Genomic DNA, 72,089 nt, shown 5'->3' with positions numbered 1-72,089 from the left:
TAAGGTTTCCATAGTTTCCGCGACCAATTAAACATCTACTAGCAAATATCGCAAAGTAATGCAGAACCGGAAAGTGTATGCTAGTGATTCTTTCCTCAGAAACTTTCCTTGTTTCCCCTACAGCAATCATATCAATAAACCCTTCCACATCATTACGATGTGGTTCCTCTATGCTGCCAGTAAGGGGTATCTTACAGACCCGGCAGAAGTCAGAAAGGGACATCTCCATATGCTCATCATATAAATAAAATTCCACTGAAGGTGGTGATCTCCTAGCATTGAAATGAAAATTTTGCACGAAAATATTCGTGAGTAAGAGATACTGTTCGCGCTGGTCACGGAGGAAGTCGGTGAGGCCCGCATTCTCAACCAAAGAATAAAAATCATCATGAATCCCGGCCGCTGTTAAGAACTCATAGGCTATTCACACGACCGAACTTCCGCGATGCGAGGGAGATTATATTTGGGCCTCTTATCCTCCTCACTTTGCTTGTCCTTTGAGCTTCGGCTCGAAGAGCCCCTAAAAAATCTCTTCATCATTTTCTGAAAATTTCTGAAATTTTTAGTAACTTAAAATAAAAGTGAACCAAACTCAACAAAATTGATAGCAACTACTCCCACAAGTGCCTAGAGACTATATCATGCATTAGAACTACTTGGGACCATATAAATTTGACATGCAAGCTCAACAACAAGGTCACCTAAGCAGCAAAAATTTGCAATAAATAAAGCACTAGAACAAAAACTAATTGGACCATTGGAGGAGTCACATACCGAAGAACAATCCCCCAAAGCGGTTTTGTGAGTGGAGCTTTGAGCAAGGAGATCAAAAATGGCAGCAAGATGAGCTAGAACTCATGATTGAGCTGGTTGTTGATTTTTTTGGGAGGAAGAAGGAGTGTGTGGTGGCTGGAATAAGTGGAGGGGAGCCACCAGGGGCCCATGAGGCAGGAGGAGCACCCAGGGGGTGGGCGCGCCCTGGACCCTCGTGGCCAGGTGGCTGCCCCCTCTGATGTGTTCTCAGTGCCAGATATTCTCAAATATTCTAGAAAAAAATCATATTTCATTTTCAAGGCATTTGGAGAACTTTTATTTTTGGGGTATTTTTTATTGCGAGGATAAATCAGAAAACGGACAGAAAATACTATTTTTGCTTCATTTAATCTAAATTACAGAAAGTAAAATGAGGGTACAGAAGGTTGTGCTTTCTAACTTCATCCATCTCATGCTCATCAAAAGGAATCCACTAACAAGGTTGATCAAGTCTTGTTAACAAACTCATTCCGAATAACATGGAACCGGAATTTTGAATAACACTAGGTTACCTCAACGGGGATATGCATATCCCCAAAATTAAGAATATCATATTTCTTCTTGACAGTAGGAAGAGGAAATTCAAAACCACCAATAATAATCGATGGAATTTTTCCAATAGAACTGATACTGTGGACTTGAGGTTGTTTCCTCGGAAAGTGTACTGTATGCTCATTACCATTAACATGAAAAGTGACATTGCCTCTGTTGTAATCAATAACGGCACCTGCAGTATTCAAAAAGGGTGTACCAAGGATAATTGACATACTATCGTCCTCGGGAATATCCAGAATAACAAAGTTCGTTAAAATAGTAACATTTGCAACCACAACAGGCACATACTCACAAATACCGACAGGTATAGCACTTGATTTATCGGCCATTTGCAAAGATATTTTAGTAGGAGTCAACTTATTCAAATCAAGCCTACGATATAAAGAGAGAGGCATAACACTAACACCGGCTCCAAGATCACATAAAGCAGTTCTAACATAGTTTCTTTTAATGGAGCATGGTATAGTTGGTACTCCTCGATCTCCAAGTTTCTTAGGTATTCCACCCTTAAAAGTATAATTAGCAAGCATGGTGGAAATTTCAGCTTCCAGTATCTTTCTCTTATTTGTAACAATATCCTTCATATACTTAGCATAAGGATTCATTTTAAGCATATCAGTAAAACGCATACGGAAGAAGATAGGTCTAATCATTTCAGCAAAACGCTCAAAATCCTCATCATCCTTTTTCTTGGATGGTTTAGGAGGAAAAGGCATGGGTTTCTGAATCCATGGTTCCCATTCTTTACCATGCTTCCTAGCAACGAAATATCTCTTATCATAGCGTTGATTATTTGATTGTGGGTTATGAAGATCAACAACATGTTCAATTTCTACATCATTGTTATTACTAGGTTGAGTATCAACATGAACATCATCTTTAACATTATCACTAGGTTCATGTTCATCACCAGACTATGTTTCAACATCAGAGATAGAAATATCATTGGGATTCTCAGGTGTGTCAACAATAGGTTCACTAGAAGCATGCAAAGTCCTATCATTTTTCTTTTTCTTCCTCTTAGAAGGACTAGGTGCATCAACATTAGTTCTATGAGAATCCTGCTCAATTCTCTTAGGATGACCCTCAGGATACAAAGGTTCCTGAGTCATTTTACCCCCTCTAGTCATAACTCTAACATCATTATCATTCTTCTTATTATTTAATTCATTGAGCAAATCATTCTGAGCATTAAGCACTGGTTCTACTTGAGTGGTAACCATAGAAGCATGTTTACTAATGAGTTTAAGTTCACCTTTAACTCTAGACATATAATCACTCAAGTGGTCAAGCATATCAGCATTGTGTTTCAATTGTCTACCAACATAAGCATTGAAGTATTCTTGTTTGACAATGAAATTATCAAACTCATCTAAGCATTGGCTAGCAGACTTATAACGAGGAATATCACCTTCATCAAATCTATAGAGAGAATTTACCTTTACTACCTGTGTCGGGTTATCAAGACCATGTATTTCTTCAACAGCCGGCAAATTAAGACCATGTATTTCTTCAATAGGAGGTAAATTCTTAACATCTTCAGTTTTAATACCTTTTTCTTTCATAGATTTCTTTGCCTCTTGCATATCTTCAGGACTGAGAAATAGAATACCCCTTTTCTTCGGAGTTGGCTTAGGAGTTGGTTCAGGAAGAGTCCAATTATTTTCATTAGCCAACATATTACTCAATAGCTATTCAGCTTGATCAACTGTTCTTTCCCTGAAAACACAACCGGCACAACTATCCAAGTGGTGTTTGGAAGCATCTGTTAGTCCATTATAAAAGATATCAAGTATTTCATTTTTCTTGAGAGGATGATCAGGCAAAGCATTAAGTAATTGGAGAAGCCTTCCCCAAGCTTGTGGGAGACTCTCTTCTCCAATTTGCACAAAATTATATATTTCCCTTAAGGCAGCATGTTTCTTATGAGCGGGGAAATATTTGGCAGAGAAGTAGTAAATCATATCCTGGAGACTACGCACACAACCAGGATCAAGAGAATTAAACCATGTTTTAGCATCACCCTTTAATGAGAACGGAAATAATTTAAGGATATAATAGTAGAGAGTTTTCTCATCATTACTGAACAGGGTGGGTATATCATTTAATTTAGTAAGATGTGCCACAACAGTTTCAGATTCATAGCCATAAAAAGGATCAGATTCAACCAAAGTAATTATCTCAATATCAATAGAGAAATCATAATCCTTATCAGTAACGAAGATAGGTGAAGTAGCAAAAGCAGGGTCATATTTTATTCTAGCATTCAAAGATTTTTCTTTCAGCATAGCTAATAATTTCTTAAGATCATTCCTATCATTGCAAGCAAGAAAGTCTCTAGCACTTTCTTCATCCATAACATAACCCTCAAGCACAATAGGCAATTCATATCTAGGGGGAGAATCTTCATCATCACTTTCATCAATATTATCAATTTCAATAATTCCATTCTCTCTAGCCCTAGCAAGTTGTTCATCAAGAAATTCACCTAGTGGCACAGTAGTATCAAGCATAGAAGTAGTTTCATCATAAGTATCATGCATAGCAGAAGTGGCATCATCAATAACATGCGACATATCAGAATTAATAGCAAAAGCAGGTTTATGTGTCGCAAGCTTACTCAAAACAGAAGGTGAATCAAGTGCAAAGCTAGATGGCAGTTCCTTACCTCCCCTCGCAATTGAGGGAAAAATCTTAGTTCTTTTGTCTTTCAATTTCCTCATAGTGACCAGCAGATATAAATCCCAAGTGACTCAAAGAATAGAGCTATGCTCCCCGGCAACGGCGCCAGAAAATAGTCTTGATAGCCCACAAGTAGAGTGTTCAACCCAAATTTATTGATTCGACACAAGGGGAGCCAAAGAATATTCTCCAGTATTAGCAGTTGAGTTGTCAATTCAACCACACCTAGATAACTTAGTATCTGCAGCAAATTATTTAGTAGCAAAGTAGTATGGAAGTAACGGTAACAATGGCAAAAGTAACAGTAATAGTTTTGTACTAATTGTAACAGTAGCAACGGAAAAGTAACTAAGCAAAGAGCAATATGTGAAAAGCTCGTAGGCATTGGATCGGTGATGGAGAATTATGCTGGATGCGATAGTTATAACATAGGGTGACACAGAACTAGCTCCAATTCATCAATGTAATGTAGGCATGTATTCTGAATATAGTCATACGTGCTTATGGAAAAGAAATTGCATGGCATCTTTTGTCCTACACTCCCGTGGCAGCGGGGTCCCATTGGAAACTAAGGGATATTAAATGCCTCCTTTTAATAGAGTACCAGACCAAAGCATTAACACATAGTGAATACATGAACTCCTCAAACTACGGTCATCACCGGTAGTGGTCCCGATTATTGTCACTTCGGGGTTAACGGATCATAACACATAATAGGTGACTATAGACTTGCAAGATAGGATCAAGAACTCACATATATTCATGAAAACATAATAGGTTCAGATCTGAAATCATGGCAATCGGGCCCTAGTGACAAGCATTAAGCATAGCAAAGTCATAGCAACATCAATCTCAGAACATAATGGATACTAGGGATCAAACCCTAACAAAACTAACTCGATTACATGGTAAATCTCATCCAACCCATCACCGTCCAGCAAGCCTACGATGGAATTACTCACGCACGGCGGTGAGCATCATGAAATTGGGGATGGAGGAAGGTTGATGATGACGATGGCGATGGATTCCCCTCTCCGGAGCCCCAAACGGACTCCAGATCAGCCCTCCCGAGAGAGATTAGGGCTTGGCGGCGGCTCCCTGTCGTAAAACGCGATTAATCCTTCTCCCTGATTTTTTTTCTCCCCGAACGTGAATATATAGAGTTGGAGTTGAGGTCGGTGGTGCTCCAGGGGGCCCACGAGGCAGGGGGCGCCTAGGGGGTTAGGCACGGCCCCACCCTCGTGGACAGGACGTGGGCCCCCTAGCCTTGATTCTTTCGCCAGTATTTTTTATTAATAGAAAAAATGACCTCTGTTGATTTTCAGGTCATTCCGAGAACTTTTATTTCTGCACAAAAATAACATCATGGCAATTCTGCTGAAAACGGCGTCAGTCCGGGTTAGTTCCATTCAAATCATACAAGTTAGAGTCCAAAACAAGGGCAAAAGTGTTTGGAAAAGTAGATACGTTGGAGACGTATCAGTAGACAAGGACGTCATGTCGCACGCACAACTGGGTGACGGCAACCTTCTGATCGTGCCCGGCACGACCCATGGTGTACTCGAGGTCGAAGCCGACCACTTGGTACTTGTCCTTGGCAAGGAACTACTCCATTATTTGGATGGAGCTCTCCACCGAGACCAGATCGTTCGTGTACATCACCGAGAGAGCCTTCCCCCTCATGTGGGTGTCCACGACGTGTTGCGTGGTGAACTGCAAGCCATTGTCATCGTCGACCGGTGGGAGCGCCATTGGAGCCACGGGGGGCGCCATTGGAACTGCTGGATGTCCTCTCTGTATGTGTCCTTGTGGGTGTGCTTATTGTGTCGTCTGAGACGAGAGATGAAGGTAAATGGCCGTAGGAATAAAAGGGGGCTGGACGGCGTGGATTCTCGGCGTGTCCGCATGGCAGTTTTTGCAGCAGGTAACTGCATCGTCGTGTCGCGCCCGGCGCAACCGCATGCACACGAACGTGCATGATCGTGCATCGGCCCCACACACTGGCAGCGCGCATGGAGGGACGAGGGCAGAGCACCCGGAGGGACACGAGAGCAGAGCGCGCGCGGCGGGACGCGAGCAGAGCGCGCCGCGGCTGCCTGAACCGCAAGCAACCACACGCATAGAGCAGTTGAACACGCAGGAAATGGTCGCCTACAAGCCGGCCGACAGTTGCATCGCTGCGTAGAGAGTGGCCGTGTGCTACCACCTCCGGCTAGTCTATAGTCTCCTTTATATTTGTATTTTATATAACGAACAAAATGTTAATGCATGTTATAAAAATTATATAATTGTAAACTATGATCAAATACAAATCCAACTATATAATCTTTGGCGACATGCATTTGTATTTTATTTGTTAAATCATACTTATAAACCAGGATAGTGGTATAGTAGGTAATTAAATCGCAAACGTTTTTTTATTAACTGTATGTGCACGTGGCCTTTTGTCCTCCTCTCGCACGTCTTGTCACCCCGCTGCCGCAGACGGCTTACAACGCAAGCTTGCGCAGCGCGCGCGGGCGTTCTTTTGGCCAAACGGTGGCGCTAATGAATCGTCGGTGAGCCCGTTCCCGTGCAACCTCGCAGGTTCCCGTGCAAGCTTCCCGCCCGACTCGGTGAAATCCCCCAAAATCCCAATGCTTACCAGCCTACTATAAAAACCCTCACGGCCGGCGAGTCATGCGTCGCATTTTCCCCTCCCTCCCTATAGCTTATCTCGTCTGCTTCTCCCACAATCGCCAATGGCACCGGTATGTCATCGTCGCTCAGCCACTCCGCCGTGATCAGAGGACAGCTCCAGCTGGGAGGCTACACCACGGCGGCGGCGCAGTCCCCGGTGTAGTGTAGTGCGTGTGGCGTCCCTGTTGGGTTGCGCAGAACACCGACCACATGCTCCGCCGCCGGTGCCCGTCGGCAGCTCTTGCCGACCACCGTTGCCGCCACACCACCGTCGAAATCCAGGGCCATCGCCCCCTCCGCTGCCACGGCCCGAAGGCGGGAGGTGGCCGTCGTGGCCGCCACCCCACTGCCGGCCACTGTGGCCATCACCCGCTCCGCCACCGCGGCCCGAAGGCGGGAGGTGGTGGTCGTGGCCGCCACCCCGTCGTCGGCCGCCGTGGCCGCCAGCCCACCGTCAACCGCCGGGGTCATCACCCGCTCCGCCACCGCCACCCGAAGGCAGGAGGTGGAGGTGGAAGCCCACACATGCGTCAGCGACCTTGCGCGCTACACCAAGTTCCCGCGAGAGGAGGAGGAGCGCCTCGTCGAGCATGCAAAGAGCCTTACCACCGCCGTGGCCACGCCACATGCTGCCTCAGAGGCAAGGAATCAGGAGATCTACGAGGAGAACCACCGCTTCGAGAGGGGTCGTATGGAGCGGCAGAGGGCGTTTGAGGTGAGCGTCGCTGAAGCTGCAACAGCGGCAGGAACCATATTGCGGTTTCCCAGCTCGTCGGTAGGCTCCTCCTCCTCCGCCTCTTACTGAGCACGCTCGGCAGAGGAGAGGCAGCCGGAACTAGTATAAAGCCCCTCCGAAGTAGTAGTAGTAGTATTTAGGGGCTATTTTGTTCAGTTCATCTGACTATAAATGTGGTGGAACTATACAACGTACTTAAAATTAGCTGGTATATATAGTTGAACTAGCTATTTCAGTACGTGGTTGGCAACAATTGGGGAAAAGTTTGGTCGGTTCAGCTGTTGAGTTGAACTGTTTTTATAAATTAAGAACGACTGCTTAATCTATGAATGAAATCTATGCTTAATTACTGAATTTTAGTTGCAAAAATTTGATAGTGCTAGTGATTTTTCACTGCATATTTTGACAAATCGCAGTGTTACAAGGATTGACAAATCTTACCAAATTGTTTGTATGTGGTTGCACACGGGTCATCCAAAACAACCGTTTGCGTTGAAGGGATGCACAAATCCTGCGCTGCTCTTACTTTTCATACGGGTGTTCTATCTAAAACGTTTGCGATCAATAGCTGCAGAAATCCTGCTCGGTACATTTTCTCTTGGCTTCCTGGGGAAGCTGTCAGTTTGCATACGGGTGTTCTAACGAAAACGTTTGCGATGGGTGTTTTATATTTAAAAACCGAATTAAACTGCGGCTTGGGCGCTATTAATGGAGAGTATGCGAGCAAGGCGGGCGGCCATGGAAGTCAAAGGGCTTGCTTCCGAGTGAGCCTGCGCAGTGTACAGCTCGCACGCTTCTCGGTGAGCCTGCGCATTCGAGGACAGCTTGCACGCCTCTCGGTCAGCCTGCGCACCAGACGGCGCTCGCACGCCTCCCGTTCAGTCAAGGTCAAGCAGCTGTCCGCACGGCACCTCCTACAACCATTAAAACCAAGACACGTGGCGTCACGTGAATGGTTAACAGAACGCACACGGTTTGAATTATACAAAAGTTTGAGATATTAAAGTGGCAGCTATTTTTCAAAATGCCTTTGTTGGCTGTCATTATTCGAGTGCGCCTGAACACGAAAAATACCACAGCATGTCGGGTGCCATTCCATGATAGCATGCCAAGTTTCATGAATTTCAGACGAGTTTTGTATTTACTAGAATTTAAAAATAAAGTATCTCAACATTTTGCCGGCAATCAACGGTGCCCGGGTGTTTGAAATTCATTCCCATTTCTTGCATGGGACCTAAGCATGCACCCAAGGACACAGTTTTGATTTTTCAACCATTTTATATGCACTGGAGCATGTGCATGTAGTTCAAATTTGAATTATGCACATAAATGCATTGAAAACTCAGTTAATGCATAAGATGTCCAAACGAACCCCGAAAAATCACAAAAATTGACACAACACTCCTGTTGTTCTATGTTGACACGAGAAAATTTTTGGAAGCAATAAGAGGCAATGGATATCGTTTCGTCCCCAAAGGTGGGATGTTCCCTACCAAAACCAACATGCTTGTTGTGAGAAGTGTATACCCAAACCTGCCCACAAATGGGACAAAAAATTTACCACGGCATGTTGATGCCGCTCCATGATAGAATGCCAAGTTTCTTGAATTTCAGACGAGTTTTGGATTTACTAGAATTTAAAAACCAGGTATGTTAATGTTTGCGGCCGAGTGAAGGTGGCAGGGTGTCTGACATTCATTCCCATTTCTTGCATGGGACCTAAGCATGCACCCAAGGACACATATTTGATTTTTCAACCAATTTATATGCACTGGAGCATGTGCATGTAGTTCAAATTTGAATTATGCACATAAATGCATTCAAAACTCAGTTAATGCAGAAAAATGTCCGAACGAACCCCAAAAAATCACAAAGATTGACACAACACTCCTGTTGTTCTATGTTGACACGAAAAAAATTGAAAGTAATAAGAGGCAATGGATATCGTTTCGTCCCCAAAGGTGGGTCGTTCCCTACCGAAACCATCATGCTTGTCGCGAGAAGCTCTGGTTTGTGAGAAGCATATACCAAAACCTGCCCCAAATCGGACAAAAAATTTACCACGGCATGTTGATGCCGCTCCATGATAGCATGCCAAGTTTCATGAATTTCAGACGAGTTTTGGATTTACTAGAATTTAAAAACCAGGCATCTCAATGTTTTGCCGGCAATCAACAGTGCCCTGGTGTTTGAAATTGATTCCCATTTCTTGAATGGGACCTAATCATGCTCCCAAGGACACAGTTCTGAATTTTCAACCAATTTATATGCACTGCAGCATGTGCATGTAGTTCAAATTTAAATTATGCACATAAATGCATTGAAAACTCAGTTAATGCATAATGTCCAAACGAACCCCAAAAAATCACAAAAATTGACACAACACTCCTGTTGTTCTATGTTGACACGAGAAAAGTTTTGGAAGCAATAAGAGGCAATGGATATCGTTTCGTCCCCAAAGATGGGACATTCCCTACCGAAACCATCATGATTTTTGCGAGAAGCTCTGGTTTGTGAGAAGCATATACCCAAACCTTCCCCAATGGGACAAAAAATTTACCACGGCATGTTGATGCCACTCCATGATAGCATGCCAAGTTTCATCAATTTCGGACAAATTTTGGATTTACTAGAATTACAAAAGCACGTACGTCAACATTTGCCGGAGAGCCACGGTGCCGTGATTTTCTGAATTTCATCCCCATTTCTTGCATGGTAGATAAGCATAAACCCATGAACATATATATGATTTTACAACCCATGTTGGTGCACCGGAGCATGTGCATGTAGTTTAATTTTGAATTGTGCACTTGAAATGGCTAGAAAACAAATTTAATGTATAAAATGTTCAAATGAACCCTGAATATTCCAATTCTTTTACGACACACATATATTTGCATGTTCACTCCAGATAAAAGGTCTAGCAATTCAAACACCGTCCATTGCCGCTGTGACCCCATTATGCAATTCAAATCAAGATGAAAAATCAAGTAGATCACACAGAGTTTATTATCACCAACCGTGTGAGATGCAGCACAAAATATCCTGGAGCATCATCGGTGTATAGTACGCCTATGGCTTACGCGAGAAGGTGTGTCGGCTATAGTCCACAACCGGCGTCTCAAGCACACTAGATTGCTCCCCAAATATCATTTCACTGTTCAATCCTCGCCGGTGAAAGATGGGCACGTGGACCCGCATCGTGAGGGCAACTTTGGTGGTCCACTCCGGCGAGAGCGCGGCTGCAATCTGCGACCGGGCGGCAAAGGCAGCCCAAACGGCCGTTGTTGCTTCTCAGGTGGCGGCAGCAACATCTGCCACGGGGATAGCAACTGGCGAGAGCGGCACAGCAGCTGTCCATTCTGTAGTGGTGGCCTTAGCCCTGATGGAGGCCGCCCACGACCATGTCGAGGCCGCCCACGCCCAGGTCCTGTTGGTCATCGCACAAATCGAACGAAGCTTCTCCGACAATGGTCGGCAACCCACGGCCGAAGAGCTGGCAATCGTCAAGAGCGTTCGAGCAGCCGTCCGTTCCTCCGCCGCATACCTTGCAATGACAGAGCCCGTCCAAGCCCAGATCGCGTTCGCCCATGCCCAACTCGCGGCGGCCTTTTCCAAAGAGATGGCGGACACGGATGGCGAGATGCTTGCCGAGTATGGTGCGATGGATGCCATGGAGCCCCTTCCCCAGGAGACCGTCGGGCGCAAGCTGGACATGGAGACGGCGGCGGAGATCGACGAGCACCAGCCGTAGTAGTACTCTTTCTTTTGTTTAATTAAGAGTACCGGTCTTTAATTTGTTAGAGTAATGTTTAGGTCAGCTAGCTCTGTTTAATTGCTGAACTTGCTCAATTAAGAAGTGTGGGTGTGCTATAGTCTCCTTTGTGTACTCAAATTATGCAATGACCTGGATGACCACTGTAACCATGGAAATTTGAACCAAAACTTTTGGCGTTCAAACTCATCACACACGGGTTAAGCTATCTGAACCATTTGTGATCCACATATCGTACACAGTTCTGAATAAGGGACCGTGTCTGATGACACTTTGCGCGCCAGTTTTTTGACTGAAGTGATTCCAAATTTTCGACTTCCACGGAAATATCTACCTCCCCGCCCCCTCCCCCTTACCAAAAGCCACATTTCCCCTCTTTCCGCCTTCCTCTCCAAGTTGAAACCTTCACTCCTTGCTTGCAGCGCCGCCTCCTCATCGGGGACCCTCCTTCACGCTACTCGGCCTCGTCTATCCAGGCAGGTAATCCACACCCGACCCCCATCCTCCTCCTTCCACATCCCACATGCCCCGACCGCCGGCACGAGCGCGACACCTTCCACCCGAATCACTGACCCCTCCACCAAATAAGCGCTACCCTAAGCCATGGTGCACGCAGTATAGCCAGGATATCAAGGAGCATTTGGCAGCGGAGAAGCAAATCGCGGCCACACGTGCGGATGAGGTCGCGATGGCTGCCGTTCGTGCCGACCCCAAGATCTTAGAGGAGCACCTTGCCATTTTCTAGCTACGCCGGTTAAGCATGCTCGGTTTACCCGTTGCGTGTGCTGCTCCTGCCTTTCCTTCACAAATTCTAGTGAATTGTGCTATCTAATTTTACCATGCAATCTGTTGCTCTAGTGTATATGTTCTATATGTCGTGCAGTGTGGTGCTCACTTATTAACTATTTTGTTCATTAGTTGTCGTCTTCAGTTAACTGTTTGTTTCAATTCTGCAAATGTGATGTTCAATTCTTCAGGCTGCAATTTTGTACTGTCTTCCATGTGAGAAATAAATTGAATTTATCTTTACAAAATACATGAGAAATGAATACAATTGCTATATTTCCAAGTTTTCAAGCATGCTTGGTTTGGTTATACATTGTGCAATGTGGTGCTCAGTTAATGTTTTGTTCATTTGTGTTGTGGAGTTTAGTTAACTGTTTGGTTCAATTCTGCAATGCGATGTTCAATAGTTGTGGGTGCATTCTGTTATTGTATACCATGTGAGGAATAAATTGAATTTGGATGTAGTAAATACATGAGAAACAAATACAATTGCTACAATTGGCTGTAGTTAACTGTTTGGTTAACTGTCTAATCTTCTATTAGGAGTATGTTATATTGTGCAATGTGGTGCTTAGTTAATGTTTGGTTCATTTGTTGTGGTATTTAGTTAACTGCTTGGTTCAATTCTGCAATGCGATGTCCAATTGTCGTGGGTAGAATTTTGTATTGTTGTGCATGTGAGGAATAAATCGAATTTGACTGCACTTAATACATGAAAACATATACAAGTGCTATATTTCCTAGTTCGTAATCATGCTTGGTTTGGATAAATGGGTTTTCTGTGTGACTTGAATTAATCTGATGAATCTGCAATGTGCTTATTTTTCATCAACATATTTTACTGATAGCATGTGAACCCTTACTTAACCTGATGACTAACTACCTTATATGTGTTGTACGGAAACAATGGGAAGCACTGAGGTTTACAATCGAGGTTAGCACGTGCATGGTCCGTTCTCTAATAGCACATTATTGTGCAATTGTAGGAACCATTCAAATATTTTGGTTTTTAACAATTTGGTCTTGCGCATGTAGGTCCTGCTGTTAGAGGTTTTGACCCACTGTTCGACCCTTTTGCATATGGGGAAATGAGTTGTCCATGAATATCAATCAAATCAAGAAACTCGGAAAGATTGTTAGGATAAAGAAATTAGCGACAAAAAACAACAAGATATTTGTCTGCACAATGAAGAAGACATCAGTTCACTACAAGATGGTACTAACTATTATACCTTGCCTTTTTTATTCCTTTGCCCCATTTCCAATATAGAGAAGATATTTATGCACATCCTTGTTTTCAGGCCTTTCCAAAGCAGTTCACTCATGATTACCTCTCAAACCACCTCTATGGTCAGGAGGCGAGGAAGGTTTTCCTACAACACCCACGGTTCAATATTGAAGTGTTCCTGAAGAGGACAAAGGACGGACGGTCAATCATCCATAGGCACTGGCCTAAAGTTGCAAAGACCTTCAACATGAATGAAGGCTCAATATCCGCCTTCCTCTTCAGCAGTTTTCCAGATCGGATGCATCTGTCTATATACCGTCTATGATGCTAATTTCGGAAGGTTCTACATGTTGCATGTAGAACATGGTGCAGGTGCAGTTGTGTAATGGGGTACTGAGTGCTGAAGTTATATCATGTTGTACTCTGATGTATTTCAATTAATAAATTCTGCTTCCTTAATATGGAAATGAAATATATTGTGTGCTTAATATGAATGTCAATTAGATTAATAAATGGATTATTAATACTATGGAAATTAGCCTGCTAATGGCGAATTAGCCTGCTAATTGGGTTTTGCTATTGCAAACGGTTATTGAAAAAATACCGTGGGCGATGACCTCAGGCAATGCACACAGTTTCTAGGAATAAACCGTGTTGGATCAATGAACAATCACACACGACTTTCTCTTGAAAACTGTTTGCGTTAGGCCACCTTGCGCAAACATTTACCACATAAAAATTGTGTGTGATGGAGAGCCTTTGCCACACAGTTTCTTCATGGACCGTGTGTGATACATTCAATAACGCAAATGATTTAACGGGAAAAATTGTGTGTGATGTACCTGTGAACGTAGACGTTTTCCTTGGAGCGACTGTGTGGGATGTAGATACGAATGGCAACGTTTAGCGGGTACTGACTGTGTGGGATGTACTTGTGCCCGAAAACAATTTCGCCTGCATAATTGTACTTTTCAGCTCTATTGTATGTATTTCCATATTTGATCGCTCGTCGGTCGCACACGACCTCATTTTGCCGAGCGTGTGTGCCAAGAGGGCATATCCCCGACGGTTTCTAGGTCATGTGGAAGGACACCCCCTATCGCCCACACTCACTTGGCGATGCTTCCAAATGACATCCCAGAAAGGGGTGAAAAACCGTTTGTTTAGGACCGACGCGTACCAGTGCTTGTCAGCTTCGGCCTCCTCCAAGACAATCTTCTCCCAGTCGATGGTAAGCTGCCTCTGGCGGTCTTTCAGATCTTAGAGGCTTTCGGCATACCAAATTTGTGCTTCCTCGACTCGGTTCTAGAAATCTGCTTCCGCCTTTGCGACAATAGCTTCACGGCGGTCTAGACGCTCTGCACAGCTGCTATAGTGGGCTTGAAGTTTCTTGAAGTTCTCATTCATGGCCAGGAGGATTCTGTGTTCTTTGGCTTCATCTCTTTAGTTACGTTGGCCTTCGACAGCCTCGGATCTAGCGTTAGTGATCTCGCCATCATGAACCTCTTCTCCGGTGTATCCCTCAACGCTTGATGTGCGTGGGACCCGATGAATTGAAAATTGCCAACCTTCAAGAACTTGCTTGATGGAGGCACTTCAAACAATGAGGGATGGTTTAGTGGTCGTCGTCATCCCGTCGGCCACTCTAGCCCCAGTAGCCATAATAGCACTTGGCGCTCCTTGAGCAAGAATGCTACCAGTGGACTGGGAGGTTCCTTTGGCGGCCTCCTCGGTAGTATCTTTGGCGGCTCCTTCATTTGCCGCCTCGGCGGTTTCTTCACCCCTGGGACATTCTTCTCGGTCCAGAGTGCAGCCTCTTCGGGCCATCAACCGAGAAGGTCGGGCCTTCTTTGTTGTCGACTAGGTAAAACCACTCGTGCTGCCATTGTTTTGCGGTTTCAATGAATTACCCCTCTAGCCAGGTGACCCTGGGAATGTTGCTTATCATGGCCCCTCCGCAGTCAGCAAGCTTAGAGCCGCAGTTGTGCAACTTGATGAGGAACACCTTGAGCCATAGTTGGGAAGGCTTCACGGACAGTGATGAAGGAGGCTATGTGAAGGATGGAGTTCGGGGCTAGGTGATGGAATTCTAGCCCATAAAAGAACAAGAGACCTCGGACAAAGGTGTGAATAGGAAATCCGAGGCCTCAGAGGAAGTGAAAAATAAAAACCACCTACTCCACCTTGCGAGGAGTAGGGATAGCGGAGGCCAAACGAATCACATCTCCCACGATGGGAGAACAGAACTTCGATGTGGCCGAAAGATACACGTCTGCTTGGACCTCAGTAATGGCGCCAACAGTGATGGTGGATTGCAGCCAGTTCCCCCTTGTGCTAGTAGCTTCAAGCGCCATAGCAACAATGCCTTTCCCCTCTCCAGCCATTGCCGATATAGAAAGAGACTGGAAAGGGGCGGGAATGAAAGCAGATCTAAGGGCGCCGGAGCTCAGGGGAGGCTGGGGGGCCATGCAGCTAAGGAATGGGGCCATGAACGAAATAAATTTACCCCTTTCCCTTTTAGAGGCCAGTAAAATACCAAAGGTTACCCCTGCACCATAGAAAAATCGCCGGTCCCCGGTACATCATGTAGTATATGCGCACAAGAGAGACCCTCTTATTGATGAATCCATTGAAAATTCGGAGAATGGTCTCTTTATTGATGGGGCGTGCCAATTAAAACTGTCTTGGGCCACAATACATCCATTAACTGTTGATAGGATGGCCTGGTTCGGCCGCTAGCAATGATGTTTCAGTTCTCGTCCAAAAAGGACTGCCAGGTTTTGACCTAGTGAGGCCTCCCGCAAAAACCCTTCGTGGCTAAGTAGGGCAGGGTACCTCGGTTTTGTTAAAATTTACTATGGTATATCGAGGAATAGGACTTGTTAAAAGATACCCTTCTTATTTGATAGACATAGAAACACATGGTCACGATCAGGGAACAAGAAGACCTCATAGCCAAGCAAGGCCTCTAGATCGGAAGCCGGCGTGGAGGATAGAACTCACCTATGAAGCCGAAGACTCAAACTTACAAAGTTATCTCGAAGAAATGTCCATTATCCTCGGCTTGAAGACTAGTTCAGGGGCTACTATTGGTGTCCTGGATTAGGGGGTGTTTGCCACGTCGGTACACCAGCTATGGGCTGGGCCAAGGACCCACTGAAGATTCATGAATGGGCTAGGCTGGCCCCGACCCTCTGCGTAATCAAGATGAAGATCTCCTGAAGGCATGGCGTACACTTCAAGCGTATTTGAATAGTTGGCATGTTTATCCCTATATTGTAACCGACCATGTGTAAACGCTAGGTACTCCCGACTATATAAGTTGTGGATTTTAGTTTGTAGAGACACATTCGCAAGGTTTAGAGCTTAGACAAATTCATATGATCTCGAGGTAGATCAGTTTGTACTTTACACCCCATCACAATCAATATGTAAGAAGCAAGACGTAGGATTTTTATCTCATTGAGTGGGCCCGAATCCTGGGTGAAACACCGTCCCCCTATTCTTCCTGTTACCATCTAGCTCTGATCATCAAGTTTGGGACCCCTACCCGAGATCTGCCAGTTTTAGCACCTGAAAGGATCAATATGGTTGACTAGAGAGGGGGGTGAATAGGCAACTACCAAATTTTAACTTTTCTTAACAAATTGGGGTTAGCAACAAATAGGTTGTCTAGATATGCAACTAGGTGAGCAACCTTTATGATACTAGCAACACAAGCAAGCAAAGGATACATCACAAGTAAAGCTTTCACAATGTAATGGTAAGAGATAACCACAAGTGGAGACAATGGAGACGGGGATGTGTTAGAAGTTCCTTCCCTTTGAGAGGAAGTACGTCTCCATGGGAGCGGTGTGGAGGCACAATGCTCCCCAAGAAGCCACTAGGGACACCGTATTCTCCTCACGCCCTCACACAATGCGAGATGTCGTGATTCCACTAGAGGTGCCCTTGAAGGTGGCGACATGACCTTTACAAACAAGGTTGGGGCTCTCTCCACAACCGAATTGGAGGCTCCCAACAACACCACGAAGCTTCACCGCAATGGAATGTGGCCTCGAGGTGACCTCAACCGTCTAGGGTGCTCAAACACCCAAGAGTAACCAGATCCGCAAGGGATTAGTGGGGGGAATCAAATTTCTCTTGGTGGAAGTGTAGATATAGGCCTTCTGAAGCAATCCCTTAAGAATCAACAGGTTTGATTGGCTTGGGAGAGAGATCAGGCAAGCATAAGCATGTGAGCAACAATGGAGCTTGGGGGAGGAAGAGGTAGTCAACTTAGAGAAAGAAGACTCCTTTTTATAGTGGGAGAAGGAATCCATCCATTATGCTCCTACAACCTGTGCATAAGTGTAGTACCGCTCGGGTGAGCGGTACTTCCGCTGGCACGGAAGTACTAGCCGCATAGTTCAACCTGAGCAAGTCAAGGGAATGGCAGTGCCGCCGGACTGGTACTACCATGCCCGCCAGTGGTACTACTGCATGGCGTTGAGCTATAGCCGATACCCGCGGTAGTAGGGGTGGGCAGGGCGGTAGTGCCGCTGGGGGCGATAATTCCGCCAAGAACTGCCGCCCTACCACCACTGCAGGATGCTGCTACGCGACACTACAATCAGAGACCCTTCGACGAAACTATGTGCGATGCATTAATCACAAACGGTGATGTAAAAAACCCATCTAAAAAACCCATCAAACACAGATTTTAGTTACGTGTGTGATGCGGGGCATACGGTTCAGTTCAATGAACTGTTTGTGATGAGGCAGGACAACAGAAATGGGCAGCCAGATGAAGGTTTGTGCGATATACGACATACAGTTCCGTTGGATAAACTGTTTGTGATGAGGCAGAACAACAGAAACGGGCAGCCAGATGAAGGTGTGTGCAATATACGGCATACAGTTCACTCGGATGAACTGTTTGTGATTAGGCAACACAAAATAAACAGTCAGCCAGATCATGGTGTGTGCGATATACAACATACGGTTCACTCGGCTGAACTGTTTTCGATTAGACAACACAACAGAAACGGTTCAGCCAAATCAAGGTGTGTGCAATGGAGGGCATATAGTTCATTCCGCTAAACTGTTTGTGTTGAGCCAAGAGAACAGAAACGTTTCGTGTAAACAAGATGTGTGTGATACGCGGCAAACATCCAATTACGTAGGTGCCTAGTACACACATGACATTTCCACACACCAAAGTAAACTATCACATGCATAATTAACTAGCATAAATGATCATCTAATCATCGTCTACTTCTTGTGACGCTTGCCGCCACTTCTCTACTAGGATAAACGGGACAGCATTCTTTACTGTGAATAGTGTGCTCTGTTGAGCACACAAGAATATGGATCATAGCCTTGGGCGAGCAATGTGCCCGAATGCGTCGTGTTAGCTCGATGTTCCTTGTATGCTAAGTTTCCATTAATTGATGGCGTTTTATGAACACACCACCGGTTCCCGCCATTTCCTCACTGGTTTCCCATCGCAACCCAGTGGTATTGCGCATACACCTGGGCGGCGCGCAACGCACTGAGGCAACAAGCGCGGCCTATAGCACACCCAACCCACCAAAGTGCCGCCTCTGCCATCAACCTCCTCAACGAGCAAAACGAGAAGGCGCCACGGGCCGTCAAGGCCGAGGCGCTCCCCAGCGATGCGATGGACGATGCCATGATGCGCATCATCGCCAGGGTTGAGTAGCCCCTTGGCGCATGATCCTTCAGTGCCGCGAATCAAGATAGTCATGTCGGCGCCGAGAGGCTGCAACTCACCGCACAACATGATCGATGGTGCGCCATTGAGCAAGCTAGGTGCGTCCGCGCTGATAGGCTGCAGCTCGCCGCACAGTGAGTCCGTTGGAGTGCCGCAGAGCGAGAGGCGCGGCGCATCGCACAGCAAGAGCGGATCCGTCGGCGCTTGCCTGCTGTCGATAGGGCGTCGCAGCTAGGTACACGTCCCGTCACTACCCCCATTCCTCACTAAGAGTGGGCAGAGGCCGTCTGCACCGTACATGCACCAGAGGCCGTCCGCGCCATACTTGCACCGGATGCCCGCCGCACCGTTCGCATGGGTCGCGCAGTTCGCCTTGTCCGTCGCCCGCTCGATACCAATGCGCTGGTCGCTAGGCTCGACCACCTCCATGGCCCAGGTGTCCACCTGGACGCAGTAGAGGAACATGGCCGTCGCATCCTCGAGCTGGTGATCTTTTCTGAAATGGCCAACTGGAGCTCGATATCGCGCTCCAGATGTATCGTGAGCGTGTCGACCGCTTGGACGAACGCCTGCACGAGTTTAGGCAGAGCCAAGAGCTACCGTAGGCAAGGGCTACTGGTCATGGTCTCATGTAAGCGTTTTATTTTGTTGAGTCATTTTGACGTGGATCACTATGTATTCACAACAATCATAATATTGCTCCATTTCAATGTGTGTACTCTGTTTTTTGTTCCTATATGTTCTGTTTCAATGTGTGTATATATGCTTTCCATTCTGTATATGTGGATGATAACAACTAGATACAAATTAGTATACGAAAACAGATACAAAATGGAACTGATAATATATATTAATTGTTCATTAGTTCATCACAGAATATATATATATATATATATTTATATATATATAATATCACCACATATGTGTGGTGATACTTAACTACTAGGTACAATGCATAAAATTGAAAACAAACACTACTAAAACCAATAATCCCTCCTGGGGGCAGTGTTCCGGCATCCCCTCTCCAACAGCTCCCTGGTGCGCAGCGTCTTCCCTGCGCGGAGGTAGTACTTCGCCTCCTCCGCCTCGCAGCGCTTGACGTATCGATCTGCCTCTTACTGGCGGACGAGCGCGAACGAAACCATAAGAGGAAGCTATCGCCCGTTCGTCATCAAACATGCATTGTTCCCTCTCGAAACCATGAGCCTTCTAGTGAGTTGCTCCAGTTTGTGAGGGGTGTGTGTCTAAACTTTCGTCAAACATGCCAAAAAAATTACCACATCATCTTGGTGGCATGACATTGTCGGATTACGGGTTCCGGCAAACCCTTGAGGTTCGAACACTGGGGTGCGCATGAAGATCTCTCTCTCCCTAGCTCGCTCTCGCAAAAATCTGAAGGCCTAGCTCGATGAACTCAAAGAACAAGAGACACAAGGGTTTATACTGGTTCGGGCCACCGTTGTGGTGTAATACCCTACTCCAGTGTGGTGTGGTGGATTGCCTCGTAGGCTGAGGATGAACAAGTAGAAGGGATGAACAGCCTCCTGAGGAGAGGTGTTCTTGAACTCAGTGAGCTTGTGTGTGTGAGGATGGTCTGAATGATCCATCCCCCAATCATGGTGGTGGCTAGTCCTATTTATTGAGGCCCTGGTCCTCTTCCCAAATATTTAGGCGGGAAGGGATCCCACAACGGCCAATTTTGAAAGGAGACAACTAGTACAAGCTATCCTGACAAAACGACGTCTTCGCCTTCTAAAGGCTCTGGTGGTGACGCCACCGTGGGCTCCGCGGTGACCTCCGTCCTGCCGTCTTGCTGGTCTTGGTCTTTTTGCACCAATATGCAAACCTTTGCCTGACGCCTCGGGACTCCTCGCCTGCGCTTGCCCCTTTAGCACCAAAGAGGCAACTGGTACTCTGCGCCGGCTGGCGCCCGCCTGGCCTTGGTCATCATGGCTCACGTCACGTGAACCTCGCGAGGTGCCCCTTGCATAGATATCTCCGCTCCTCGGGAGCCAGCCTAGCGAGGCCGCCCCTGGGGAGGTCTTGTGTCGTCCGCCCCGTGAGGCTTGGCCCCTCGCGAGGGTCTTGAATGGTTGCTGATGAAGATGGGTCGTACCAGGCCGTTGGTGGAGCCACGCCCTGGGCCGCAGGCAGGCAAGTCTGGGGTACCCCCGTTCCTAGGACGCCGACAGTAGCCCCCGGGCCCAAGGCGCGCTCGGACATGGCTTCGAGGTGAAGCCAAAGGGCAAGTGCAGAGCACCGCGGGCCCCAACCGCCTGCGGCCTTGATTGACGCATGGCGACTGACGGGACGTGGGCGTCTCTGCTACCCCACGCTGCCTTGGCAACTGGCCGACTGACAAAAGATGGCACATGCCGCAACGCCTTCATTGCCTTCCTTCGCCTTGCTCCATATCCCCTTTCTCCTTCTTGCCCCAAGAAACCTCCAATCTGCTAGAAATCCCCCGCGAGCTCGCATCTAATGGCGCCCGACAAGGCCAAGGCCTCGCGCATCTCGCCCGCCTGGTATGAGTCAGCCTTGAGCGTGCCCACCGTTTCGGAGGAAAAGCTTGCCGCCGTGCGCCGGATGACGGTGGGTGAAGACGACAAGGGAAGAGAGGTGGCGCTGTGGGCCGGCTCCGCCAGGCCTGAGGCTCCGGGTAGCACCTTTGTCCTTTCTTCCTGAATAGCGTGTTTGCGGGGTTGGTCCCTCCTTTTTCTGATTTCTTCTATGAAGTGCTCAACCATTACAACCTCCACGCTCTCCACCTCCATCCGAACTTCGTTCTCCTCCTTTCAATTTTTTCCTTCTACTGTGAGGCATTTGTGGGGGTCATGCCATCCGTGGCGCTGCTGTGCCATTTCTTCTACCTTCGGGTCAAGGACGACCACTGCTCGGGGTGCGCCAATTTCGTCGCAGCCAACAGGACCAACACAATCTCGGAGGTGGGGAAGAAGGCCGAGGGCCTCAGGATCAAATGGGTCCTCATGGACGCCAAGTGCTCCTACCCCGGCTGTCACTGCCGACTGGGCTGCCCTCTTCTGACGAGTGTCGGCTCAGCGCGAAGCTCACCGACCCCCGGGCGAAGCATGTGCTGGAGAAGATGGCCGCTGACTTGAAGCCTGACGACCCGAGGGCGCAGAAGCTGATGGGGCCATGATACTCAAGGAGTTTCTGGAAGTGCCTGGCCCCGCTTCACGCGCACTGCACCCCCTGTGGAAGCTCGAGGACGAGGGGGACGACCTCCGCCTGCCCCCCGACTCTCTGTCTGGCAAGGAGCTGGACGCGGCCTTGCGACTCCTGGTCGGGGAGGACAAGGGGTTTCCGCTGGACTCGCATCTCCCGCTGCACTGCCGCACTGATGGGGCAGAGATTTCTGCCGCCATGCCCGTCTTCAATGAATACGGGCCCGTGCCGACGGTGCCCGCTGAGGCCCCAGCGGCAACGGCTCCGGTGGTGGTGTCCTCCGGTGACTCCGATGAGGAGGAGGAGGAGCGGGACTCGGAGGCGACCCGGGAGGGGTCAGGGAGACTTCCCCTTCGTGCAAGGCCGATCTCCTCCACGCTTCCCCTAACGACAACGACGACGATGACCACCCGGTAAGGGAGGCCCTGCCCCCTAGTGGGGTCACCACGAGGTCCAAGGTCACCCCCGGAAGAAACCGCCGGCAGGGGTCCCGACGAACAACGGGTCGGCGCTGGTCTCCCGAGGTGGCGCCCCTGTCCTGACGTCAACCGGTGCTGCCGCAGGGCCGACAGCCGCGGCGTCCTCTGCTCCTGGGGCTCGCATGCCGGCGCCCCAGGCTGCGAGGCCTCCGGGCTCCATGCTTCTGAAGAGGCCATGGGACTACGCCGCTGTGGACCAGTGAGCACCTTGTTCCGATTCTGTTCTTGCTCCTACTTCTGTCACCGCTTCCTGACGTTCTCTCCTTGCACTGCCAGGCTAACGCTGACGGCAAAGAAGAAGAGGGAGGGAGCGGCCGCACCCTCGGGAACCCAATAGCCCGGCACGGCCGCACCTCCCCCGGCACAGAAAGGCGACTACGGCCCTCGCACCTCTCGGGCCCAGTCATCCTCACGAGGCCTAGAGGACCGTCCCTAGGAGAAGTCGACCTCTGCGTCCAGGCCGGCTCCGGAGGCGCCCATTCTCAGCTCACTGGCTGAGGTCCCACAGGCTCCGGAGCCCCCGGCTTCATCTTCTGTTGCCATCAACTCGCAGATCTTGGCGACGACGCTGCCTCCTCCTTATGTCATACCGCTAGCTCATGATCCTTCTGCTTCGCCCGACGCTCTGCAAAAGGCTCTTTCTGTGCTGACCCGGCTCCGGGACGACCTTCAAGGCGCTGACCGTCGCTTGGTGGCGGGGTGCCTGGAGCTGATCTCAGGTTGGCTGCACTCCGACGCGTCTGTCAGGGCGGCGTTGAGCCGGGCCGTGGCAGCTTCCGAGGATGACAGGCGGGCCGCCGACCAAGACGCAGCACTGAAGGATGTCGAGGCCGCCAAGGAGCGTTGCAGGGTGGGCGGAGGTCGAGCTGGAGAACCTGCGCAAGGAGCGCGCGGCTGAGGCTCGCGATCGCAAGGCGGAGGAGGAGAAGATGAAGGCCCGAGAAGATGTAGTCGCCGACTGTGACGCCGAGCTGGAGCAGTCGGCGAGGGCGCAGGCGGCAGAACGCATCCGTCTGGAGAAGCTGGAGACGAAGGTGGGGGCGGAGAAGACCCAGTTGGAAGCTAAGGCGAAGGTTCTGGCTGAGGACCGCGCGGCCTTAAAGTCTCTCGAGCAAAGGTCCCGCATGGCGCTGCGGGGGCTTTACGAGAAGGGCTTGGAGAAGCCTTTGGTGACTGATGACGACGGCCCCACCCAACTACTTCCTCAGCTCGTCAAAGTTCTCGAGGACGTCGTTGACGGAATCGGCCCCATGGTGGAGCGGGAAGCGCACGTGCTTTCCTCATCGACCCTGACGCGCGTCCTCAGCCACCTTCACCTTCGTGACCCTGATGCTGACCTTGGTGTCCTGCTCGAGCTTGTGGACGAGGGGCGCTGCGAAGCCATCGCAGAAGCCGTGAAGGGCCAGGTGGAGGCCTTGTTGAAGAAGTTCCTTGCCATCGACCCCGCACCTCCAGCTGATGGCGCCGCCGATCCCGCGACCAAGGCCAACGGCACGGGTGACGGCAGCGCTGCCAACGAGCGGGCACTCCCTGGTGACGGCGCCTGACACTGAAGAGGAGGCTTGCTGGTGAACGATAGTTCTCCTTCCTGCTTTTACTTTCCTGCGAACTTTCCTGCAACATGCGACGTGCCTCGTGGAGGCGTTAAAACTTCCATTTGGTGTTAAGGAACATTATGATGTGTAATATTTTATTTAGATTCCGCGATCTCCTTTCTGTTTGCTTGATGTTCTACGTTGGCAGGGATCGACCCCGCCCGTACCTCAGCTACCGTTGGGCCGTCCGGATCACCAGGACGGGACCAAGGAGTGAGGGGCTACGTGGCCAGTCAGGCTCCTGAGTCACGATGCTCAGGAGTCCCCCTTGACGTGCAAACAGCTTGCGGGAAGGAGATGCAGAAATAGGCCTTAGGGTTCTACGTCGACAGGGCCCGACCCCGCGCATACCTTAGTCGCCGTTGGGCCATCCGGATCACCAGGACTGGATAAAGGGGTGAGGGGCTACGTGGCCAGTTAGGCTCCTGAGTCACGATGCTCAGGAGTCCCCCTTGACGCGCAAACAGCCTGCGGGAAGGAGATGCAGAAATAGGCCTTAGGGTTCTACGTCGACAGGGCCGGACCCCGCGCATACCTCAGCCGCCGTTGGGCCGTCCGGATCACCAGGACGGGACCAAGGGGTGAGGGGCTACGTGGCTAGTTAGGCTCCCGAGTCAGGATGCTCAGGAGTCCCCCTTGACGCTCGAACAGACCTTCATACCTGTCCTCGCCGAGGTCCCGCTCGGGAGAGGTGCGCGTCGACTAGGTCCAAGGGACCTGGCAGGGCGGCGTATGCTACGCGTGACCTGAGCGTAGCCCCCGTGCCCAGCCCCCTCGCGTGACTATCCCGAGGGGAGGTGTTGCAACGAGGCTGGACACTGAGCTCGGAGGCTCCCTGAGGTTGGTACGGCCATGGGGCCGCCCTTAGTTTTTTATCACCAGCGCGGAGCGTAGCGCTTCCGCACTTGCACGGGCATAGCCACTCCTCGGCCGTGTCGACTGCCAGCCCAGAGCATGGTGCTTCCACTGGTGCGTGGGTGAGGGCTCCGTCTGAGTGGAGCCCCCGGGGTGTGTACAGCCCCGCCCTGACACGTGGCTTGCACGGCAGGGCTAGACGAGGTGTGTCTGGGCACTCCTGAGCCAGCGCGGGACTCACGAGGCCCTACCACAAGGCGGGTTGCACCTGGTCTTTATTCTTGATAGCTGCAGCGGCCCTGCGAGATGGTTAGGCAACCTGCACCGGACGAATCTCCTGAGGCGATCACATGAGAAGGCCAGACACCAACGACCCCAGGAGGTGACGTGAATGGGGCCGATCCGCCAGACAGAGCTCAGTCGCTGGGTTTATCGACGCTGCAGGGATAGACCCGAGCACAGACGCCGTGCCTAGCCTACTCATGCGAAGGATTCTAAATAAAGACAACCGGCACGCGGCTCCCGTGGTAACGAGGGCGGTCGTGGGTGGGGTATCGACGTACCGGACAGGCAGGTGACAATCGTGAAATGACTCAAGCAACAAGGCAGGTTAGCTTTGATAGATGCAAGAACGATACATGTCACTGGGATGGACCCGAGCGACCCGGGGATGATGCAGCCTGAGAGGCGCTCCCAACAGAGTAAGCTAAAGATGGAAAAGGATACATATCGCATGGACAGGCCCATGCGACTTGGGGATAATGTTGCCCGTGGGGCGCCCCCAACTGAATGAACTGGAAAGAGTCGCCTGGTACCGTAGCTGGAGTGATATTGGAATAGGCGAAGACGTGTGCGGAAGAAGTTGCTCCTCACGAGCCGCCAGGGTCCCAAGCCTCGGGAGGCTCCACGGGCCCAGGTGGCTCCTGAAGAACTGTCCTGATCTCTGCCAGGGCAGCGTGATGCCTGGCCTCCTGAGCCGCCAGAATGCTCCGCAAGTGACGCTGGCAGGTGACAGCCGCGTTCAGCAAGCCGAATGGCAAGCGGACATAGCTTTGAGGTGGTCCCTCGCACCGTCCAACGCGTCAAGGACAGAAGCGCCCCTGTGATGCAGCCCTGTTGAGCCTTGGTATGTCGACACAGACGCGCAGCCCGCCATCCTCGCCATGATGGGGTGCTGCGCCGGGTGGTAGGTGGTGGTCGCCGCGTATGGTCCTTGCCTCTTAAAGCTCCTGGATCGCCTTGGTGATGAACTCCTGAGCACCAGGCGCTCCATGCCTTGTGCCCTCTTGAGTGAAACGTGCGGTGAAGCACGCCTCCACATGGTGCTCAAGCGCCTCCCTCGTGACGCTGGCTAGGTCTGGGGCCCTCCAGAAGAGAGCCCCCAAGCCCAGCCTGAGGAGGGCGCCGGGCGCGCCTTGCTATGCGAGGGAGGGAGGCGCCCCAGCTGCGGGCGCAGATCCTAAGGTGGTGCCATTGGAAATGCCTCTCTCTTGAGGCCCTGGGTGGAGTAGCTACTTCTTCTTTTTGGGGATGGCCTCAGGAGGGTACAAGGTGCCTTCGTTGTCAGGGTCTTCGGCCGCTGCAGCTTGGTAGGCGCGCTCGAGGGTGCACACCGCATCTCTTTCTTCACAGGGGACCATGATGATGCCACCGCTCCCTGGCATCTTGAGGACTTTGTAGCCGTGGTGGGTCACTGCCATAAACTAGGCCAAGGCTGGATACCCAAGGATGGCATTGTACGGCAGGCCGATGTGGGCGACGTCGAAGTCGATGAGCTCGGTGCAGTAGTTGTTACGCTGGCCGAAGGTGACAGGGAGGCGGACCTGCCCTATCAGGGTAGTGGAGCCGTTGGTCACTCCTTAGAAGGGCTTGGTAGGCTGCAACTGATTGTATGGCACTTGGAGGCTGTCGAACGTCTCGATTGACAGGACATTGAGCCCTGCGCCGCCGTCGATGAGGGTCTTGGTGACTTGGACGTTGCTGATGACGGGTGAGCAGAGCATCGGGACGGCGCCGGTGGTTGCCGCGCACTTGAGCTGGTCTGACGAGCCGAAGTTGATGGCGCACTTGGACCACCTGAGCATGCTCGTGGCCTCGAGCCTGGGAAGGGCCGCGTTCACCTCGCGAGCAAACTGCCTGAAGATACGCTGAGAGGTTGGGGCTTGGGCGCCACCCAAGTTACAGGTGATGGCGCGTGGCTCCTAGAAGCCCCCAGCCCCTCATCCTGATGATGGTTGTCATTCCTCCTTGGAGGTGGCGGCAGCGGAGGGAGCCCTGCGTTGCCCTGAGGACGGTCCTTGTCAGATTGCGGGTTCCGGCAAAACCCTTGAGGTTCGAACTCTCGGGTGCGCACGAAGATCTCTCTCCCCCTAGCTCACGCTCTCACCATGATCTCAAAGCTTAGCTCGCCGAACCCGAAGAACAAGGGACACATGAGTTTATACTGGTTCGGGCCACCGATGTGGTGTAATACCCTACTCCAGTGTGCTGTGGTGGATTGCCTTGCAGGCTGGGATGAACAAGTACAAGGGAAGAACTACCTCCTGAGGAGAGGTGTTCTTGAGCTCGGTGAGCTTGTGCGTGTGTGGATGGAATGGATATAATCCAAGATGAGTTGGGGTCGAATCAGTTGCCCCCTACGGTGGTGGCTAGTCCTATTTATAGAGGCCCGGGTCCACTCCCCAAATGTTAGGCGGGAAGGGACCCCACAACGGCCAATTTGAAGGGGGACAACTAGTACAAGCTATCCTGACAAAAGGTGGTCTTCGCCTGCCAAAGTCTCTGGTGGTAACGCCGTCGTGGGCTCCGCGATGACCTCCATCCTGCTGTCCTGCTGGTCTTGGTCTCATTGCACCGATATGAAAACCTTTACCTCATGCCTCGGGACTCCTCGCCTGCACCTGCTCCTTTAGCACAGAAGAGGAAACCAGTACTCTGTGCCCGCTGGCGCCCGCCTGGCCTTAGTCGTCATGGCTCACGTCATGGGAACCTCAAAAGGTGCCCCTCGCCTTGATCTCTCTGCTCCTCGCGAGCCAGCCTAGCGAGGCTGCCCCTGAGGAGGTCTTGTGTTGCCCGCCTCGCGAGGCTCGGCCCCTTGCGAGGGTCTTGAGTGTTTGCTGGTGCAGATGGGCCGTACCACGCCGCTAGTGGAGCCACGCCGTGGGCCGCTGGCAGGCAAGTCTGGGGACCCCCGTTCCCAGAATGCCGGCAGTCCTCACGAGGCTGGTCCCTCCAGGCACCCTCGCGAGGCGGATCCTGCCAGCAGTCCTCATGAGGCCGGTCGCGCCACTCCTGGCTGGGGCCACGGTCGTCCCAGCGTCCCCCAGTTCGTCCTCCTCCTCGGTCATTGCGCCCGGGGCGTCCACCAAAGCACCCATCGCGGATGGCCCTGAGCTGCTGACAGTCGTTGGTTTGTGGCTATGAAAGTTGTGGAAGGCACAGAACGGGCGGCTGGCCTTGGACGAGTCAGGGTAGTCGCGGCCGCACTTCATCTCCAGCTCTGCTGCGAGCACGACAACCCCCTTGCGCTTCACGTCCTTGACCTGGGCCTTCCTGTCCTCTTGATCGGAAGCTGGGAGCTCAAGGAGGGAGAGGCGCCCTTCCTCTGCCCTTGCGCACTTGGTCGCCAAGATGAACATCTCCAGGGCCGTGCATAGCTCCTCGTGGATGGCGAGCTCCTCATTCATCTTGACGTCGCGGACGCCATCGGAGAATGCGGAGATGATGGCCTTGTCGTCACCTTGGGGATCTTGAGGCGGACACTCTTGAAGCACTGGATGTACTTCTGCAGAGTTTCCCCTGGCTGTTGCTTGATGCGCCTCAGGACACCCGCGGTCGGCAGGCGGTCGCGAGTGCCCTGGAAGTTGGCGACGAAACGCTCACGCATCTCGCCCCAGGAGGAGATTGATCCCGCGGGCAAGTTCAGAAGCCACGAGCGCGCGCCATCCTTGAGGGCCATGGGGAACCAATTCGCCATGACCTTTTCGTAATCGTTGGCCGCCTCGATGCTCAGCTTGTAGAGTTGTAGGAACTCTGAGGGTTTGGGAGTGCCGTCATAGCGCGGAGGCAGGTCCGGCTTGAACTTGCCAGGCAAGACGACGCTGCGCAGCTCGGGAGTGAAGGCACGGCAGCCTGCAGTGGTCACCGAAGCCCATCGCGGAGGCGGAGCCTGACCTTGATATCATCGCGCCACCGCCGCAGGCGGCACGCTGTCTTGATGTAGTGGTGCTGGGAGCGCAGGGGCGTTTTCTTGCAGCCTTGGGACTTCTTGGCAGCTTCCTTCTTTGTGCGCGGGCACCCGGTACGGCGAGTCATGCCGCGGGGCCGCGCGTCTTGGTGCGAGGGCGCCGTCTTGATGCGGAGGCGGAGGAGGCGCTCCGTGAGCTATGTCACCTGCGGCCGGAGGTGGGCGACCGTGCAGGAGAGCCCCCAGCGGCACGGACGAGCTCGGCGATGCTATCCAGCCAGTCGTCGTAGAGGTCGTCGACCGGGCGGTAACGCAGGAGCTCCCCTGCCATGAGCAATGGGGCCTGCGCGTCCGTGGGCGCGCGACGAGCGTGGGACGACGAGCCGGCCGGAATCAGCGACAGGGTAGCGGTGCGTCCGTCCCGCCGCACGGAGGGGTGCAGCAATGAAGCTTGTAGCTCGTTCCCTGCCGGGCCGGTGGCGGCATTGGCAGCGGGTGATGGAGAACGGCGGGGAGGTCCGCCAACGGGCGCCGTCTGAGTGACGCGGGCAGCGAGGGCGGCCCGACGGTCAGCACGGGCTCGGCGAGCGTCAGCCATGGTTGCAGTGCAACGTGGATCGAAAGAAAGGCTTCAGCGCACCCCAACCTGGCACGCCAAATGTCAGATTACGAGTTCCGGCAAACCCTTGAGGTTCGAACACTGGGTGCGCATGAAGATCTCTCTCTCCCTAGCTCCCTCTCGCATAGATCTCAAGGCCTAGCTCGACGAACCCAAAGAATAAGAGACACGAGGGTTTATACTGGTTCGGGCCACCATTGTGGTGTAATACCCTACTCCAGTGTGGTGTGGTGGATTGCCTCGTAGGCTGAGGATGAACAAGTACAAGGGATGAAGAGCCTCCTGAGGAGAGGTGTTCTTGAGCTCGGTGAGCTTGTGTGTGTGAGGATGGTCTGAATGATCCGTCCCCCAATCATGGTGGTGGCTAGTCCTATTTATAGAGGCCATGGTCCTCTTCCCAAATATTTAGGCGGGAAGGGATCCCACAACGGCCAATTTCGAAGGGAGACAACTAGTACAAGCTATCCTTACAAAAGGTGGTCTTCGCCTACTAAAGGCTCTAGTGGTGACGCCGTTGTGGGCTCCGCAGTGACCTCTGTCCTGCTAGTCTTGGTCTTGTTGCACCGATATGGAAACCTTTGCCTAACGCCTCGGGACTCCTCACCTGCGCATGCCCCTTTAGCACCAAAGAGGCAACTGGTAATCTGCACCCGCTAGCGCCCGCCTGGCCTTGGTCGTCATGGCTCACGCCACGCGAACCTCGCGAGGTGCCCCTTGCATAGATATCTCCGCTCCTTAGGAGCCAGCCTAGCGAGGCCGCCCCTAGGAAGGTCTTGTGTCGTCCGCCCCGTGAGGCTTGGCCCTCGCGAGGGTTTTGAATGGTTGCTGATGAAGAAGGGTCGTACCAGGCCGTTGGTGGAGCTACGCCCTGGGCCGCAGGCAGGCAAGTCTGGGTACCCCCGTTCCCAGGACGCCGATAGACATTACATCAAGCAAGGTTTCATGTGTTTATGTTCATTTTTTCGGAATTTAAATGCCATGGCACTCCATGCATGTGTCCAGGCCGTGACACCAATATGTTTGAAAATTCCTTCCAATTTACTACACATGGAATTAACTCGCACATAAGTACACAAATATGAGTTTTCAAACCGTTATGGTTAGCTGTTGCATGTAGATGTGGTTCAAATTTCAATTAAGGTCATTAAATGGCTAGAAAATCACTTAAATGTCTTATAAAGGTCAAATGGCCCCTGTAATTTTCCTAATTTTCACACGGCAGTTGTATTAGTGCACATTAACTGTACAAATTGTTTGAAGGCCATAGGAGGAAGCTATCGCCCGTTCGTCATCAAACATGCATTGTTCCATCTCGAAACCACAAGCCTTCTAGTGAGTTGCTACAGATGGTGAGGGGTGTGTGTCCACACTTTCGTCAAACAGGCCAATTTCTTTACCACACCATCTTGGTGCCATGCCATTACCTCAAGCACGGTTTCATGTGTTTCTGATCATTTTTTAAATTTTTGGAATTTAAATGCCATGGCACTCCATGCTTTGTGTCATAGCCGTGAGACCAATATGTTTGAATTTTTTTCCAATTTACTGCACATGGAATTAACTCACACACAACTACACAAATATGACTTTTCTAACCGTTATCGTTAGCTGTTGCATGTACATGTAGTTAAAATTTGAATTACGGTCATTAAATGGCTAGAATATTACTTAAATGTCTTAAAAGGTCAAATGACCCCTGAAAGTTTCCAAATTTTGACATGACAGTTGTATTAGTACTACAAATTTTCTCGTACATTTAAAACACCATTCGTTGCCACTTTACTCCAAATTCGTCTTTCACAGCTAATAAAAAATATCAACAACTTCACACACAGTTTTTTTGTAGGAACCGTTTGCGATGAAAATTCGTGGGTCCATTTAAGTCTTCCTTCATAAGCTTTGCCGGCTTCGTCTGCTCCAGTGCTGGCAACACCCGAACCCACGAATCCTGATCCCTATTCCCGCAACCCCTTCTTACAAAGATGGGGCCGTGGAAACGCTTCGTGATGGCCCGTACCGTGGCCGCGTCCTCCTTGAGCGCCGCCGCCTACGCTGAGAGACCGACCGCATCACCATTGAGCGTGGCCGCATCCGCCGAGAGGGCGTCTGCGGTAGCCGACGGGGCAGCTGCAGCAGTCGAGATGGCTGTAGCAGCCGCTGCGACGGCGGCTGCATATGCCAAGAGCGCTTGAGCTGCCGTCGGTGCCGCCGATGTCGCCCTGGCCCGGGTCAAGGCCATCCACGCCAAGATCAAGGATGCACACGCCAAGATATTCCAGGCCACCTCGGAATCTAGCATGCAACCCATGTCCAAAAAGGCGGCGGTGGCCATGGAGCACCTACTTCCTCACAAGATCACCGAGCGGGAGCTAGAGATGCTGGAGGCGGCGGAGCTTGAGGAGCGCCGGGAGGAGGAGTTGCGCATGGCCGAGGTCGAGGTAGAGAAGAGTCTGTCCATCGAGGAATCGGCGGTGGAGTACCAACGTGAGCTCTGGCGCAGCCACTACTACGAGTACTATAACCTTGAGGGCCGCACCGAGGACGAGGACACGGTCGACATCAGCAGGAGGGACGCGGACTCCACCAACGGCGGCACATCGCCAGGACAAGTCATCAACGAATCATCTAACACCGGTGATGCATAAGCCAGCGCGACTTTGTTAAAATTAGGCATACTTAGGCTTTGTTTATAATGATGGTCTTTTGTTAGAGCAATGTTTAGGTCAACTGGCACTGTTTAATTACTAAAATTGCTCAATTCAGTAAGTGTGGTCTGTGTGCTGTACGCTCTTTTGTGTGCCCAAATTAGCAAGTGGTGTTAAATTATGCAATGACGTGGGTGAGGACAATACCCAGCGAAATTTCCACCAAAATTTGAATTACAAACTCATCCCATGCGCGTAAAGGAGAAGAATCGTTTGCAATGCACATGAGGTTGTCCTGGACTAAGGGGTCCTCGGGCGTCCGGCCTGTTATCCGTGGGCCGGACTGATGGGCTATCAAGACATGAAGGCCGAAGATTGTACCTGTGTCCGGATTGGACTCTACTTGGCGTGGAAGGCAAGCTTGGCGACCGATTGTGAAGATTCCTTCTTATGTAACCGACTCCATGTAAACCTTAGATTCCCCTGGTGTCTATATAAACCGGAGGTGTTAGTCCGAAAAGGACACACGCATTACCATAGTCATATAGGCTAGACTTCTAGGGTTTAGCCATTACGATCTCCTGGTAGATCAACTCTTGTAACACTCATATTCATCAAGATCAATCAAGCAGGAAGTAGGGTATTACCTCCATAGAGAGGGCCCGAATCTGGGTAAACATCGTGTCCCCCGTCTCCTATTACCATCGATCATAGACGCACAGTTCGGGACCCCCTACCCGAGATCCGCCGGTTTTGACACCGGCATTGGTGCTTTCATTGAGAGTTCCACTGTGTCGTCGACAAAAGGTTTGATGGCCCCTTAAATCGTCGATAATGACACTGTCCAAGGAGGAACCCTCCTCCCCGGACAGATTTTTGTGTTCGGTGGCTTCGTACTGCGGGCCAACTCGCTTGGCCATCTGGAGCAGGTCGACAGCGATGCCCCTGGCCATCAGGTCAGATTTGGAAGCTTGACCTACGTCGCGGATATCCGTGGAGACTTGATCTTCAATGGGTTTGAGACAGTGGCGATCGCTCCTCCTCGCTCCAATGAACATGACTTAAATCTGTCATCGGATCACATCCAGGAGATGGTTCCTGTTGCTGCAACGACCTTAGATTCGGAGCAGATCATACCATCCGAGGCCACAGAATCCGTCGCGGTGGAGCCGCACACAGACTCAACACCTTGCAATATCTGCGTCAATGAAATTCCGGACTCATTTTCGGCTATAAATTCCGAACCACGTATGCCTGCGGACACCGAGTTGGATCGGTTATCGATCTTCGAGTTCAGCACCGCAGACATCTTTCAGCACTCGCCCTTGGGCAATATGCTAAATTCATTAAAACAACTATCCTTGGTAGGGGACTCACAGCCGAACAGTGTTCGGTTCAAACTAGTGGCCGATGGAGAATTTTGCTTCCCACCCGCCACCCACTTCATAGCTAATGTCGAAAACTCAACCGACGTGCTTAACTGGGGCTCCAAAGACATCGACAGCTTGGACGGCGATGCCGACAAGGAGCAAGGCCAAGACCAGCCATTCACAAGAAGTTGGACGGCCACCTCTTCATACGATGTGTACATGGTCAATACACCAAAAGACAGCAACACCGGCACCGGAGGAAACAATACCCGGGACGACGCCGAACACAATGAAGACCCTGTCGGAGTAAAATCCGAGCAGGAGGAACAAGAAAATGGGCAAGCCAGCCCCGATGAACAGGCCCTGCCCAGCGAGAATTCGGAGGACGACAACTACCTTCCGCTCTCCGAAGAAGAGGTAAGCCTCGGCGACGAAGACTTCATCGTACCCGAAGGACCCCTCGAGCAGGAGCGTTTCAAGCGCAGGCTAATAGCTACCGCAAGGAGCCTGAAAAAGAAGCAGCAGCACCTTCAAGCTAACCAAGACCTGCTCAATGATAGATGGACCAAAGTCCTGGCCGCTAAAGAATACGGCCTTAGTGGCCCAGCCAAAAGCTACCCGAAGCATAGATCGCTACCTCAGTTTGATAACGAGGCGTTGGAGCCCATACCATTATCACACCATGCGGCAGGTCGACGACAACCCGGTCCGGATAAAGAGGCAAGTCAAGCCAAACTCCAGACCGCCCTACCTCACCGTAAAGGCTAGAATAATACAGCTCGCGGTTGTACAGACGACCTTCGATGGGACTTGGACTGTAGAGCAGGACACGCAAGATCGATCTATGGATCACGAGGGCATGTCCCGACACATGACGACGGCTACCTATTCGGACGTGACAAACCTAGCCATGCCCGAGCCGAAAACCAAAAATGGACTCCTTTGGAGTCACGTCGCGTTGTGGCCCAAGATAGAGGCGCCGCACACCCTCTTTGCTTCACCGACGAAGTAATGGATCATGAATTCCCCGAGGGATTCAAACCCGTCAATATTGAACCATACGACGGAACAACCTGTCAGGACCCCGATTCCAAGTCACACCGATCTAGCCTGTAACACCTCATATCACATTGCGGCCTCACGCACGGTACTCCCACGGGTGTCGCCTTACCATGGCCCGGGACCGTTTGCGCCTTTTGGCTCACGTATATGACAATGTCGCTAGCATCCATATGACAGAGAACCCGGGCCGACATGGCTAGTCGTGAACCCAAAGCGGCACTAACGTATGGGGACAGGCATACATGAATCAACATCGAACGTGTCGGTCAGCAGCGTGTGAATCCGGGCTGTAGCACTGGGCTAACAGGACTCCGGGAACCCGGGCTGTAGCAGGCTAGGCAGGACTCCGGATGTCACCGTGTGACATTTCCCCGAAGGGACAGACACAGGAACGATATGACTCACATGCCGGCCAGTCAAGTGTCCAGAGCAGTAGTGCTGGGCTAGCAGGACTCCGGTGAACCGGGCTGTAGCGGACTACTATGGCTCAAGGAGGCACCAGACTACATTTCCCCATAAGAGAGGCTGCTAAAGATAAACAACTAGATTGTCGGATCCCACACATACCAAGCATTTCAAACATACACACAATATGCTCGATATGTGCAAATACAACATGGCATCACAACAAAACTCTACAACTCAAGTACTTTATTTAAAGGGCTCCGGAGAGCCTTACATAACTTGTTCATACAGATAGGGGTCACATGACCCGACACTCAAGTCATACAATCATACAAGCACATGCGGAAGCAAACTGTCTGGGTACAGACACTAGAAAGAAAGAAGGCTTGACGAAGCCTGTCTATCTACATAGGCCCTTCACAAGCCTAGATCACCACCTGGGTGGCGCGTCACTCGTCGTCGTCGAGTTCTACGTAGAACCCGTCAGAAGGGGCGGTGTTGTCGTCTGAAAACAGTAATTAAGCAACATGAGTACAAAGGTACTCAGCAAGTCTTACAACAGATCCTACTATACATGCTCATTCTCAAGAAGGTAGTGGGGTTATTGCAGCAAGCCAGCTTTGACTCTTGGCTAAGCTATCCTACGATACACCACTTGTGAAATAGTTTTCGCACACGAGTCCACTAATCACCATCTCAATACTCCACCGTGGATCCTCCCTCGTCATCCAACGAGAGGGCCATCCGCGGTACTCACACTTATCTTGAGGCTTTTAGTAGTATCCATTTACTTGTCTATGAACTGCATAAGCGACCAAGTAGTCCTTTACCGCGGACGCGGCTATTCGAATAGTTTCATACCCTGCAGGGGTGTACTTCGTCACACACGCTCTCACCACTTATCGTCGCTACACGACGTGTACTCGGCAACCTTCAAGCGGAAGCCCAACGTGGGTGTCGGCCACAGCCTACCTAAACACTCGAGTCTCTAGTCCAGGTTTATCGCCTATTCAGGTTCCATCCGCAGGGAGTCCGGCCGAGGTTTCCACATACGGCCCCGAACGATGTGTGCAGGGTTCCCGGTCACCAAACGGGCGACTCGGTACACCGGGCCACGAGCCTACCGCATCACAGCCCACCCCTTGGTCAGCGCTGTCCACGGCCTCCAGCTTACTACAAACACCAGAAACTACGTGCAACTCCTGGACAGAGGACAAGGGTGAATAAGAAGCCGAGGGGGTCCATTGGTTTCGGGCCCAATGTGTGGTAGTAGCTGAATCTTAAATCACGCATACAGATCTCAGTTCTTAGGGACGGTCTCAATGAAACAACCCACCATGTACTCCTACATGGCCTCCCATCGATACCTTTACCAAATCGTATTCAACACTTCACTCTCATTACCGACACACACACTTTCACCCTAGTTCATCACCCTGATGAGCCAGACCTGACACAACTCTAAGCGTAGCAAGCATAGCATTGTAGGAACACAACATGGCTCAATCAACTCCTACACATGCTAGTGGGTTTCATCTAGTTACTGTGGCAATGACAGGTCATGCAAAGGAAAGTGGGTTCAACTACCGCAACACACAGCAGTTTGAATCGCGTTGTCTTAATGCAGTAAACGAGAGCAGAAGCGAGAAGATGGGTTTGTATCGAAATGATCAATGGGTTGCTTGCCTGACAGAGTGGTGGTGGGATACTGCCCTTCAGTTGGATACTCGTGAATATCCTCGGAGGCAGGACCTACCACAATGAACACATCGAAGCACAATCAACACCAAGCAAGTGCAACAATATGATGCATGCATGAGACATGGCAAAATGGATGTATTGGGCTAATGCAACTAAGGCCAGAAGGGTTTGGACTAATTTGAATCAAAGATTCAAATTCCAAGTTCATAAATGGCCCATATTAGTGCTTTATCTTGTTCTGTATAAAACAGTAGGTTAACTTGCTTAATCATGCATGAAACCAGTACAGATGGATAGAATGGATTTTTCTGATCATTTTTCATATATAAATCTTTTCATTCTGAGCTATAGATTATTTTCTATGATTTTTTGAAGTTTGTGATAATTTCTGGAATTTCCAATATAAGAATAATTCCAGTAAATGCTTTACTGCGTCAGCCTGACGTCAGTGTGACGTCAGCAGGTCAACGGGGTCGTCCAGGTCAAACCTGACGTGTGGGTCCCCTGTGTCAGTGTCACTGTTAGGTAATTAGTTAATTAGGATTAGTTTTAACTCTAACTCAGATTAGTTAGCAGGCGGGCCCCACTTGTCAGTGACCCTGGGGGGTCAACCGTGGTCAAACCACGTTGACTCGCCGGCGTTTAGCCGCCGGCGACGTCCAGACGCGGCGGTGGAGTGCGGGATCCCCCTCCGGCGACCAAAAGGACGGCGGAGAGTACCTACGTGTAGCTGGGGGCGAACCGCGTCGACTGGTGGTGGTAGTGGAGCTCGGGGTCGCCGGAATCGACGCCGGCGACGAGCCGTGCGGCTGCCGGGGTACGGGCGTGGTTGAAACCGTAGCTAGAGAGCACGGCGAGGACATGCGATGGCGCTACGGGTTCCTGGCGTTGCGGTGAAGCTAATGGCTACGGTGGTGTGGCCGTTGGATGGCCGGAGCCTCGTCGGCGACGAGCTCGTGCGGCGGCGCGTTCGGGTGAGCTTCGTGCGGTGGCTACAGAGCTCGAGAGAGAGAGAGGAGAGGATGGGAAGGTGGCCATGCTCACGGCGGTTGCGACGGAGCAGACGGCGAGGTCGGAGACGAGCTGTAGCAGTGGCGACGGCGGAGGGGATCTCCGACGGTGAGCGGCGAAGGCGAGGTCGGTGACGGAGCTTCGGGGCAACGAGCGCTCGGGGCTCGGCTTGCTCGAAGGAGTGGGCGACGGCGGTGCTGTAGGACACGTTAGTACGGCGCGAGGTCGACGGTGGCCGCGGCTACTCCGGTGAGGTGGCTGCGGCGGCGTCGGCCATGGTGGGAGAAGGCGAGGGAGAGGCGATGGGGGAGAATGGCGATGTCCAGGGGCTCGGGGCGCGTCGAGGGAGGTCGGCCAGCTCATCCGCGGCGAGGGCGGCAAGCTGCTGGCGCCGTGGCGAGCTCACGCTCGCCGGCGTCACCTCTCTGCCTGCTCTGGCGAGAGCAGGCAGCTGACTGGCGCGGGCCAGCACAGTGCTGGGCCGCCAGGTGGGCTGCCAGGTAAGTTTTCTGCCTTCTGTTCTTTTCTCTTTTTTATTTATTTCTGTACTGTGTTTTGAAATAGTAAAAATACTATTTCATTTGGAAAAATCCTGAAAATATTCTGAGGCACCTTTGAGATTATTCCCAACAGCCTAAAAATACCTTCAAGATTATTTGGGCATTTGAAAATATTTATAGCATTTAAAATGCCCAAATGCAAATACTTATGGCTTGTGCAAAAATCCAAGATGGCCTCCAAAAATATGAAACCATTTTTGGCAGAGGTTTTAGCCAAGACCAAAGGTGGTGAACATTTATGGAGGGCATTTCAGGTTCATTGGAAAAGAATTTTAGTAAACCCTAGTTGTTCCAGGGGGGTGCTGGGGGTTTCTGGCATCCCCATTTCAGGTTTCTGTGAAATGTAGACATGATGCAACACTCTAATGCATGAACTAACTAGGATGTGACAACTCACCCCCACTCAAAAGAATCTCGTCCCGAGATTTAGGATCCGTTGGGAAGAAGGTGGGGTACTCAAGTCGAAGACGATCCTCCCTTTCCCAAGTAGCTTCTTTCCTCGGAATGGTGTGACCATTGAACTTTGAGAAACTTGATGTTTCGGCGTCGAGTGGTACGCTCGGCTTGATCAAGGATTCGAACGGGATACTCCCGATATGTGAGATTATCTTGGAGATCAAGCGTTTCGTGGTCCACTCCACGGATAGGATCCGAGAAGCAACGCCTGAGTTGGGAAACGTGGAAGACGTCATGAACCTTGGAAAGATGCGGAGGTAGTTCCAATTGGTAGGCAACTTCTCCTCGCTTGGCAAGAATGCGAAAGGGTCCAATGTAGCGAGGGGCCAATTTGCCTTTGATACCGAATCGATGGGTTCCCTTTAAAGGAGTCACCCGAAGGTAAGCCTTCTCGTCAACCTCAAAAGTCATAGCCTTATGTTTGCGATCATAATGGCTCTTTTGGCGAGATTGGGCTGTTTTCAATTTCTCACGAATAATGCGAACCTGCTCTTCTGCTTCCTGAATCATATCCGGGCCAAAGAGTTGTCTTTCCCCGATTTCCGACCAGTTAAGAGGCGTTCGACATTTTCGTCCATAGAGAACCTCGAAAGGGGCTTTGCCCAAGCTAGCTTGGTAACTATTGTTATAAGCGAACTCGGCAAATGGAAGGCATTTCTCCCAATCCATGCCAAACGAGATGACAGAAGCTCGGAGCATATCCTCCAGAATTTGATTAACTCGTTCTACCTGACCACTTGATTGAGGGTGAAAGGCGGTGCTAAAAGAGAGACGAGTTCCCATAGCATTTTGGAAACTTTCCCAAAATCGAGAGGTGAAGAGACTTCCACGGTCTGAGTTAATTTCCAATGGAACACCATGCAGAGACACTATTCGGGAGATGTACAAGTCTGCTAGCTGGCTAGCGGTTATACTCTCACGAATAGGTAGGAAGTGGGCTACTTTGGAAAGACGATCGACAACAACGAAGATAGCATTGTTTCCCCTCTTGGTCCTGGGAAACCCGGTAATGAAATCCATACCGATTTTATCCCATTTCCATTCAGGAATAGCCAGAGGCTGAAGGGTGCCAGCAGGTCGTTGATGCTCTGCTTTAACACGTCGGCAGACGTCGCAATTAGCAATGTATTGAGCAATTTCTCTCTTCATCCTAGTCCACCAAAACCTCTGGCGTAGGTCTTGATACATTTTAGTACTACCGGGATGAATGGTGAGAGGAGATTCATGAGCTTCCTTAAGGATCAATCGCCTCAGGTTGCGTACCTTGGGAACCACTAGGCGGTCTCCAAAGAACACGACACCTTGGTCATCAACGGAGAAACAATCCGCAACTCCTTTCTTGATGTTTCTCTTAATACGGGAGATTCCCGGATCTACCTTCTGAGCTTTGATGATCTGATCCGTAAGGGTAGGTTTCGCCACCAGGGTCGATAGAAATCCTTGAGGAACAATGTGAAGGTTAAGCTTACAGAATTCCTCGTGGAGAAGTGGTTGGCTTTGTTGTAACATCAAGTTGTTACAATAGGATTTACGGCTTAGCGCATCAGCCATGACGTTGGCTTTGCCCGGGGTGTAAGTTATTCTAAGTCGTAGTCTGAGATCAACTCGACCCAACGTCTTTGCCTGAGATTCAAATCCGGTTGGGTGAAGATGTATTTCAGACTCTGGTGGTCGGTGAAAATCTCGCAACGATTACCGAGAAGGTAATGTCGCCATGTTTTGAGTGCATGGACTACGGCTGCAAGCTCTAGATCATGTGTGGGATAATTATCCTCATGTGGACGCAACTGTCGGGAAGCGTAGGCAATCACATGACGGTCTTGCATGAGTATGCAACCTAGTCCTTGTCGCGAGGCGTCGCAATAGATAACAAAATCCTTGGAAAAATCTGGTGGTACGAGTACGGGGGCAGATGTCAGGCGTCTTTTCAGTTCCTGAAAGCTGAACTCGCACTGTGGGGTCCACTCGAACCTTTTATCTTTCTTGAGGAGTTCGGTTAGAGGTTTAGCAACCTTGGAGAAATTCTCGACGAAGCGACGGCAGTAGCTCGCTAAGCCGAGGAAACTCCGAACTTGCTTGACCGTTTCAGGGGGAGTCCAGTCAAGGATGGCTTGAACTCGCTCGGGATTGACAGCAATACCTTTACCAGAGATCACGTGGCCTAGGTAGGTCACTTCTGGCAACCAAAATTCGCACTTGGAGAACTTGGCATAAAGGCGATGCTCTCTGAGTTTTCTAACACAAGTCTAAGATGTTCGGCATGCTCTTCCTCGTTCTTCGAGTAGATAAGGATATCATCGAGGTAAACCACGACGAACTTGTCTAAGTACTCCATGAAGATCGAGTTCATCAAGCGAGAAAAGGTGGCTGGAGCATTGGTTAACCCGAAGGACATGACTGTATACTCGTATTGGCCATAACGAGTAACAAAGGCCGTTTTAGGGATGTCCCCGTTCCTGATTTTGATTTGATGGTAGCCCAACCTCAAATCCATTTTAGAAAAGACTGAGGATCCAGCGAGCTGATCATACAGGTCGTTGATCCTGGGAAGCGGATACTTGTTCTTGATTGTGACTAGGTTGACGGGTCGGTAATCTACAACCATCCGATCCGTACCATCCTTCTTCTTGACGAAGAGGACGGGGCAAGCCCACGGAGAAGAACTAGGACGGATGAAACCCTTTTTCAAGGACTCATCGAGTTGTTTCTTAAGCTCGGCTAGCTCTAGGGGTGCCATCTTATAGGGTCTTCTAGAGATTGGGACGGTTCCTGGAACAAGGTCTATCACGAACTCAACATCCCTGTCAGGTGGAATACCTGGCAGTTCTTCAGGGAAGACATCCGGAAAGTCACGGACTACCGGCACATCTTCGAGGTCTGGAAGAGGGTTGGCATTTAATGAGTAGAGCTGACGCTTAGACACTCGGGTCAAAACATTGACTGTCTTGCCCGACGGATGGGTGAGTTGAACAGTTCTAGTAGAGCAATCAATCTTAGCATAATGAGCTGACATCCAGTCCATACCCAAGATGATGTTTATGTCCGAGGACTTGAGAGCTATTAGTGATGCAAGGAAGACCAGTCTGTCAACAAGAATTTCATTTCCATGGCTTATCTTAGAGGTTTGCCATCTAGAACCAGGAGTTTGAATTTCCATGGAAGTAGGCATGTCACTAAATGTGGTGTTGTGTAATCGAGCATAGCTCTCAGAGATAAATGAATGAGATGCTCCAGTATCGAAAAGAACAGTTGCCGGATGGCAATTAACAAGGAGCGTACCAAGGACGACGTTGGGATCCTCATGAGTTTCTTCAGCTGAGACATAGTTGACATGGCCACGTGCAGTGGTGGCTGGCTTGGCGTAGTAAGTCTTTCCTGCTGGCTTACCACGGCCAACGGACTGTCCAGGTTGATTGAGGTTGTTTCGGGGGCACTCGCGCTGATAGTGACCCGTTTCTCCACACTTGAAGCATGTCACAATATTGGGGCGTGGAGCAGCATTAGCAGCGGGGCCACCATAAACCTTGGGCGGTGCATGCTGCTGGTTGGGGCGAGGCGCCTCGAAGGATGGCCTCGGAGTGAACCTGGGTGGCAGAGCAGTATTTGGAATCCAGACCCGGCGCTTCTGGGATCCGGAGCCAGATGAGGAACCAAAGTCACGAGAGTGCTTGCGTGCAGCGTCATAGTCAGTTTGTCCTGTCTCGGCACTGATGGCCTTATTGACCAACTTCTGGAAAGAGGTGCACTCATGCAGACGGAGATCACGGCGAAGCTCGGGGCTAAGTCCCTTGCGGAACCTTGCCTGCTTCTTGGCGTCGGTGGATACCTCTTCAGGAGCATAGCGTGCTAGATTTCCAAACTCACGGCTGTAAGCATCCACGGTCAGTCTGCCTTGGGTGAAGTTGCAGAATTCTTCCCGCTTACGATCTATGAGACCCTCCGGAATGTGATGCTCACGGAAAGCCTCACTGAATTCAGCCCAAGTAGTGATTTGGCCAGCTGGGCGCATAGCCTCAAAGTTCTCCCACCAAAGGCTAGCAGGGCCTTCGAGGTGATAGGCAGCGTAGGTAACCTTATCAGCTTCGGCTACGTTAGCAGAACGTAGCTTATGGGTGATGCTGCGAAGCCAATCATCCGCATCAAGGGGCTCGACGGAGTGGTTGAACTTCGGTGGGTACAGCTTGATAAAGTCATTGATGGACACCAGGTCGTCCCTCTGGTGACGTGCAGTATTCTGCTCAATTCGCTCTAGCAAGCGGTTAGTCTCACGCTTGTTTCTTTCTGCCTCCAGCATAACTTCGGCCAGTGAAGGCGGTTGGGGCAGATCCTCCGCCCTGGCTGCATTGGCTTCATCCTGCGCCTGGACAGCAGGGTTGTTGCGGGTGTTAACCATCCTAGGAGGAACAAAGCAACGGTTTAGACGGGGATGGCTAAATCTTGATAGGGAAATGCGGAATGTAATGGATAACACGGAATGCAGAGATGACCATCAGTATGACATGGTAACATGGCAACATACATATACCAACGGTCATACACGCCATACATAGTTTAGTACAAGCCCAGGCCAAGGTACAGCTACGATGAAGGACGATACATCTCATCAGAGGCATTCCAAGCTCCTATACATTATTTTTCTACACCTCCGGAACGTGATACACACCAAGTCGTATCCCACAAGACACGCAGGACTGTGGAGATTACAACTGTTACAATACTAGTAGAGCTACTACCAACTCAGACGTCTCCGTAGTAATCCTCATAGAAGTCACCGCCATGTCCTGGGAGCTGAACATGATCATCCGGAAACAGTCGGTCCTGTGGAGCCTGCGGTCCATAGGGACTCGGGTGTGGCCTTGGTCCAACAAACGGTGGCAGACGGGGTCCACGAGGAGGGGTGATGCCTCCTACATCACGCCATTCCATACATTCTGGCAGGCCAGATCGCACGGGATATATGTCCCTCATGTCCATGAACCCAGCTTGCACGGCAGGTGCAAACCGTGTCAGTGTGGCCCAGTGATCAGCACGAGCATTAAAGAGCTCCATTCGCAAGGCACGATTCTCACGGTCCTTGTCCTCAAGCATCTCGGTGGTGGTACGGAGTAGTGAGCCCTCATGGGTAGAATCACAGTAAGTGGCCTGATAGTACCCCTGTGCCCCAGGGAGTGCTGCTGGCATATAGCAGAAGTCGGTGTTCTGAAGCAAGGCAGTTCTGGCTCGCATGATAGTCATCATTGAGTAAGCTGCGTCCTGCACAGACATCTCGATAGTAACCCCAAGTCCATAAGAGCAATGGAGGGGTTCAGTGGCTCCAGGGTAGGATGGGAAGATCCTGACTGTGCAAAGATACTGACTTTGATTAAAGTCTCGGAACTGCTCCTCGACGGTATACTCGGGATACCAACGATAGCCTGTCTCAACCATCACTCGGACCAACATGGCCGTGTGACCAGGTACGCCGATGCACCGGGTCAGACGAACCACTTGGTTCTGGGAACGGGTGGCCATCTGAAAGCACGAAATAATACAAGGCATTAGTATTTCTAGGAGAATTTGGACATCATAACGGTTGTAAATGCTCGGGAAAAAGGATTTGAGACATTCGCAACAGTTTGCAATACCACTCAACAACATCATGTCAAGGTTCTGGTTCAACCGACAACATACTAGGGTAGTAGAAACTGAACCGAAGCATGGAACCAACAATCCTATAAGTTACTACGGATTAGTAACACGTGAACCTGATAGAGAGGAGAGAGCCTAGTCCTTAACCCGCGTAGAATGAGAAGAGTATGACTCAGATCAGAGGGCATGAGGTAAAGGAGTAAAAGCACCTTACGTTCCCTCCCACAATCAATTCCCCTACACATAACTAAAGCATTTCTAGACTCGACATCGGCCAGTTTGGCTTATCGCACCTACAGGCAGTCCGGCTCTGATGCCAACGCTGTCAGGACCCCGATTCCAAGTCACACCGATCTAGCCTGTAACACCTCATATCACATTGCGGCCTCACGCACGGTACTCCCACGGGTGTCGCCTTACCATGGCCCGGGACCGTTTGCGCCTTTTGGCTCACGTATATGACAATGTCGCTAGCATCCATATGACAGAGAACCCGGGCCGACATGGCTAGTCGTGAACCCAAAGCGGCACTAACGTATGGGGACAGGCATACATGAATCAACATCGAACATGTCGGTCAGCAGCGTGTGAATCCGGGCTGAAGCACTGGGCTAACAGGACTCCGGGAACCCGGGCTGTAGCAGGCTAGGCAGGACTCCGGATGTCACCGTGTGACATTTCCCCGAAGGGACAGACACAGGAACGATATGACTCACATGCCGGCCAGTCAAGTGTCCAGAGCAGTAGTGCTGGGCTAGCAGGACTCCGGTGAACCGGGCTGTAGCGGACTACTATGGCTCAAGGAGGCACCAGACTACATTTCCCCATAAGAGAGGCTGCTAAAGATAGACAACTAGATTGTCGGATCCCACACATACCAAGCATTTCAAACATACACACAATATGCTCGATATGCGCGAATACAACATGGCATCACAACAAAACTCTACAACTCAAGTACTTTATTTAAGGGGCTCCGGAGAGCCTTACATAACTTGTTCATACAGATAGGGGTCGCATGACCCAACACTCAAGTCATACAATCATACAAGCACATGCGGAAGCAAACTGTCTGGGTACAGACACTAGAAGAAAGAAGGCTTGACGAAGCCTGTCTATCTACATAGGCCCTTCACAAGCCTAGATCACCACCTGGGTGGCGCGTCACTCATCGTCGTCGAGTTCTACGTAGAACCCGTCAGAAGGGGCGGTGTTGTCGTCTGAAAACAGTAATTAAAGCAACATGAGTACAAAGGTACTCAGCAAGTCTTACAACAGATCCTACTATACATGCTCATTCTCAAGGAGGTAGTGGGGTTATTGCAGCAAGCCAGCTTTGACTCTTGGCTAAGCTATCCTACGGTACACCACTTGTGAAATAGTTTTCGCACACGAGTCCACTAATCACCATCTCAATACTCCACCGTGGATCCTCCCTCGTCATCCAACGAGAGGGCCATCCGCGGTACTCACACTTATCTTGAGGCTTTTAGTAGTATCCATTTACTTGTCTATGAACTGCATAAGCGACCAAGTAGTCCTTTACCGCGGACGCGGCTATTCGAATAGTTTCATACCCTGCAGGGGTGTACTTCGTCACACACGCTCTCACCACTTATCGTCGCTACACGACGTGTACTCGGCAACCTTCAAGCGGAAGCCCAACGTGGGTGTCGGCCACAGCCTACCTAAACACTCGAGTCTCTAGTCCAGGTTTATCGCCTATTCGGGTTCCATCCGCAGGGAGTCCGGCCGAGGTTTCCACATACGGCCCCGAACGATGTGTGCAGGGTTCCCGGTCACCAAACGGGCGACTCGGTACACCGGGCCACGAGCCTACCGCATCACAGCCCACCCCTTGGTCAGCGCTGTCCACGGCCTCCAGCTTACTACAAACACCAGAAACTACGTGCAACTCCTGGACAGAGGACAAGGGTGAACAAGAAGCCGAGGGGGTCCATTGGTTTCGGGCCCAATGTGTGGTAGTAGCTGAATCTTAAATCACGCATACAGATCTCAGTTCTTAGGGACGGTCTCAATGAAACAACCCACCATGTACTCCTACATGGCCTCCCATCGATACCTTTACCAAATCGTATTCCACACTTCACTCTCATTACCGACACACGCACTTTCACTCTAGTTCATCACCCTGATGAGCCAGACCTGACACAACTCTAAGCGTAGCAAGCATAGCATTGTAGGAACACAACATGGCTCAATCAACTCCTACACATGCTAGTGGGTTTCATCTAGTTACTGTGGCAATGACAGGTCATGCAAAGGAAAGTGGGTTCAACTACCGCAACACACAGCAGTTTGAATCGCGTTGTCTTAATGCAGTAAACGAGAGCAGAAGCGAGAAGATGGGTTTGTATCGAAATGATCAATGGGTTGCTTGCCTGACAGAGTGGTGGTGGGATACTGCCCTTCAGTTGGATACCCGTGAATATCCTCGGAGGCAGGACCTACCACAATGAACACATCGAAGCACAATCAACATCAAGCAAGTGCAACAATATGATGCATGCATGGGACATGGCAAAATGGATGTATTGGGCTAATGCAACTAAGGCCAGAAGGGTTTGGACTAATTTGAATCAAAGATTCAAATTCCAAGTTCATAAATGGCCCATATTAGTGCTTTATCTTGTTCTGTATAAAACAGTAGGTTAACTTGCTTAATCATGCATGAAACCAGTACAGATGGATAGAGTGGATTTTTCTGATCATTTTTCATATATAAATCTTTTCATTCTGAGCTATAGATTATTTTCTATGATTTTTTGAAGTTTGTGATAATTTCTGGAATTTCCAATATAAGAATAATTCCAGTAAAAGCTTTACTGCGTCAGCCTGACGTCAGTGTGACGTCAGCAGGTCAACGGGGTCGTCCAGGTCAATCCTGACGTGTGGGTCCCCTGTGTCAGTGTCACTGTTAGGTAATTAGTTAATTAGGATTAGTTTTAACTCTAACTCAGATTAGTTAGCAGGCGGGCCCCACTCGTCAGTGACCCTGGGGGGGTTAAACCGTGGTCAAACCACGTTGACTCGCCGGCGTTTAGCCGCCGGCGACGTCCAGACGCGGCGGTGGAGTGCGGGATCCCCCTCCGGCGACCAAAAGGACGGCGGAGAGTACCTATGTGTAGCTGGGGGCGAACCGCGTCGACTGGTGGTGGTAGTGGAGCTCGGGGTCGCCGGAATCGACGCCGGCGACGAGCCGTGTGGCTGCCGGAGTACGGGCGTGGTTGAAACCGTAGCTAGAGAGCACGGCGAGGGACATGCGATGGCGCTACGGGTTCCTGGCGTTGCGGTGAAGCTAATGGCTACGGTGGTGTGGCCGTTGGATGGCCGGAGCCTTGTCGGCGACGAGCTCGTGCGGCGGCGCGTTCGGGTGAACTTCGTGCGGTGGCTGCAGAGCTCGAGAGAGAGAGAGGAGAGGATGGAAAGGTGGCCATGCTCACGGCGGTTGCGACGGAGCAGACGGCGAGGTCGGAGACGAGCTGTAGCAGTGGCGACGGCGGAGGGGATCTCCGACGGTGAGCGGCGAAGGCGAGGTCGGTGACGGAGCTTCGGGGCAAACGAGCGCTCGGGGCTCGGCTTGCTCGAAGGAGTGGGTGACGGCGGTGCTGTAGGACACGTTAGTACGGTGCGAGGTCGATGGTGGCCGCGGTTACTCCGGTGAGGTGGCTGCGGCGGCGTCGGCCATGGTAGGGAGAAGGCGAGGGAGAGGCGATGGGGGAGAATGGCAATGTCCAGGGGCTCGGGGCGCGTCGAGGGAGGTCGGCCAGCTCATCCGCGGCGGGGCGGCAAGCTGCTGGCGCCGTGGCGAGCTCACGCTCGCCGGCGTCACCTCTCTGCCTGCTCTGGCGAGAGCAGGCAGCTGACTGGCGCGGGCCAGCACAGTGCTGGGCCGCCAGGTGGGCTGCCAGGTAAGTTTTCTGCCTTCTGTTCTTTTCTCTTTTTTTATTTATTTCTGTACTGTGTTTTGAAATAGTAAAAATACTATTTCATTTGGAAAAATCCTGAAAATATTCTGAGGCACCTTTGAGATTATTCCCAACAGCCTAAAAATACCTTCAAGATTATTTGGACATTTAAAAATATTTATAGCATTTAAAATGCCCAAATGCAAATACTTATGGCTTGTGCAAAAATCCAAGATGGCCTCCAAAAATATGAAACCATTTTTGGCAGAGGTTTTAGCCAAGACCAAAGGTGGTGAACATTTATGGAGGGCATTTCAGGTTCATTGGAAAAAAAATTAGTAAACCCTAGTTGTTCCAGGGGGGGTGCTGGGGGTTTTCTGGCATTCCCATTTCAGGTTTCTGTGAAATATAGACATGATGCAACACTCTGATGCATGAACTAACTAGGATGTGACACAACCGATCCCGCGGTATGGATAGAAGATTTTATTCTCCACATCCATATGGCCCGTGGAGACGACCTCCACGCCATTAAATACCTCCCACTAAAGCTAAAAGGGCCAGCTCGGCACTGGTTAAACAGCCTGCCTGAAAATTCCATAGGCAGCTGGGAGGACTTGGAAGAAGCCTTCCTTGGCAACTTCCAAGGAACATATGTCCGGCCACTAGATGACGATGACCTAAGCCACATTGTCCAGCAGCCCGGAGAGTCAGCCAGGGAGCTCTGGACTCGGTTCTTAGTCAAAAAGAACGAAATCGTCGACTGTCCGGACGCGGAAGCCCTTCGGGCTTCAGACATAGCGCCTAGGACGAATGGCTTACACGCCACCTCGGCCAAGAAGGACCTAAATCCATGACAGCCCTCACTGCTATGATGACCCGCTTTTGCACGGGAGAAGACAGCTGGCTCGCTCGCAGAAGCAATAGCGCCAGTGGCTCGGGCACTTCCGAAATCCGAGACGGCAACGACAAGCCACGACGAAGCAAATATAATAGTCGCAATGATAATGAAAGATCACGCGACACAGCGGTCAACGCTGGATTCAGCAATCCCAAGCCCGGTCAGCGGGAGAAGCCATTCAAGGCGAATCGCGACGAACCATCCAACCTGGACATGATATTGGACCGACCCTGCCAGATTCATGGCCACCCCGATAAACCAGCCAATCATACTAACAGAAACTGTTGGGTCCTTAAGCAGGCCGGCAAGCTCAATGCCGAACACAGGGGAAGGAGGCCGCCAGTCGACAGGGATGACAGAAAGGTTCACCAACGAAGCACTGGGGGTAAGAAGCAATCTCCACCGAAGGATCAACTACTCCCAGAACGGAAATAGCAACCCGGCTTCCGCCGCCCACTTCGCACACCTACAATATTTGTACCGCACATACATCATTATGCACTCAAGATACCATGGGTATTGGCGGAAGCACAATACGGACAACCCTGCAAACACCCCAGTAACATTTTTTATTTATTTTCCTTTTTATTTTTTCTTCCTTCGCTATCCTTTAAAAACAGGTGACGAACAGGATAAACGTCGGGAACTGGCTCTATCGGAGTCCGGATCCGTATACTCACCTAAGGGGCTATTTCCATCAAGGATTCCCCCCCACCAAGGACTGGCGCCGCAGACGTACGACAGGAGGTCCAAAATAATTTTTTGTAGACCGTACTCTCTATTTCTCGAGCCTCTACTATGCCTGTTCCTCCGCCTCCAAACCCGAGCATGTCAAATATCCGGGAGGATGGCTTTATATATATCATAAGTAATCATTGGCATACCGCTCAGTTCCCAGTAAAACATATCCGAACTAATCATCCGTGTTGTCTCGCCACGGAATACGGCTGCCACGTTTGTTTCACAAATATACCCTAGCATAACCTGCCAGGGGCTCGGTATGGGAACAAATGAGTTGCCAGCAAATGCCCGAACTGCTCTACAGCGCACTTCAGCGTCGCAAGTTTGGCCTTATATGCATCAGCCCTGAATCATTGTCTTGGGTCAATAGTTGGGTTGCCCGGCTCCTGTGCTTGCTACCCTACGTTCCGCTCTATCGGCTAGGGTAGTAAAGGGAGAACTACTGCGATTGTGCCCTGGTCTAAACCGGACGAGCACCTCAGTAGAGAAAGCCGAAAACTGACTGTCATGATGCGGCGTGAGCTGGTCAATGATATGTCTCCAACGTATCTACTTTTCCAAACACTTTTGCCCTTGTTTTGGACTCTAACTTGCATGACTTGAATGGAACTAACCCGGACTGACGCTGTTTTCAACAGAATTGCCATGGTGTTATTTATGTGTAGAAACAAAAGTTCTCGGAATGACCTGAAACTCCACGGAACTTATTTTTTGAAAATATTAAAAAAATTGGCGAAAGAATCAAGGCCAGGGGGCCCACCACCTGTCCACTTGGGTGGGGGCGCGCCTGCCCCCCCCCCGGGCGCGCCCCCTGCCTCGTGGGCCCCCTAGTGCTCCACCGACCTCAACTCCAACTCCATATATTCGTGTTCGGGGAGAAAAAAATCAGAGAGAAAGATTCATCGCATTTTACGATACGGAGCAGCTGCCAAGCCCTAAACTCTCTCGGGAGGGCTGATCTGGAGTCCGTTCGGGGCTCCGGAGAGGGGAATCCGTCGCCGTCATCAGCATCAACCATCCTCCATCACCAATTTCATGATGCTCACCGCCGTGCGTGAGTAATTCCATCGTAGGCTTGCTGGACGGTGATGGGTTGGATGAGATTTATCATGTAATCGAGTTAGATTTGCTGGGGTTTGATCCCAGTATCCACTATGTTCTGAGATTGATGTTGCTATGACTTTGCTATGCTTAATGCTTGTCACTAGGGCCCAAGTGCCATGATTTCAGATCTGAACCTATTATGTTTTCATGAATATATGTGAGTTCCTGATCCTATCTTGCAAGTCTATAGTCACCTACTATGTGTTATGATCCGACAACCCCGAAGTGACAATAATCGGGACCACTCCCGGTGATGACCATAGTTTGAGGAGTTCATGTATTCACTATGTGTTAATGCTTTGGTCCGGTACTCTATTAAAAGGAGGCCTTAATATCCCTTAGTTTCCATTAGGACCCCACTGCCACGGGAGGGTAGCACAAAAGATGTCATGCAAGTTCTTTTCCATAAGCACGTATGAATATATTCGGAATACATGCCTACATTACATTGATGAATTGGAGCTAGTTCTGCGTCACCCTATGTTATGATTGTTACATGATGAACCGCATCCGGCATAATTCTCCATAACTGATCCAATGCCTACGAGCTTTTCACATATTGTTCTTCGCTTATTTACTTTTCCGTTGCTACTGTTACAATCACTACAAAACCCAAAAATATTACTTTTGCTACCGTTACCGTTACCTCCATATTACTTTGCTACTAAATACTTTCTGCAGATACTAAGTTATCCAGGTGTGGTTGAATTGACAACTCAGCTGCTAATACTTGAGAATATTCTTTGGCTCCCCTTGTGTCGAATCCATAAATTTGGGTTGAATACTCTACCCTCGAAAACTATTGCGATCCCCTATACTTGTGGGTTATCAAGACTATTTTCTGGCGCCGTTGCCGAGGAGCATAGCTCTATTCTTTGATTCGCTTGGGATTTATATCTGCTAGTCACTATGAAGAACTTGAAAGACGAGAAAACAAAAATTTATCCCTCAATTACGAGGGGAGGTAAGGAACTGCCATCAGCTCTGCACTTGATTCACCTTCTGTTTTGAGTAAGCTTGCGACACCTAAACCTACTTCTGCTATTAATTCTGATATGTCACATGTTATTGATGATGCCACTTCTGCTATGCATGATACTTATGATGAAACTACTTCTATGCTTGATACTACTGTGCCACTTGGTGAATTCTTTGATGAACAACTTGCTAGGGCTAGAGAGAATGAAATTATTGAAACTGATAATATTGATGAAAGTGATGATGAAGGCTCTCCCAATAAATATGAATTGCCTGTTGTGCCTGCAATGATATGGATGAAGAAACTAAAAGAGACTTTCTGGCTTGCAATGATATAAGTGATCTTAAGAAATTATTAGCTAAGCTTAAACAAAAAACTCTGAATGCTAGGATGAAATATGATCCTGCTTATGCTACTTCACCTATCTTTGTTACTGATAAGGACTATGAATTCTCTATTGATCCTGATATAATTACTTTTGTTGAATATGATCTTTTTTATGGCTATGAATCTGAAACTGTTGTGGCACATCTTACTAAATTAAATGATATAGCCACCCTATTCACTAATGATGAGAGAACTCGCTACTTTTATATCCTTAAAATATTTCCGTTCTAATTAAAGGGTGATGCTAAGATATGGTTTATTTCTCTTGATCCTGGTTGTGTGCGTAGTCCCCAGGATATGATTTATTACTTCTCTGCTAAATATTTCCCTGCTCATAAGAAACAAGCTGCTTTAAGGGATATATATAATTTTGTGCTATTGAAGAAGAGAATCTCCCACAAGCTTGGGGGAGGCTTCTCCAATTACTTAATGCTTTGCCTGATCATCCTCTTAAGAAAAATGAAATACTTGATATCTTTTATAATGGACTAACCGATGCTTCCAAAGATTACCTGGATAGTTGTGCTGGTTCTGTTTTCAGGGAAAGAACACCGGATGAAGCTGAAATTCTATTGAATAATATGTTGACAAATGAAAATAATTGGACACTTCCTAAGACAACTCCTGAGCATATTCCTAAACCAACTCTGAAGAAGAGGGGTGTTCTATTTCTCAGTCATGAAGATATGCAAGAGGCAAAGAAATCTATGGAAGAAAAAGGTATTAAAGCCGAGGATGTTAAGAATTTACCAACTATTGAAGAAATACATGGTCTTAATTTACCGCCTGTTGAAGAAATAAATGATCTTAATTCATCACCTATTGAAGAAACTCATGGTCTTGATAACCCGACACACGTAGTGAAGGTAAATTCTCTCTATAGATATGATAAAGCTGAAATCCCTCCTACTAAGTTTGCTAGCCAATGTTTGGATGAATTTGATAGTTTTATGGTTAAACAAGAAGACTTTAATGCTTATTTTGGTAGACAATTAAAACAAAATGCTTATATGATTGAACACTTGGGTGATTATATGTCTAGAGTTAAAGGTGAACTTAAACTCATTAGTAAACATGCTTCTATGGTTACCACTCAAGTAGAACAAGTACTTAAAGCTCAGAATGATTTGCTCAATGAATTAAATAGTAAGAATAATGATTTTTCTGTTAGAGTGGCTACTAGACTGGTAAAATGACTCAGGAACCTTTGTATCCTGAAGGCCATCCTAAGAGAATTGAGCAGGACTCTCAGAGAAATAATATAGATGCACCTAGTCCTTCTAAAAGAAGAAAAAGAAAAATGATGGGACTTTGCATACTTCTAGTGAACCTATTCCTGAACCACCTGAGAATCCAAATGATATTTCTATTTCTGATGCTGAAACACAATCTGGTAATGAACATGAACCTAGCGATAATGTCAATGATGATGTTCATGATGATGCTCAACCTAGCAATGATAATGATGTAGAAATTGAACCTGCTGTTGACCTTGATAACCCACAATCAAAGAATCAACGTTATGATAAGTGAGATTTTGTTGCTAGGAAACACGGTAAAGAAAGAGAACCATGGGTTCAGAAACCCATGCCTTTTCCTCCGAAACCATCCAAGAAAAAGGATGATGAGGATTTTGAGTGCTTTGCTGAAATGATTAGACCTATCTTTTTGAGTATGCGATTAACTGATATGCTCAAAATGAATCCTTATGCTAAGTATATGAAAGAAATTGTTACAAATAAAAGAAAGATACCGAAAGCTAAAATTTCCACCATGCTTGCTAATTATACTTTTAAGGGTGGAATAACTAAGAAACTTGGAGATCCAGGAGTACCAACTATACCATGCTCCATTAAAAGAAATTATGTTAAAACTGCTTTATGTGATCTTGGAGCCGGTGTTAGTGTTATGCCTCTCTCTTTATATCGTAGACTTGATTTGAATAAATTGACACCTACTGAAATATTTTTGGAAATGGATGATAAGTCAACTGCTATACCTGTCGGTATTTGTGAGGATGTGCCTGTTGTGGTTCCAAACGTTACTATTTTAACGAACTTTGTTATTCTTGATATTCCTGAGGACGATAGTATTATTCTTGGAAGACCCTTTTTGAGTACTGCAGGGGCTGTTATTGATTGCAACAAAGGCAATGTCACTTTTCATGTTAATGGTAATGAGCATACGGTACACTTTCCGAGGAAACAACCTCAAGTCCACAATATCAATTCTATTGGAAAAATTCCATCGATTATTTTTGGGGATTTTGAATTTCCTCTTCCTACTGTCAAGAAGAAATATGATATTCTTATTATTGGGGATGTGCATATCCCCATTGAGGTAACATAGTGTTATTCGAAATTTCTCCGGTTCCATGTTAGTCAGAATGAGTTTGTTAACAAGACTTGATCAACCTTGTTAGTGGATTCCTTTTGATGAGCATGAGATGGATGAAGTTAGGAAACACAACCTTCTGTACCCTCCTTTTACTTTCTGTTATTCAGTTGAAATAAAGAAAAAATAGTATTTTTCTGTCTGTTTTCTGAATTATCCGTGCAATATAAAAATACCCCAAAAATAAAAGTTCTCCAAATGCCTTGCCAATTTAATATGATTTTTTCTGGAATATTTGAGAATATCTGGCACGGAGAACACAGCGGGGGAGAAAGCACCTGGCCACGAGGGTCCAGGGTGCGCCCACCCCTACAGGGCACGCCCCCTGCCTCGTGGGCCCATGGTAGCTCCCCTGCACTTATTCCTGCACCCACACACTTCTTCTTCCTCCCAAAAAAATCACCAACCAGCTCAAGCACGAATTCTAGCTCATTTTGCTGCGATTTTCGATCTCCTTGCTCAAAGCACCTCTCACAAAACTGCTTTGGGGGATTGTTGCTTGGTACGTGACTCCTCCATTGGTCCAATTAGTTTTTGTTCTAGTGCTTTATTCATTGCAAATTTGTGCTGCCTAGGTGACCATGTTCTTGAGCTAGCATCTCAAATTTGTATGGTTCCAAGTAGTTCTAATGCATGATATATTCTCTAGGCACTTGTGGGAGTAGTTGCTATCAATTTTGTTGAGCTTGGTTCACTTTTATTTGAAGTTACTAAAATTTTCAGAAATTTTTCAGAGGAAGAAATATGTTTAGGAAAATGTACCATGATGGTTCTTCAAGGAAGCAAGGACCCAGGCTTGCAATGCGTGATGCTGACGATGAACCACCAAGGGACGCTCCAGTGCGGCCTTGTGAATGGCCTTCAGAAGACTTTATGGATCGAGCGGGAATCAAGGAAGAATTTAACGCATGTTTGCGTAACATTGATCTTGTGAGCTTCGAGGCAGAAAAGTGCCGTCAGTACCACTATCTCACTAGTTCCTTTGTGAGGAGGTTTGAATTTTCATCTTCACGTAATTCTCAAACTGTCATGTTTGATCTTTATGAAAATTCTTATACTATGGACTTAGAGGATTTTACTACTGCTTGCAAACTTCCACAATGGGGTAGTACTAGTGAACCTCGCAAATCTGAATTTAGAGATTTTCTTGCTAGTATAACTGTGGGGAATCTAGAGATATAGCACAAGCTACCATAGGGAGCATTCATTTTCCTGCTATACATTATTTTGCTCTCTTCATAGGTAGATGCATAAATAGTAAGGATGAAGCATGTCACATGTGTGTCCCTGACCTCAGTATTCTTAGGAGTGCTGTGTTAGGAGATAAATCTTACAATTCGGGAGCCATTGTTGCACGTAGGTTGCATCATAATAGATTTAATGGAGATTTCTTTGGTGGAATTTATGCACCCCGCTTAGCTGATTTTCTTGGTGTAACCATACGCGATGATGATATTGAATTGCCTCCTACTTATCTAGACTTTAATGCTATGGTTCACCATCAGGTTCTCGAGAGGAATGAACCACCTCTCCAGTACCGACTAATCTTTGACAGGCGTCACGCCGTCAATATTGTTCTCCCTACCCCTACTCTCTTTGACTTTCAGGCAAAGGGGAGACATTTTATAACCAGGGAGGAGGCAAATGAGTATGAAAGGAGGACGAGGGCAGCTCGCCTCCAAGCTGCAGCCCACGATGCAATAGCCGCTGCATCTCAGTACGACCCCAACTACAACTATAGATATCTGCCAGGCCATCCGTGGCAATAAACGAACTTAGGCCAAAAGCCTAAGCTTGGGGGAGTACGTATTTCCCACCGACATTACATTTATGTCCACACACTCATCCTAGTTGTCGGTGCTCATACTTTCTCACTGTAATATCCATGCTAGTATATTTTCTTTTTCTCACTTTCTTCTTGTGTGTTTGATAAACCCTAAAGAAAAACCAAAAAAAATAGTAGTAGCTTTTAGCTAGTTTACTTTTCTTGCTGTAGTAGTAATAATTAAAAAGAAAACCCAAAAAGATTTCATGTTCTTCTTTTTCTTGTTGGGAGCTTTCCCGTGTAAGTAGATTTATTTCTTTTATTTTCTTTGGGGGTCGATAGGAGAAGACCATAATGAAATTGTTGAAGTGGGTCTTATATGCATTATTGTTGATTTAACCAAGAGCCCATATTGCCTTGTCTTCTCCTGTTTATTGAATGCTTGCAGATTCCAGCTTAGTCCAATGCACGTGCACTATTATTATTATTCACATCGTTCGGTCGTGCAAGTGAAAGGCAATTATGACGATATATGATGAACTGATTGAGATGAGAGAAGCTGGTATGAACTCGACCTCTCTTGTTTTTCGTAAATATGATTAGTTCATCGTTCCTGATTCAGCCTATTATGAATAAACATGTTTGCAATGACAATTAGAGATTATAGTTGCTTATGCCATGCTTAATTAGCTAGGAGTTTATAATGGTTTACCTTGCGTGCCAACATGCTATTAAAATGGTTGTGATGTGGTATAGTAGGGTGGTATCCTCCTTTGAATGATTCGAGTGACTTGACTTGGCACATGTTCACGCATGTAGTTGAAACAAATCAACATAGCCTTCACGATATTTATGTTCATGGTGGATTATATCCTACTCATGCTTGCACTCAATGTTTATTAATTTTAATGCATGTTCATGACTGTTGTCGCTCTCTAGTTGGTCGCTTCCTAGTCTTTTGCTAGCCTTCACTTGTACTAAGTGGGAATACTGCTTGTGCATCCAATTCCTTAAACCCCAAAGTTATTCCATATGAGTCCACTATACCTTCCTATATGCGGTATCTACCTGCCATTCCAAGTAAATTTGTATGTGCCAAACTCTAACCCTTAAAATTAAATTCTGTTTTGTATGCTCGAATAGCTCATGTATCAACTAGGGCTGTCCTTATCTTCCATGTTAGGCAGGTTATTCTCAAGAGGAGTGGACTCTGCTCCTCACTCACGAGAAAATGGCTGGTCATCGGGATGCCCAGTCCCATGCTTTAAGCAAATCAAATCAAAATAATAGCAAACAAAACTTCCCCGGGACTATTGTTAGTTGGAGGCACTCGTTGTTTCGAGCAAGCCATGGATTGATGCTTGTTGGTGGGGGGGGTAAAAACTTTACCATTCTGTTTGGGAACCGCCTATAATGTGTGTAGCATGGATGGTATCGCCATCTCTTGGTTGTTATGTTCACAATGAAAGTATGCCGCTCAAAATATTATTTATCTCTATTTCAAAATCGAGCTCTGGCACCTCTACAAATCCCTGCTTCCCTCTGTGAAGGGCCTATCTATTTACTTTTATGTTGAGTCATCACCCTCTTATTAAAAAGCACCAGCTGGAGAGCACCGTTGTCATTTGCATTCATTACTATTAATTTATATTGGGTATGACTATGATTGGATCTCTTTTACCATGAATTACAATGTCTAGTCAGTCCTTGATCTTTAAAGGTGCTCTACATTTATGTTTTGCGGTCTCAGAAAGGGCTAGCGAGATACCATCTTGTTATATCATATTATGATTGTTTTGAGAAAGTGTTGTCATCCGAGATTTATTATTATTGCTCTCTAGTTGATTATGCCATTGATGTGAGTAAACATGAGACCTAAGTGTTATTGTGAATATGGTTAGTTCATAATCTTTGCTGAAAACTTGAATGCTGGCTTTACATATTTACAACAACAAGAGCAAACAGAGTTTGTAAAACTTTTTCTTTATCACTTTCAGTTTATCAACTGAATTGCTTGAGGACAAGCAAAGGTTTAAGCTTGGGGGAGTTGATACATCTCCACCGTATCTACTTTTCCAAACACTTTTGCCCTTGTTTTGGACAGCAGAATTGCCATGGTGTTATTTATGTGCAGAAACAAAAGTTCTCGGAATGACCTGAAACTCCACGGAACATAATTTTTGGAAAATATTAAAAAAATTGGCGAAAGAATCAAGGCCAGGGGGCTCACCACGTGTCCACGAGGGTGGGGGCGCGCCTGCCCCCCTGGGCGCGCCCCGTGCCTCGTGGGCCCTCTGGTGCTCCACCGACCTCAACTCCAACTCCATATATTCGTGTTCAGGGAGAAAAAAATCAGAGAGAAAGATTCATCGTGTTTTACGATACGGAGCCGCCGCCAAGCCCTAAACTCTCTCGGGAGGGCTGATCTGGAGTCCGTTCGGGGCTCCGGAGAGGGGAATCCGTCGCCGTCGTCATCATCAACCATCCTCCATCACCAATTTCATGATGCTCACCGCCGTGCGTGAGTAATTCCATCGTAGGCTTGCTGGACGGTGATGGGTTGGATGAGATTTATCATGTAATCGAGTTAGATTTGTTAGGGTTTGATCCCTAGTATCCCCTATGTTTTGAGATTGATGTTGCTATGACTTTGCTATGCTTAATGCTTGTCACTAGGGCCCGAGTGCCATGATTTCAGATCTGAACCTATTATGTTTTCATGAATATATGTGAGTTCTTGATCCTATCTTGCAAGTCTATAGTCACCTACTATGTGTTATGATCCGGCAACCCCGAAGTGACAATAATCGGGACCACTCCCGGTGATGACCATAGTTTGAGGAGTTCATGTATTCACTATGTGTTAATGCTTTGGTCCGGTACTCTATTAAAAGGAGGCCTTAATATCCCTTAGTTTCCATTAGGACCCCGCTGCCACGGGAGGGTAGCACAAAACATGTCATGCAAGTTCTTTTCCATAAGCATGTATGACTATATTCGGAATACATGCCTACATTACATTGATGAATTGGAGCTAGTTCTGTGTCACCCTATGTTATGATTGTTACATGATGAACCGCATCCGGCATAATTCTCCATCACCGATCCAATGCCTACGAGCATTTCACATATTGTTCTTTGCTTATTTACTTTTCCGTTGCTACTGTTACAATCACTACAAAACCCAAAAATATTACTTTTGCTACCGTTACCGTTACCTCCATATTACTTTGCTACTAAATACTTTGCTGCAGATACTAAGTTATCCAGGTGTGGTTGAATTGACAACTCAACTGCTAATAATTGAGAATATTCTATGGCTCCCCTTGTGTCGAATCAATAAATTTGGGTTGAATACTCTACCCTCGAAAACTGTTGCGATCCCCTATACTTGCGGGTTATCAGTCAACCACTTGACGACTCCTTGGAATCTTTAGCGATTCTCCGTGTCACACGAGGGATCTTTTTCAAGATCAAACATGTAAGGCACGCTATGCCGCATACATACCAGGGGCTATGTCATAGCCCCACAATAAAACCCCTATGGCTAAGTGAAAGTGTTAACGCCCTATAGTCCGATTGCCTGGTTCTTCGCATTATCACCTCCTTCATGGACCAAGACGTTGTATAAAGAGTAATTAAATGCTTTTCCGAACACCCCCGTACTTCCTACGAGGGGGCTGAAGCCGACGACTGGAAAACTTTCAGTTTATATCAAAAACAGCCGCACAGGAGGAATTCAAGCTTTCAAGCAAAAACATATAAATAGATTGTCTTTTACAATTATCATACACCTCACTCGAACATTATGTCTTTCGAGCATTGACCCTCTATCAGGCGGGCGGCCCCTAGGACGTCTTCAAAATAATGCTCCGGTTCTGGACGGTCCTTGCCTTTCGGTGGACTCTTCGTCGCAACATCGACGGCCTTCATCTTCCCCCAGAACGACTTGACTCGGGCGAAGGCCATCCGTGCACCCTCAATGCACGTTGACCCCTTCATAGCGTCGATACGCGACACCGCGTCAACAAGCCTCTGCACCAAACCGAAATAGCTATTCGGAGCAAGCTCGGTTGGCCACAACCGGATTACGACATCCTTCATGGCAGCGCCGGATATCCTATGAAGTTCGGCCCATTGGGACATCTATTCATTAAGCAACAGAGGGCACTTTGACGCGCCAAACTGCGACCAAAAAAGCTTCTGCGTTGCATATCCATCTCGCGCTTGGTAATACCGCTCTGCATCAGAAGAACTCTTCGGCAAGTCCAAATACTCGTCCGGAGAACTCCACACTTGGCTAAGCTGAGCATAGTCCGGGTCACCGAACTTAGTTTGCAACAGAAAAGGTTTTCCAGCCACAATCTCCTTCGCCTGCCAAACCTCCTCACGGATTGCTCTGGATTCTGATGCGCTTCTCTCGCCTCTTGTCGGGCCTTGTCAAGTTCAGTCGTTAAGGCTTTATTCTCCTTCTCCAGAAATTCGCAGCGTTCAGCGGCATTCTCCAGTTCAAGTGTCATTGTGGATATCTTCTCCTCACATTGGCACCGGGCAGCTTGTTCGGCCTTTAATTCAGCCGATGCCTTTTCGACAGCAGCATTGCTACGACGGACCTCCTCCTTGGCCTAGGTCAGCTCCGCTCGAAGAAATTCAACGGCGGCATCACCATCTGCAGCCACGCGCATTCCAGCATCTAAAATCTTAGCATCATGTTTATACCACAAACAATGTATGAGGATCGCCCCGAATACATACCTTGCGACTCGTCAAGACGCGTATTGATTAATGCAAGATCATCCCCTGCCACGTCAAGCTTCCGCTGTAGCTCGGCAATTTCCATAGTCCGGGAAGTGGCCAAGGGGGAAGCAGCATGTGTTCAAGCTCATCGGGTTAGTCCTCAAAACGATCATTTTTTATCCTCTATTTGCTTCCTAATGGAAGACAACCCGAGTCTCAGGGGCTACTACCTATACACAGGCACATCTTTGCAAAGGAAACATAGCTGAAAAACATTATGTCACAAACCTCGAAGCCTTTAAGTAGGCTCATGAAGGCTTCATTTAATCCGCTCTTCACGGACGAAATCTTTTCAATCACTGTACCCATCAAGGTACACTGCTCCCCCGAGACAGATGCTTTCCGCAACATGTCCCGCAATATATCGGGAGTCTTCGGATTTCCGGACACTGCTCCAGGGGCACAGTCATCGTTTGAAGGAATCTATTCACCCGTCTTCAGAATCACTATCGGCTGCGAGCCAGACAGTCCGGGGCCTTTGCTATCATCAGCCTCGGACTCCCGGACGGCCGGAGATCCACCTTTAGGCACTGCCGCCTTTGTCCCTTGTGCAACTGGTTGATTAAAATGGACCCTCTATGACGACACTTCAGAGTCATCTGCCTTATTGGGCGAGGAGGTTCAAGGAGGCGTCTCGCTCTCCATCATATCTGGGAGGAGACTTCCCGAAGAAGAGGATTGCCTAGAAAAACTCTGTGCTGACCTGTAAAAATGCATGAACGCGTTACGAATATCTTCGGTTAAAAGCAACGAAGCGGACGCTATCAAAGTACCCCGGATTCACTTACGGTTTGGCCGAGGGCTTGTCCCCTTGTTGGAGCTGTTCAGCGGCATCGCTTCCCAAACCCAAGCCGCTCGCTGGTGGCATCTTGCCCCTCTTAGAAGACCGCCCCTCCCAATCTTTGGAGGCGGACCTTTTCCTCCTGCTAGGAGAAGGGATACTGGATCCTTTTTCGCCCCTGTCTTTAGGCAAGGAAAGGTCGATCTCTCCGGACTCAGTGTCTGACTTACCTCCAGAACCAAGGTCCTCTTGGGCTTTCTCACTCTCCTCTTTGCCCTCCCTTACCGGCGCCTGGCGTGGTGCCGAGGCCAACATCCTTATTAGCACTGGAGTAGCTGAGTCTTCAGGAAGAGGAGCCGGACACCTGACCCGTTCCACCTTCTTTATCCAGCCCTGGAAAAAGATGGATTGCTCAGTATCTTATTATGGAACGCTCGACTACAGGGTGTTCGGAAGTGTAATACTTATCGGGGTGGTCGAATGATTGCTGTGGAGGCCGATGTCTTCGGTGGTGGCTGGCCATTGCTCTCGTTCCCCGAAAAACAACCTCCCCATTCATTCATGTGTAGTGCCGAAGAAGTGTTGAAGAGTCCACAGCCCTTCTGGGCTAAACTCCCACATGCGGCGAGGCCGCCGCTGGCACGGCAGAGTCCGGCGGACCAGCATTACTTGAATAACGTCAACAAGATCGATGCCCTTCTCGGCAAGGCTTCGGAAGCGACCCTGCAGAGTCCGCACTTCATCAACGGATCCCCAGTCCAACCCCTCATTGATCCATGAAGCAAGCAGAATTGGGGGGCTGGATCGGAATGCAGGTGCAGTTGCCCACTTAGAGACACAAGGCTTGGTGATGTAGAACCACCCCTACTGCCATAAGTCGGAAGATTCGGCGAAGGATCCCTGAAACCAAACAGTGCTAGCGAGCTTGCCCACTGTGGCGCCACCGCACTCTGGCTGCTCCCACTCTATCACTTGCGGCTTCACATTGAAGGTCTTGAGCCACAAGCCAAAATGCGAAGGAGTTCGGAGTAAGGCTTCGAACGTGACGATAAACGCCGATATAAGAAGAATAGAGTTCGGGGCCAGATCGTGAAAATCTAGCCCGTAATAGAACATGAGCCCCCGGACGAAAGGGGTTAAGTGCGAACCCTAACCCACGAAGGAAGTGGGACAAGAATACGACCCTCTCGCCAGATCTGGGGGTAGGAATAATCTGCCCCTCGGCAGGAAGCCGATGAAGGATTTCTGCGGTCAGATATCTTGGCCGCTCAAAGCTTTGCAATATCCTCCTATGTGACAGAAGAAGCCACCCATCGGCCTTGACGGTTGGATCCGGACATGATCGGAGCTTGGGCTGGTCGAAACCCGGTTGTTGGAACTCGAGGTATCAAGGGTTGAGGAAGAAGCAAGCCTGAAGGAAAAATACGGGGCGGTACCCCTATATAGAGACTGTGAATATTAAGCGCCTCCTCCCGGGCCTCAAAACTTGCCTGTTCCCAAGGAGTTGTACCCAAACGACGGTTGGGTTACCCACATCCGGGTTGACAAGAATCCCCTAAAAAAGGGGAGACACGATCTCCGCTTGGATAAGACACGCCAATAAAATCGCATCTTAGGGCGTGCGGCGACAAGCCAGCTAAAAGGCGGTTCACAAATAATGGCTGAAGCAGGCATGATGTCATATTACCAAAGAGTTGTCGGGGGATTGGACTCGTGGAATATTATATCCTCTATAATTGTGTATACAACTCCGGATACAACCAACACATCTGAAGACTATCTTGGAGTTCGGAGAAAGGGGAACCCGCCTTGCAATGCCGAAGACAATCTGCGCGCCGGACTCCTCGTCATTGAAGCCAGGTTCAGGGGCTACTGAGGGAGTCCTGGACTAAGGGGTCCTCGGGCGTCCGGCCTGTTATCCGTGGGCCGGACTGATGGGCTATGAAGAAATGAAGGCCGAAGACTGTACCCGTGTCCGGATTGGACTCTACTTGGCATGGAAGGCAAGCTTGGCAACCGATTGTGAAGATTCCTTCTTATGTAACCGACTCCATGTAAACCCTAGATTCCCCCGGTGTCTATATAAACCGGAGGTGTTAGTCCGAAAAAGACACACACATTACCATAGTCATATAGGCTAGACTTCTAGGGTTTAGCCATTACGATCTCGTGGTAGATCAACTCTTGTAACACTCATATTCATCAAGATCAATCAAGCAGGAAGTAGTGTATTACCTCCATAGAAGGGCCCGAACCTGGGTAAACATCGTGTCCCCCGTCTCCTGTTACCATCGATCCTAGACGCATAGTTCGGGACCCCCTACCCGAGATCCGCCGGTTTTGACACCGACAGCACACAATCGTTCAAAGTGAATGGTGTCCGGCGGCATAGCGCGCAAAGTTTCCCTCCACCTTTGGAAATTTTTGGCCTACCGCCGAAATATCTACCCCCCATCCCCACCCCCTTTCCTCCCCAACCACAAGTCACATTTCCCCTGTTTCCTCCTTCCTTCCTTCCCAAGCTATAGCCGCTTCCTCGCTTGCTTCCTCGCTCTCGTCATCTCGCATCCTACCGCCAGGGTCGCCATAGTCTTGTTCAATGACCTCTCCAGTGGTTCCTCCTTCGACGACGACTCTTTCACCACCCAGGTATGCCTCTCTTCTCTCTCTCGGGTTATGACTTGGAATGAAGGATTTTAACACGGCGGTCGATTTGAGTCATTTCTTCCTGTTGTAGCTCCCTAGGACCATCAGCTGCAACGAATGGAGCGAGTGGCTGAAGATCTGCCTGCTCGTTGTCACCATCAATCTCCATGCGTGAAGTTAGTTGCATTTGAATCTGTGGACAGTGGGAGGAAGTTTCTGGCATGTGCATAGAAGGTTAGCCCCACTTTTGTAGTTACAAATCATTTGTTAGATGTGATTCAGACATTGTCACTGTGCTATGTTATTCTGGATGTTAAGACAGTATCACAGTTTGTACCTAGTATCTAAAAATGTTGCCAACTCATCAGCAGTGCCATTAGAAAATTATTTGACACCGCTTCAGCAGTTTGTGTAGCCAACTTTGGTCCACACATCCGAGTAGCCAAGCAGTAAAATACTAAATCTTTATGGCATGAAGGAACTGGGCATCAGAGTAACTAGGTGCTCTGGAGTCCGGTTCCCTGATTTTTTCCTCTGCATCGGCTCGCCAGTGCAGGGCACCGGTGCCAAATGTAGCAACAGTTGTCTTGACACCTGTTTTGGCATACATTGTGGACGGCCTTAGTGCTTTTAGTTCTATGTTACTAAATTTGTGCATGTACACACCTGTTAGTATCAATTTGATGTCAGCCAAACACTATCGCTATGCTGTTGCTGTTATATTTAGCTTCCTAATAAAATGTTCAATTTGTTATTTATAGTACATGACTAAGAACTTGTAGCGTTGTTGTAGTTAAATATAGCTTCTGTTGTTTCCGAATTTGGTTGTTGTCTTAGTAGCAATTAATTCATTTTCACATTAATCTTTTTGAGAAGATATGTCATAATTAACATGTTTCTTCAGTTTTTCAAAATATGTATTCGGTGATTTGTATGTTGCTAGACACCCATTTCCCCTATAATTGTTACTGACCTAGTTTTAAATATTATAGGATGAACGGAAGTGTTCTTACCTGGAGTGGGTTGATCAAGAGTGGCCACAGTCTTTGAAGATGTGCCTAGCAAAGCTTTGGAGCATTTATGAGGAAGAGAACAGAGATAGGCTTAGAGAAAGTGTTGGCAACGCAGAAGAATATTTCAAGATGCAGGAAAAAAAGAGGAAGATGGGGAATGAGCTCAGATTTTTTAAATTAGACTTTGCTAATATGGTGTTGGCGAAGGAGGAGGCACTTTCCCAGTTGGTCAGTGCAAAACAGGTTCTTACTGAACTGAAAGCAAAGGTGGATAAGACGAGCCTGGATGATCTTGATTAGGGAAATGATTATATTATTTTAATATTGTTCTTATGAAGGTGAACTAGCCATATGTTGTACTATGATGTTTCCAGGTAGCTATCGTACTGTGATGTTAAAACATATTTATGTGCCTGGTATGAAATTGGCAAACACCTGTTTGATATGAAATCTGAATTTGCGTACTATAATTATTAATTGTAAACTAATAAACCTACAAAATGGGTCATGGAACTTTGCAAACGGTTCTAGCAGTAAAAGTGGTTGTGATGGTGTCGGCGTCTTGGGACCGGGGGTACCCAGACATGCCTGCCTGCGGCCCATGACCTGGCTCAACCAACGGCCCAGTACGGCCCAGCTTCAGCAACAACAACCCAAGACCTCACGAGGGGCCAAGCCTCGCGAGGCGGACGGCATCAAGACCTCCCTACGGAGCGGCCTCCCCAGGCTGGCTCCCGAGGAGCGAAGATATCAATGCAAGCAGCACCTCGCGAGGTTCATATGACGTGAGCCATGATGACCAAGGCTAGGCGGGCGCCAGCGGGCGCAGTGTACATGTTTCCTCTTTCGTGCTAAGGAGGCAAGCGTAGGCCCGGAGTCCCCGGGAATCAGGCAAAGGTTTCCATTCTAGTGCAACGAGACCAAGACCGCCATGGCAGCAAGACGGAGGTCATCGCGGAGCACACCGTAGCGTCACCACCAGAGGCATTTGTTGGCGAAGACTACTTTTGTCAGGATAACTTGTACTAGTTGCCTCCCATTGAATTTGGCCGTTGTGGGATCCCTTCCCGCCTACATTTAGGAAGAGGACCAAGGCCAGTATAAATAGGACTTAGCCACCACCATAGAGGGGACGGATCCATTCCACCCTGACCAGCTCATCAAGCTCAAGAACACCTCACCTCCTGAGGCTCTTCCACCACTGTACTAGTTCATCCTCAGCCCTTCGAGGCAATCCACCACAAAGCTGGAGTAGGGTATTACACCGCAAGGTGGCTCGAACCAGGATAAAATGTTGAGTCTCTTGTCCCTTGGGTTCGTCGAGCTAGGCCGTGGAATCCTTGAGCAGGCAGACTGGGGAGGACGAGTCTTCGCACGCACCCCAGAGTTCGAACCTCTCAAGGGTCTGCAGAACCCTGAATCCGACATTTGGCGCGCCAGGTAGGGGTGCGTGAGAGCCTCTCTTCCGCCGATCGACTCGCCACCACTCAACCGCTTCCATGACCGACGCCCGTCGAGCCCGTGCTGAGCGTCGGGCCGCCCTCGCCGCTCGCGTCGCCCAGAGGTCGCCCGTCGGCGGGCCTCCCCGTCGTTCTCCATCGCCTGCCGCCAACACCACCACCGGCCCGGCGGGGCACGAGCAGCAAGCTTCATCGCTGCATCCCTCCGTTCGGCGTGACGGGCGCACAGCCACCCCGTCGCTGACTCCGGCTGGTTCGTCATCTCAGGCTCGTCGCGGGCCGGCGGACGCGCAGGCTGCGCTACTCATGGCGCGCGAGCTCCTGCGCTACCGCCCCGTCGATGACTTCTACGAAGACCAGCTGGAACGCATCGCCGAGCTTGTCAGCGCTGCTGGGGGCTCTCCTGCACCGTCTCTCTCGCTGCCTCGCCCGCCGCCTGCCGCAGGCGACGTAGCCCATGGAGCACCTTCGCCACCTCGTCATCAAGACATCGCCCTCGGACCAAGGCGCGTGGCCCCCGGCACAACCCGCTGCGCAGGGCGCCCGCGCATGAAGAAGAAAGCTGCCAGGAGGTCCAACGGCCGCAAGAAGATGCTCCTGCGCTCCCAGCGCCACCATGTCAAGACCGCGCGCCACCTACGGTGGTGGTGCGTGAGTACCAAGATCAGGCTCCACCTCCATGACAGGCTCCCATGACCACCGCGGGCTGCCGTACCTTCACCCCCGAGCTACACAGCGTCGTCCGGCTGGGGAAGTTCAAGCCCGACCTGCCTCCACGCTACGACGGCACCCCCGACCCTGCTGAGTTCCTGCAGCTATGCGAGCTAACAATCGAGGCGGCCAACGGCGACGAGAAGGACATGGTGAACTAGTTTCCCATGGCTCTCAAGAACGATGCGCGCTCGTGGCTCCTGAACCTGCCCGCGGGATCGATCTCCTCCTGGGGCGAGATGCGCGAGCGTTTCGTCACTCCTACCTGTTGAGCACTGTGTTGGTTTTCCCTTGAAGAGGAAAGGGCGATGCAGTAAAGTAGCGTAAGTATTTCCCTCAGTTTTTGAGAACCAAGGTATCAATCCAGTAGGAGGCTACGCTCGAGTCCCACGCACCTACACAAACAAATAAGAACCTTGCAACCAACGCGATAAAGGGGTTGTCAATCCCTTCACGGTCAATTACGAGAGTGAGATCTGATAGAGATGATAATATAATATTTTTGGTATTTTTACAATAAATAGTAAAAGTAAAGATTGCAAGGTAAATAAAGATAGAAATAGCTTGTTGACGGAAGATTAATATGATGGAAAATAGACCCGGGGGCCATAGGTTTCACTAGTGGCTTCTCTCAAGATAGCATAAGTATTACAGTGGGTAAACGAATTACTGTCGAGCAATTGATAGAATTGAGCATAGTTATGAGAATATCTAGGTATGATCATGTATATAGGCATCACGTCCGTGACAAGTAGACCGACTCCTGCCTGTATCTACTACTATTACTCCACACATCGACCGCTATCCAGCACACATCTAGAGTATTAAGTTCATAAGAACGGAGTAACGCTTTAAGCAAGATGACATGATGTAGAGGGATAAACTCATGCAATATGATATAAACCCCATCTTTTTATCCTCAATGGCAACAATAAAATACGTGTCGTTTCCCCTACTGTCACTGGGATCGAGCACCGCAAGGTTGAACCCAAAGCTAAGCACTTCTCCCATTGCAAGAAAGATCAATCTAGTAGGCCAAACCAAACTGATAATTCGAATAGACTTGCAAATATAACCAATCATACATAAAAGAATTCAAAGAAGATTCAAATATTGTTCATAGATAATCTGGATCATAAACCCACAATTCATCGGTCTCGACAAACAGACCGCAAAACAAGAGTTACATCAAATAGATCTCCAAGAGAATCAAGGAGATCTTTGTATTGAGATCCAAAGAGAGAGAAGAAGCCATCTAGCTAATAACTATGGACCTGAAGGTCTGAGGTAAACTACTCACACATCATCGGAGAGGCTATGGTGTTGATGTAGAAGCCCTCTGTGATCAATGCCCCCTCCGGCAGGACGCCGGAAAAGGCCCCAAGATGGGATCTCACGGGTACAGAAGGTTGCGGCGGTGGAATTAGCTTTTCGTGGTCTGTTCTGATGGTTTGGGGGTACGTAGGTATATATAGGAGGAAGAAGTAGGTCGGTGGAGCCACGAGGGGCCCACGAGGGTGGAGGGCGCGCCTGGGGGGTAGGCGCGCCCCCTGCCTCGTGGCCGCCTTGTTGGTTGCTTGACGTCCACTCCAAGTCCTCTGGATCACGTTTGTTCCAAAAATCACGTTCCCGAAGGTTTCATAACGTTTGGACTCCATTTGATATTATTTTTCTGCGAAACACTGAAATAGGCAAAAAAACAGCAATTTGGGCTCGGCCTCTGGTTAATAGGTTAGTCCCAAAAATAATATAAAAGTGTATAATAAAGCCCATTAAACATCCAAAATAGAATATAATATAGCATGGAACAATCAAAAATTATAGATACGTTGGAGACGTATCAAGCATCCCCAAGCTTAATTCCTGCTTGTCCTCGAGTAGGTAAATGATAAAAACAGAATTTTTGATTTGGAATGCTACTTTGCATAATTTTCAATGTAATTCTCTTATTTGTGGTATGAATATTCAGATCCGAAAGATTCAATATAAAAGTTTAATATTGACATAAAAGTAATAATACTTCAAGCATGCTAACTAAGCAATTATGTCGACGTTCTGGGAACGGGAGTCCCCAGACTTGCCTGCCTGCGGCCCACGGCGTGTGTCGTGGTTTTGTCACAGCAGATGTCCTAGAGAAAGGACTTAGTCATGGAGCCATCGCTACGGGTTAAATTAAAGGGGTTAAAGTGGACAAGGGACGCAAGAGAGTTTTATACTAGTTTGGCCCCTTACGATGAAGGTAAAAGCCTACGTCTAGTTGTGATGGAATTGCTGGGGTTTCGATGACCAGGGAGTGAATACGCTTTGCCTGAGTCTCGAGTTGTTGTCTGTTGTCCTTGAACCGCCGTCGGGTCGTCCCCTTATATACATGGGTTGACGCCCGTCTGTTTACAGAATCCCAAGGCCGGCTCATAATCGTGTCCGGCTCGGTCTCTGCTACTTCTATCTTACAACACAAGTTTACATATCAATGTCGGTTTATGTCTACATGCCTTAAACCGGCTTTGGGCCTTGGGCCTTCATAAAGTGTCACCGTCTATCTTCATGGACTTCAAATACGAATGAACTACTTATGGGGTTAACCCGGCCTCTCCTGGCCGGTTTACGCCCAGTGGTAATGTCCCCAACATTAGGCCCCAGAGCAGGTTGTTTCCGCCAGCCTCTTAACCTGTCTGATTCAAATTATCAGGGTACTTCTCACTCATCTTCTGGCGAGTCGTCGGCCACAAAACTTCCACCCCTCAAAACGGTTCTTGGGTGAGCTATACACTTGTTGTTATCCTTGATGTTGCTATTTTGATATACTGTACTGATCCTCGTGTTTATTTTTCTCAGCGCCAAGCCCAGACCCAGCAAGAAAGCTCGGTTGAATAAACCGGCTGATGAAGACGTGGCTGTTGAACCGGAGAAAACTCCAGATCCTGAAGAGACCAACATTGATGCCATACTGAATGACCCACTGCCTCAACATCATGACTTCGTTGCTGAGCAGGCAGAAGTTGACACCACAAGCCATGCTGACCAGTCAACCAGCCCTGTCCGAACTGACAATAAACCGGCAAGTCTAGTTAAAAATACTGACAAACCGCCAACCCCAGTAACGGCTGCTGATGACAAAGATGATGACATTATGATTACTGGCACTGGCCATACCGCTCCAGGCAATCCTGTCGCTTTGTCAAAGCATACTGCCAAAGATGAGCTCTCTGCAATTGGCAAAAGCAAATGGAACGCCAATTTGTCAAATTATGCCCATCTGAATGCTCAAGACCTTCACTCTGGCTTCCTGGACCGTCTGTACACTAGCCGTGACTATGAAGCCGGTTTGGTAAATATGATGAAGGAGCGATATGAGGTAACTTCATAAGTGTTTCTCTCTTATATTTAATTGCATCTTATCAACTCCAGTATCCCCCAAGTAACGGTTTAAGATACCAATTTTAAACCGGGACTTAGTAACAATTTCATGTTTGCAACAATGCATCTTAACTTCACTGATGTAGCCCCCAAGGGCCGGTTTAAGTTTATAAAGATGAACCAGGACTTTGTAGAAGAATTCCCGTATCAGCATTTTATGAGCAAATACTCATTAGCCCCCAAGTGCCAAGCTTAATACTTGTATTGTGCTTAGGACTTGTAAAAATTTCTGATAAAGAGCAAATATGCATTAGCCCCCAAGTACTAAGGGTATAACTTGTTATGTGCTTGGTACTTAAACTATGTACTGTCAACTCATTATATATCTGTCTCTTT

The sequence above is a fragment of the Triticum aestivum genome, chromosome 5D (genome assembly GCF_018294505.1).
Source record: "Triticum aestivum cultivar Chinese Spring chromosome 5D, IWGSC CS RefSeq v2.1, whole genome shotgun sequence".
Lineage (NCBI taxonomy): Eukaryota > Viridiplantae > Streptophyta > Magnoliopsida > Poales > Poaceae > Triticum > Triticum aestivum.
The sequence above is the reverse complement of the archived record's forward strand: the minus strand, read 5'-3'. Positions refer to the sequence as shown.